This window comes from Lissotriton helveticus, chromosome 8 (genome assembly GCF_964261635.1).
Source record: "Lissotriton helveticus chromosome 8, aLisHel1.1, whole genome shotgun sequence".
Taxonomy (NCBI): Eukaryota; Metazoa; Chordata; class Amphibia; order Caudata; family Salamandridae; genus Lissotriton; species Lissotriton helveticus.
The window spans coordinates 1,266,128,093-1,266,200,181 of record NC_136069.1 but is presented as its reverse complement, the minus strand read 5'-3'; positions in this window follow the sequence as shown (position 1 = coordinate 1,266,200,181).

The window sequence follows — 72,089 nt, the reverse complement described above, 5'->3', positions numbered from 1 at the left end:
ATTTTTGGCGGACGTCCCCTGATCCTGGGACTAATTGCAGGAATCCTATTCCTAGTCCTTATTTTTCGTTATGGCAACCCATGTCACAGATCAAACTCTCGCGACAATGGAAGATACGATCCTAGCCATTGGATACCGGGACCGGATATCAAAAATCCTGGGACTCTCCCGGCTTAGAGACCTGAACATGACTTGGTTTCTATCATTTCGACCAATGTGGCAAAGGTGTGTTTTACCTGTACTAAGGTGTCTGCTATGCGGAGAAGAATGCGTGTTAGACACCTGTCTGACGCTACAATCTGATGCGCCAGTGGATGCAGATACACTGTTGGTTCCTACCAAGGTTCACGCTTTGTGCTGCCCTCAAAGGCTGCCAATCCTGATGACGGCATTCCTGGAATCTTCACCACTGCGATTGAAGAGTAGTGAAGTTCAAGATGAAAGCAACATCGAACAGGTACGACCTTCTGTCAGCAATGCAAATCAGAATGTCAATGGAGACAATCATGCGCACGAATGCATGGTTACCCCTATTTCCGACTTAGTGGAACTTTCCCATGAAGCTGTTGACAGTTTTTTCGAAAGCCTGAATGATATGATGTTCTCTCCAGGACAGAAATAGAGACTTTTGAGTAAACTCGCACACGGCGTTCCCTGAATTCGGCCTTCAACTTTAAAAATAAAGTCACATGAACAATTACAATCCAGTTCACGGACAGCAATTTTTTCAGCATGCCCCTTAAAATATTTTTCCACATATTTTTTCCCGGGACACTGATCTTCTGCTTAAAGTAAGAAACTATTCCTAGAGAACTAAGATTTCTATTTTTAGATACTTTATATAGACTTTAGCTGCCCGCTGGTATGTTCACAAATATATTATTATGTGATGAAATGGTCTCGGACATCCTTTCTGTATAGCCATATTAAGAGCCATTTCATGTGTATTTCTCATATACCGAAAAGCAATAATGCATAAAAATGCGTGTTTACTTTTGCATTTAATTCATAGCTTAAGTGCATACAATATATATGACTGCAATTTTTCAGTATATTTGAAAATTTCTAAATGCATTTATGTATTTTGGGGTGGTAAGGTATACACTATACTCTATAGTATGTTGTACTATGTTATACTATGCATAGATTAGTAGATATGACCATAGTTAGCGTGGAGTGGGTGTCGTGTATTTCTATAGGTTCTGAATCAGTCCCCCTATTCCTGACCCTATTCTGGTTAAACTAACTATCAAGTTAACTAACAGTCAGCCCATGAGGCAAGAAAACCCCCATGATGCAGATACCGTTATCTGACGCAGTCACACTACGGCACAGGAACGTGTTATCTGATTAGGTCATAACGCTTGAGATCTAATTAGACAAGCGACATTCCTCCAGCCCCTGATAAGGCATACGACGTTCTCATAACAAATCAAACCTATGACAACCTGGAAAATCCGTGCGGCCATTGTTTTGATTTCACAGAGAACTTTAGTAAAGAATGTGCTAACGAGCAAGTCGTATGACATCTTTATTGACGTATCTATGTCCATCCTTACGTCAATCTCGGCACCTTTAAGGTATAAATATTGCCGACCTTGCCCTATGCAAACACACGCGTGGTGACAAGACGGAGCAGCCATACTTGCCAAAGCCGAGAGCAGAAGCAGACCCCGCTGGCAGCAGCCCCGCCTTCCTGACGCGCTGAGAGACGCGCTGCTATCTCAAGCCGAGAGACCCAGCACCGGCGCTTTCGGGCAGCCCTCGCAGGCAGCCTGGAATATCGAGAGCAGAGAAAGAGATACCATTCCTCATTCATCCTAAATTCCAGGTACAGAACTGAATAACCCCTCACAGAGAATTCTTTAGTTATTCACTTGGCAAAAACAAACTTAACTTAAACTGTAACTTTCTATTCCCGCCCACGCATTAGACTTAGGTCAGGTACACGGGGTAGGCGTATTTAGAAACACCAGTTGAGTACGTTTAGTCAAATGTATATGTGTATGTAAATATATTTTAATCATTTTAAACATCATATGGCTCAGAAACCATATCAATGTTTTTACAGTATTATTTTATACTATTGCTTTTAATGTATGCACTTTACTTAACTATAAGTATTGCAATAATATCGATCCATTTCTCATGTATGAGAAAAGAGACTGATCAATAAATAACACCTTTTTATTGAACACGCCCGTCTCTTCCTTTTCTCTACATTCTGATGAGACTAAGAATGCACGTACTGACTGAGTAAAATAATTGCCTTGTGCTCACACGACTCTCGAGATTGACTCTTGATTAGGGGAGAGCAAAGTTGTCATGTTCTATGGTTGTCAGAAACTAAATCCCTTCTTGTCTAATCAGGGAAGTTAATCCTTCCTTGAACATTCGAGAAAGTTTCTAGCGAACTCTGAGCTTAGCTGGCAAACCCAAAAATTAAGTCTAGTATCGACAGTAGTAGACCTAGTTAACGTCTGGCCTAGGCCTTTACTGCTGTAGGTATTATTCCAATGCGCAGAGCCTATTGGGAAAATAGGAACTACACTACACTAGTTTCTGGCTAATCAGCCATCATCAGCCAGGTTAGCTTGAATGCAGTGGCAAAGTGAACAAGGGACCCACGTCTAGCCATACCCTGCCAACCTAGGGAGAGCAAAGCAAAACCAAAGGGGATGGTTGATGGAGTGTTGAACATTGCAAGCACTCACCCCCAGTCAACTGATCTGGGTTTAATTCATCATCATTCTTTAGCTCACTCCGCCACCCCAGTTCAGACATGGCCATATGCAAATCAGTCTGACCCTTTGCCTCATGGGAACAGTCCAGCCCGCACTGCCAAGCCATGTCTTGCCTGGACCGGAAACAAGCATCCTGGGACCGGTTTCTGACTAATCAGCCGTCATCAGACAGGCTAGCTTGAATCCAGTGACAAAGTGAGCTAGGGACCCACGTCTGGGCATACCCTGCCAACCTAGAGAGAACAAAGCAAAACCAAAGGGGATGAATGACGGAGTGTTGAACATTGCAAGCACTCACCCCCAGTCAACTGATCTGGGTTTAATTCATCATCATTCTTTAGCTCACTCCGCCACCCCAGTTCAGACATGGCCATATGCAAATCAGTTTGATCCTGTGCCTCATGGGAACAGTCCAGCCCGAACTGCCAAGCCATATCTTGCCTGGACCAGAAACAAGCATCCTGGGACCGGTTTCTGGCTAATCAGCCGTCATCAGCCAGGCTAGCTTGAATCCAGTTGCAAAGTGAGCAATGGACCCACGTCTGGTCATATTCTGCCAACTTAAGGCAAACAAAGCAAAACCAAAGCGGATGATTGATGGAGTGTTTAACATTGCAAGTACTCACCCCCAGTCAACTGATCTGGGTTTAATCGATCATAATTATTTAGCTCACTCCGATACCCCAGTTCAGACATGGCCATGTGCAAATCAGTCTGATCCTGTGCCTCATGGGAACAGTCCAGCCCGAACTGCAAAGTCATGTCTTCCCAGGACCGGAAACAAGCTTCCTTGGACCGGTTTCTGGCTAATCAGCCGTCATCAGCCAGGCAAGGTTGAATCCAGTTGCAAAGTGAGCAAAGTACCCACGTATGGTCACAACCTGCCAACTTAGGGCAAACAAAGCAAAACCAAAGGGGATGATGGACTTAGTGTTGAACATTGCAAGCACTCACCTCCAGTCAACTGATCTGGGTTTAATCCATCATAATTAATTAGCTCACTCCGCCACCCCAGTTCAGACATGGCCATGTGCAAATCAGTTAGACCCTGTGCCTCATGGGAACAGTCCAGCCCGAACTGCCAAGCCATGTCTTCCCAGGACCGGAAACAAGCTTCCTGGGACCGGTTTCTGGCTAATCAGCCATCATCAGCCAGGTTAGCTTGAATCCAGTGGCAAATTGAACAAGGGACCCACGTCTGGGCATACCCTGCCAACCTAGGGAGAACAAAGCAAAACCAAAGGGGATGGTTGACGGAGTGTTGAACATTGCAAGCACTCACCCCCAGTCAACTGATCTGAATTTAATCCATCATAATTATTTAGCTCTCTCCGCCACCCCAGTTCAGACATGGCCATATGCAAATCAGTCTGATCCTGTGCCTCATGGGAACAGTCCAGCCCGCACTGCCAAGCCATGTCTTGCCTGGACCGGAAACAAGCATCCTGGGACCGGTTTCTGGCTAATCAGCCGTCATCAGACAGGCTAGCTTGAATCCAGTGACAAAGTGAGCTAGGGACCCACGTCTGGGCATACCCTGCCAACCTAGGGAGAACAAAGCAAAACCAAAGGGGATGAATGACGGAGTGTTGAACATTGCAAGCACTCACCCCCAGTGAACTGATCTGGGTTTAATTCATCATCATTCTTTAGCTCACTCCGCCACCCCAGTTCAGACATGGCCATATGCAAATCAGTTTGATCCTGTGCCTCTTGGGAACAGTCCAGCCCGAACTGCCAAGCTATATCTTGCCTGGACCAGAAACAAGCATCCTGGGACCGGTTTCTGGCTAATCAGCCGTCATCAGCCAGGCTAGCTTGAATCCAGTTGCAAAGTGAGCAATGGACCCACGTCTGGTCATATTCTGCCAACTTAAGGCAAACAAAGCAAAACCAAAGCGGATGATTGATGGAGTGTTTAACATTGCAAGCACTCACCCCCAGTCAACTGATCTGGGTTTAATCCATCATAATTATTTAGCTCACTCCGATACCCTAGTTCAGACATGGCCATGTGCAAATCAGTCTGACCCTGCGCCTCAGGGGAACAGTCCAGCCCGAACTGCCAAGCCATGTCTTCCCTGGACCGGAAACAAGCATCCTGGGACTGGTTTCTGGCTAATCAGCCGTCATCAGCCAGGCAAGGTTGAATCCAGTTGCAAAGTGAGCAAAGTACCCACGTATGGTCACAACCTGCCAACTTAGGGCAAACAAAGCAAAACCAAAGGGGATGATGGACTTAGTGTTGAACATTGCAAGCACTCACCCCCAGTGAACTGATCTGGGTTTTATTCATCATCATTCTTTAGCTCACTCCGCCACCCCAATTCAGACATGGCCATATGCAAATCAGTTTGATCCTGTGCCTCTTGGGAACAGTCCAGCCCGAACTGCCAAGCCATATCTTGCCTGGACCAGAAACAAGCATCCTGGGACCGGTTTCTGGCTAATCAGCCGTCATCAGCCAGGCTAGCTTGAATCCAGTTGCAAAGTGAGCAATGGACCCACGTCTGGTCATATTCTGCCAACTTAAGGCAAACAAAGCAAAACCAAAGCGGATGATTGATGGAGTGTTTAACATTGCAAGCACTCACCCCCAGTCAACTGATCTGGGTTTAATCCATCATAATTATTTAGCTCACTCCGATACCCCAGTTCAGACATGGCCATGTGCAAATCAGTCTGACCCTGCGCCTCAGGGGAACAGTCCAGCCCGAACTGCCAAGCCATGTCTTCCCTGGACCGGAAACAAGCATCCTGGGACTGGTTTCTGGCTAATCAGCCGTCATCAGCCAGGCAAGGTTGAATCCAGTTGCAAAGTGAGCAAAGTACCCACGTATGGTCACAACCTGCCAACTTAGGGCAAACAAAGCAAAACCAAAGGGGATGATGGACTTAGTGTTGAACATTGCAAGCACTCACCCCCAGTCAACTGATCTGGGTTTAATCATTCATAATTATTTAGCTCACTCCGCCACCCCAGTTCAGACATGGCCATGTGCAAATCATTTAGACCCTGTGCCTCATGGGAACAGTCCAGCCTGAACTGCCAAGCCATGTCTTCCCAGGACCGGAAACAAGCTTCCTGGGACCGGTTTCTGGCTAATCAGCCATCATCAGCCAGGTTAGCTTGAATCCAGTGGCAAAGTGAACAAGGGACCCACGTCTGGGCATACCCTGCCAACCTAGGGAGAACAAAGCAAAACCAAAGGGGATGGTTGACGGAGTGTTGAACATTGCAAGAACTCACCCCTAGTCAACTGATCTGGGTTTAATTCATCATCATTCTTTAGCTCACTCCGCCACCCCAGTTCAGACATGGCCATATGCAAATCAGTCTGACCCTGTGCCTCATGGGAACAATCCAGCCCGCACTGCCAAGCCATGTCTTGCCTGGACCGGAAACAAGTATCCTGGGACCGGTTTCTGGCTAATCAGCCGTCATCAGACAGTCTAGCTTGAATCCAGTGAAAAAGTGAGCTAGGGACCCACGTCTGGGCATACCCTGCCAACCTAGGGAGAACAAAGCAAAACCAAAGGGGATGAATGACGGAGTGTTGAACATTGCAAGCACTCACCCCCAGTCAACTGATCTGGTTTTAATTAATCATCATTCTTTAGCTCACTCCGCCACCCCAGTTCAGACATGGCCATATGCAAATTAGTTTGATCCTGTGCCTCATGGGAACAGTCCAGCCCGAACTGCCAAGCCATATCTTGCCTGGACCAGAAACAAGCATCCTGGGACTGGTTTCTGGCTAATCAGCCGTCATCAGCCAGGCTAGCTTGAATCCAGTTGCAAAGTGAGCAATGGACCCACGTCTGGTCATATTCTGCCAACTTAAGGCAAACAAAGCAAAACCAAAGGGGATGATTGATGGAGTGTTTAACATTGAAAGCACTCACCCCCAGTCAACTGATCTGGGTTTAATTCATCATAATTATTTAGCTCACTCCGATACCCCATTTCAGACATGGCCATGTGCAAATCAGTTTGACCCTGAGCCTCATGGGAACAGTCCAGCCCGAACTGCCAAGCCATGTCTTCCCTGGACCGGAAACAAGCATCCTGGGACTGGTTTCTGGCTAATCAGCCGTCATCAGCCAGGCAAGCTTGAATCCAGTTGCAAAGTGAGCAAAGGACCCACGTATGGTCACACCCTGCCAACTTTGGGCAAACAAAGCAAAACCAAAGGGGATGATGGACTGAGTCTTGAACATTGCAAGCACTCACCCCCAGTCAACTGATCTGGGTTTAATCCATCATAATTATTTAGCTCACTCCACCACCCCAGTTCAGACATGGCCATGTGCAAATCAGTTAGACCCTGTGCCTCATGGGTACAGTCCAGCCCGAACTGCCAAGCCATGTCTTCCCAGGACCGGAAACAAGCTTCCTGGGACCGGTTTCTGGCTAATCAGCCATCATCAGCCAGGTTAGCTTGAATCCAGTGGCAAAGTGAACAAGGGACTCACGTCTGGGCATACCCTGCCAACCTAGGGAGAACAAAGCAAAACTAAAGGGGATGGTTGACGGAGTGTTGAACATTGCAAGCACTCACCCCCAGTCAACTGATCTGGGTTTAATTCATCATCATTCTTTAGCTCACTCCGCCACCCCAGTTCCGACATGGCCATATGCAAATCAGTCTGACCCTGTGCCTCATGGGAACAGTCCAGCCCGAACTGCCAAGCCATGTCTTGCCTGGACCGGAAACAAGCATCCTGGGACCAGTTTCTGGCTAATCAGCCGTCATCAGACAGGCTAGCTTAAATCCAGTGACAAAGTGAGCTAGGGACCCACGTCTGGGCATACCCTGCCAACCTAGGGAGAACAAAGCAAAACCAAAGGGGATGAATGACGGAGTGTTGAACATTGCAAGCACTCACCCCCAGTCAACTGATCTGGGTTTAGTTCATCATCATTCTTTAGCTCACTCCGCCACCCCAGTTCAGACATGGCCATATGCAAATCAGTTTGATCCTGTGCCTCATGGGAACAGTCCAGCCCGAACTGCCAAGCCATATCTTGCCTGGACCAGAAACAAGCATCCTGGGACCGGTTTCTGGCTAATCAGCCGTCATCAGCCAGGCTAGCTTGAATCCAGTTGCAAAGTGAGCAATGGACCCACGTCTTGACTAGACAGGGCGCGTTACATAGCATCGCAGCGCCTAACAGCGACCACGCTCGAGAAGCAATATCGTGCTGGCTAGAGCTGTACTTTTAAAAATACCCGTTTTGTATCTTATTTGCATTTTTGTTATTTCCCCCTGGTTTTAACTTTGGCCATATCGAATTCCACTTACCCGCACGATAAAATTGAAACTAAGCACCGCGCTTTGCGGGTCCTTTTCCATCCCTTTCACCGGCGGCCATCTTAGGGGAAGCACTGGACGCTCGGCGGCGCAATCGTTGTTGACGCGCTAGTGCCTCACTCACAGGTATTTAGGGCGGCCATGCTGACGCGCAGCGTTCACGCGCTGCATGAGCACGCCGGAGTCACGCCAGAGTCCAGCCCGTCTGCGCCCGTCCGCACACGGTCGGGCGCGGGGGCACGGATTTCTGGTTTGCGGCGCATCTTTTCCTCGGAAGAATTGTATCATTTAGATACGGGGGGACACTCTCTGGACCCAGCCACTATAGCCTTACTGGACGCTATGTCCATTTTAAAATCACCCACAGTATTACCAGAAACTCTGTCACGCTCTTTAAAGCTGACCTGCCTAAATACACGGTCTCTACATAGACATAACCTGGAGATTTTTACCCTACTCCAAGACGAGGATATTGATGTCCTTACCCTCTCGGAGTCCTGGCTCGGGGATAGCTCACTACCAGACATCATAGCAGCTGTCCCGAGTGAGTATGATATAGTATGGCACAATCGTGCTGATAATGCCCGAGGGGGGGGAGTAGCGATCATATTTAAGAAATCTTTAATTGTAACTAAAATACTGGCAGAAACTGTGGACTTAGCAGACACACTTGCAGTAAAGATTGTGTTTGATAACCTATGTTTGGTGATCCTTACAGTATATCGTCCACCTAATTCAAACCCAGGTTTTAATGATCTGTTCATGGCTACTATATCGGACATTTGTTCCCGATATAAAAATATAGTAGTAACCGGAGATTTTAACTTTCACTGGGATAGGGAAGTTAAGGAACCAGCAGCCCGCTTTTTGGAGACCACTATGTCCTCACTAGGTTTTCGACAGTTGGTAGAAACCCCCACACACATAAAAGGACATATCCTTGATCTTATTTGGACGCTAGATCCTAAAGTAGCGCTTCTGAGGGTTTCACCCTGCATTTGGTCGGATCATCACTTAATCTACTGTGATGTACCCATTAATGCAAAGCCGATGCAACTTCCACCTAAAATGAAGAAGGTCCGTCAATGGAAGAAAGTTGATCTACAAACTTTGTCTTCTACCCTTTCGGAATTGGTTTACCCAATTGCCCCTAATACTGACCTCGATCAGGAGTATAGGGACATTACTGGTAATCTGATCAGAGCAATTGATCAGATTGCACCAGAAAAACAGCAAAGGGTAAAAGGAGCTGGAAAGGGAGCTCCATGGTTTACATCTGACCTAAGGGAGCATAAAAAGAAGCTTCGAAATACAGAACGAAACTGGCGGAGGAAAAAAGATGAGGAAAGTCGAGAACAATATAAAACTCTGCTCAATATCTATAAGAAGCTCATCCTGGACACTAAAGCTAAATATTATGAAAATCGTATAAAGCAAGCTGGAAATGCCCAGAAGGAAACCTTCAAAATATTAACTGAATTGAGCAAAAAACCTGAAAATATGGAAATAGCAATTAGCTGCGACACCTTCCAAAGCTACTTTCTAGAGAAGGTAGAGACCATTTTACAGGACATTGGAATGGTAATGTGACTGAATCCATCAAGTCGCAGGCCGCCCAGACTCCTGTGGAAACCCATATCTCAAATTTTCCTCTGATGGATGCGATGACTCTTGAGCAACTCATGAACAAAGTTAAATCTGGCTCCCCGGCGGACCCCTGCCCCCCTAGTGTATTTCGTTTAGCACGCCATACCTTGGAAGACCACATCCTCTCTCTCCTGAATAACTCATTAGACACAGGACGGCTACCAGCTAGCTTCAAAGAAGCTCGAGTGAAGCCGCTAATGAAGAAATCCGGAGCAAACCCTAAGATTCTGAAAAATTATAGGCCAATTTCTCAACTCCCGTTCCTGTCAAAAATCCTTGAGCAACATGTACTGAAGTCCCTGGCCTCGTTCCCGGAGTTACACCACTCTCTCCATGATCTGCAGGCGGGGTTTCGTGCACACCACAGCACCGAGTTGGTGATGCTCTCGGTGCTGGACGAGCTTAGAGGGATGGCTGACAGCAAGAAACCGAGCGCCCTGATACTTTTAGATCTATCGGCGGCGTTCGATACTGTCAGCCATACCCTGCTCCTGGATAGACTGGCTAATTTCGGGATTCGAGACACGGCCTATAGGTGGTTGGAATCTTTCTTAGTAGGGAGAACACAGAGGATTCAGCTGGGGGATAAGGTATCGGAGGTGGGGAATCTGACATGCGGGGTCCCTCAAGGCTCCGCACTGTCCCCACTCCTTTTCAACTTATACCTGCAGCCACTGATAAGCTCCCTGGCAAAGATGGGATGTCGCGTATTTAACTACGCTGACGACACCCAATTATTATTGAGCATAGAGAACACAGTGTTGGCGCAGACTTACGCGCAAGATGTTCTAAGATTTACAGTGAGTTGGATGACTAGGAACCTTTTGAAGATCAACCCTGAAAAAACAGAGGTTCTAGTTGTATCATCTACATGTTCCCCATGGAGTGACTTGTATTGGCCCCAGGAATTAGGTCCAACTCCTACACCAGTGGATAAGGTGAAAAGCCTGGGCATTAAGATTGACAGCGAACTGTCAATGTGTAGTCAGATCTCCTCCATAGTAGGCACCTGCAATGGTCTAATTAGACAATTGCGCAAGTTAGTCCCTCTTTTATCCCAGTCCATGCTTCGCACTGTAGTCTCTGCTACGATAATCTCAAGGCTGGACTACGGAAATGCCCTTTACCTGGGCCTTCCAAAAATCCTGATCAGCAGATTGCAGGTGGTCCTAAACGACGCCGCACGTCTCATTTGTAAGCTCCCAAGAAGATCCCATGTCTCTCCACTGTTGCAGAGCCTCCATTGGTTGCCTATTGGGCAAAGGTCTGTCTTTAAAAGCTTATGTATAGCCCATAAGGCAATTTACAGGCAAGCACCCGTTTACATAAAGGAACGGTTGGAGATATATAAACCGGAACGAAGACTAAGGTCCTCAGACGCACAGTTGTTGGTGTGCCCCCGGTTTAGGTTGGCCACAAAAGGGGGGAGATCCTTTTCTGCTCTGATCCCAAAAATTTGGAACAAACTACCTGAGACCCTCCGTAAAGAAGGTAATCTCCTTCGTTTCAGAAAAATCCTAAAAACCTTTCTGTTCAGGGATGCGTTGAGCTCAATCTAAACATGATATTGCTTTCCTCCTTCTGATAATTATGTAGTTGTTGCCTTTCGGTCATAAGCGCCTTGCGACCTGCCGGTGAGTTGGCGCTATAAAAGCCAGAATTAACAATTAACAATTAACAATTAACAATTAACGTCTGGTCATATTCTGCCAAATTAAGGCAAACAAAGCAAAACCAAAGGGGATGATTGATGGAGTGTTTAACATTGCAAGCACTCACCCCAGTCAACTGATCTGGGTTTAATCCATCATAATTATTTAGCTCACTCCGATACCCCAGTTCAGACATGGCCATGTGCAAATCAGTCTGACCCTGAGCCTCATGGGAACAGTCCACCCCGAACTGCCAAGCCATGTCTTCCCTGGACCGGAAACAAGCATCCTGGGACTGGTTTCTGGCTAATCAGCCATCATCAGCCAGGCTAGCTTGAATCCAGTGGCAAAGTGATCAAGGGACCCACGTCTGGGCATTCCCTGCCAACTTAGGGTGAACAAAGCAAAACCAAAGGGGATGTTGGACGGAGTGTTGAACATTGCAAGCACTCACCCCCAGTCAACTGATCTGGGTTTAATCCATCATCATCCTTTAGCTCACTCTACCACCCTAGTTCAGACATGGCCATGTGCAAATCAGTCTGACCATGTGCCTTATGCGAACAGTCCAGCCTGAACTGTCAACCCATGTCTTTCCTGGACCGAAAACAAGCATCCTGGGACCGGTTTCTGGCTAATCAGCCGTCATCAGCCATGCTAGCTTGAATCCAGTGGCAAAGTGAGCAAGGGACCCACGTCTGGGCATTCCCTGCCAACTTAGGGCAAACAAAGCAAAACCAAAGGGGATGATGGACGGAGTGTTGGACATTGCAACCACTGACCCCCAGTCAAATGATGTGGGTTTAACCCATCATCATTCTTTAGCTCACTCCGCCACCCCAGTTCAGACATGGCCATGTGCAAATCAGTCTGACCCTGAGCCTCATGGGAACAGTCCAGCCCGAACTGCCAAGCCATGTTTTCCCTGGACCGGAAACAAGCATCCTGGGACTGGTTTCTGGCTAATCAGCCATCATCAGCCAGGTTAGCTTGAATGCAGTGGCAAAGTGAACAAGGGACCCACGTCTGGGCATACCCTGCCAACCTAGGGAGAGCAAAGCAAAACCAAAGGGGATGGTTGATGGAGTGTTGAACATTGCAACCACTCACCCCCAGTCAACTGATCTGGGTTTAATTCATCATCATTCTTTAGCTCACTCCGCCACCCCAGTTCAGACATGGCCATATGCAAATCAGTCTGACCCTGTGCCTCATGGGAACAGTCCAGCCCGCACTGCCAAGCCATGTCTTGCCTGGACCGGAAACAAGCATCCTGGGACCGGTTTCTGACTAATCAGCCGTCATCAGGCAGGCTAGCTTGAATCCAGTGACAAAGTGAGCTAGGGACCCACGTCTGGGCATACCCTGTCAACCTAGAGAGAACAAAGCAAAACCAAAGGGGATGAATGACGGAGTGTTGAACATTGCAAGCACTCACCCCCAGTCAACTGATCTGGGTTTAATTCATCATCATTCTTTAGCTCACTCCGCCACCCCAGTTCAGACATGGCCATATGCAAATCAGTTTGATCCTGTGCCTCATGGGAACAGTCCAGCCCGAACTGCCAAGCCATGTCTTCCCAGGGACGGAAACAAGCTTCCTAGGACCGGTTTCTGGCTAATCAGCCATCATCAGCCAGGTTAGCTTGAATTCAGTGGCAAAGTGAACAAGGGACCCACGTCTGGGCATACCCTGCCAACCTAGGGAGAACAAAGCAAAACCAACGGGGATGGTTGACGTAGTGTTGAACATTGCAAGCACTCACCCCCAGTCAACTGAGATGGGTTTAATCCATCATCATTCTTTAGCTCACTCCGCCACCCCAGTTCAGACATGGCCATATGCAAATCAGTCTGACCCTGTGCCTCATGGGAACAGTCCAGCCCGAACTGCCAAGCCATGTCTTGCCTGGACCGGAAACAAGCATCCTGGGACCGGTTTCTGGCTAATCAGCCGTCATCAGACAGGCTAGCTTGAATCCAGTGACAAAATGAGCTAGGGACCCACGTCTGGGCATTCCCTGCCAACCTAGGGAGAACAAAGCAAAACCAAAGGGGATGATTGATGGAGTGTTTAACATTGCAAGCACTCACCCCCAGTCAACTGATCTGGATTTAATTCATCATAATTATTTAGCTCTCTCCGCAACCCCAGTTCAGACATGGCCATATGCAAATCAGTCTGATCCTGTGCCTCATGGAAACAGTCCAGCCCGAACTGCCAAGCCATGTCTTACCTGGACCGAAAACAAGCATCCTGGGACCGATTTCTGGCTAATCAGCCGTCATCAGCTAGGCTAGCTTGAATCCAGTGGCAAAGTGAGCAAGGGACCCAAGTCTGGGCATACCCTGCCAATTTAGGGTGAACAAAGCAAAACCAAAGGGGATGATGGACGGAGTGTTAAACATTGCAAGCACTCACCCCCAGTCAACTGATCTGGGTTTAATCCATCATCATTCTTTAGCTCACTCCACCACCCCAGTTCAGACATGGCCATGTGCAAATCAGTCTGACCCTGTGCCTTATGCGAACAGTCCAGCCTGCACTGCCAAGCCATGTCTTGCCTGGACCGGAAACAAGCATCCTGGGACCGGTTTCTGGCTAATCAGCCGTCATCAGCCAGGCTAGCTTGAATCCAGTTGCAAAGTGAGCAATGGACCCACGTCTGGTCATATTCTGCCAACTTAAGGAAAACAAAGGAAAACCAAAGGGGATGATTGATGGAGTGTTTAACATTGCAAGCACTCACCCCCAGTCAACTGATCTGGGTTTAATCCATCATAATTATTTAGCTCTCTCCGCCACCCCAGTTCAGACATGGCCATTTGCAAATCAGTCTGATCCTGTGCCTCATGGGAACAGTCCAGCCCGAACTGCCAAGCCATGTCTTACCTGGACCGGAAACAACCATCCTGGGACCGATTTCTGGCTAATCAGCCGTCATCAGCCAGGCTAGCTTGAATCCAGTGGCAAAGTGAGCAAGGGACCCAAGTCTGGGCATACCCTGCCAACTTAGGGTGAACAAAACAAAACCAAAGGGGATGATGGACGGAGTGTTGAACATTGCAAGCACTCACCCCCAGTCAACTGATCTGGGTTTAATCCATCATCATTCTTTAGCTCACTCCACCACCCCAGTTCAGACATGGCCATGTGCAAATCAGTCTGACCCTGTGCCTTATGCGAACAGTCCAGCCTGAACTGTCAACCCATGTCTTTCCTGGACCGAAAACAAGCATCCTGGGACCGGTTTCTGGCTAATCTGCCATCATCAGCCAGGCTAGCTTGAATCCAGTGACAAAGTGAGCAAGGGACCCACGTCTGGGCATACCCTGCCAACTTAGGGCGAACAAAGCAAAGCCAAAGGGGATGATGGACGGAGTGTTGAACATTGCAAGCACTCACCCCCAGTCAACTGATCTGGGTTTAATTCATCATCATTCTTTAGCTCACTCCGCCACCACAGTTTCTGGCTAATCACCCATCATCAGATGTCAGCTGAGGTGGCCGTCATCTTTAAATCCAGAATACGATTTTTTTATCACGGTGATGGAATATTTTAGTTTGTCACCCTGACAGAGTAAATTCTATACTACCCAATCTAAATCAGCCATTATGTCACGTTTTTGGAGTTTAAATACCTCCAGCAGAGCAAGAGCAAAGCTGAAGCCAAACAGGGCTCCTCAAGACCAGATCCACTTTCTGCAACAGCCCGTTGAAATGTAATTCCTGCAGTAGAAAAGCTCTGACAGGGAGAAACCTGAATCTTTGGCCCAGTGACAAGACACCATAGTCAGATTGACTTAGCAGGTTTGTCCCGGACCTCAGGTTGTCTTTGAAGACAACATTTTCTATGTCTCAGGTTTTTTAGGATGTTAGGAGGAGTACACTTTGATACAGCCAAGGGTCCCAGGATCTCAGGAACAGGGTTTGGGGACCAGGATTCACTCCAGCAGAAGCCACCTTCTTGTGTTCTTGTGGCTTAATAGGAACACAACTGGCTCTTGGAGTCTACATCTTTGTCCTGTGTACACATGGGGGCAGGTTAAGCCTTTCGGGCCTTCTCACTGGTCTCAACAGCATATTCAGACCTTCGTCTGACTTCCATAGGTCCAGGAGTGTTCTGAAGAAGGCTCCCAGGGGGACATATTTATGCCTGCCACTAGCCTGTGGGTGGGGGTGACTCATGACCCTTCCCTAGCCATTAGGGAAAAATTTCTTATGGGTTACTTTATACACTTTTGCAGCAATTCCCATGTGCCCTACTGCAAACAATCCCACAGTGAATCTCTTTGCCTAAAACCAAGATGACAGAACTTTTTTTCACCTGTGCTCACTCCAGAGGAGTGACAAGGGAAATGAGCAACCTCCCCTCTGTGGCCACTTCAAACTAGTTCTGAAAGCAAGTTGTCTCAAAATAGGATTGATACCTGTATCACTAGGTGGACAAAGGAAGACCCTGCCCAGGTGCCAGCTAACATTTTCCTGTGACCGGTTGGCCTCTTTGAAGATATTTAAGTTCTTGGGCACATCTCGGATAGTCAACGAAAGCCTTCATCTCAACATGGGGTGCAGGTTTACACTTCATCAAGGGGGCTTTTCAGTGCATACAAATGGGCTTCTAGAGGCTTTATAGACCATCTCCATGAACTTTTCCTTTCCAGGGATAGGGCCCAAACATTGTATTTCAGTTCAAACTCCTTTGACATTTTGCGCAAGAACAGCGTGACAGATTTAGACTAAGTGGCTGATATAGAGTTTGGTGGAGAAGGTACTCTCTCACAATGGCAGTGAAGTACCTTCTCCATACAACTCTCCATTCACCCACCAGTTTTAGAGGTGGGCAGACTGCCAGGTTTGCACTGATAAAAAAATAAATAATTGACACCACTGATTTAAACCTTCCTCTGATGACATGTGGGCGCTCTCGGACGTAAGCTATCCAACAGTCCATGCTATTTTGAGTGGGTGGTCGGGGGACTTTTTTTCCTTCTTGGTGGTGAAGGACATTAAAAGAGAAGATTTATTTCCACACCATGGGAGAAAACTCCCTTTGTGTGGGGTTCATTTGCTACTTTTTTACTTTTCAAAAACAAATTCCTACCATGGGAGTTTGAGTTTGTTTAGAAGAAAAAAACTGTGACAAAGCTGTCTGTCTTACTTTTTTAACATTCACACGAACCTCTGTAGCAGCTGTTAATTCTATTGTATGGAGGTGCCCTAAGGGTTGCAGGGCATCTCTAAATTTGTCAGGCAGAGTAAAGTCAGGGTGGTAGATGTTAAGTTCTCTGTCACCCTGTCTGCCTTTACTCAAAGTCAAAAAGCTTTATTTCGATAAAATGTCATTATCATAAAAGCAAGTAAAAAAAAATTGATAGTTAATAATAAAATTAGTAGCACATATCCAGTTAATAACAAGGAATATAACATTTACTAGAATAAATATTGTTTAAGAAGAAATTAAACAGAGTATTTAAGCTTTCTGGCTCGAATAGCCCAAGCCCAAAATAGAAATTTTGATAGGGCACAGGCATAGGGTACATAACTGTCCGAAACAAGTATCCTGATTGCCACATCATGGCTCCTAGTTCCCAGTTGTCGGCACAAGTTCTTCAGCCACACCCTTCTTGGATTGGCATATTCTTTGCAGACAAATAGGAAGTGGGCTAATGTCTCTGGATGGGCTGAACATGATGGACACAAGTCAGTTTTGTCTGTACAGGATTTCCATGTTTTGGTGAAAGTGTTCAATGGGAGAGTACCCGTTCTGAATTTAAAATACAAGGACCGGGCGAACGGTTTCCCGATTATGTCTAAATAGGGTTCTCGCCTGGGACAGTCTTTAAACATCAAAAAGTCCTCTGTAAGCCTGCCAATGGATGAGCTAGAATGCCTTTGGGAGCAGATCCAATCCCGATAAAGATTTTTAAGTACTTGTTTCGGAGGAGAGGTTCTGCTTGACCAGGAATCCAGTAGGCCCAAGTTCAACAATAAGGTTTTCATATCAGTTAACCACTTGACTCTGGCCCAGTGTGGTGACTCCATTATTTCTTCCAGACTTCTGGCGTAGGCACTGAGTTCCTCTACCCGCCAAATACGGGCCCATAATAGGAGAGGACGAAATTTCGCAATTTCGCCAATCTGGGTACAGCCAAGGTCCATAAATAAGGGCAGAAGTGGGGTACTTTGAGGAAGGGACATTATTTGTCTACAGAATTTATTCTCAGATTTTTGTAGAGCTTGAGAAGATGCGAAGCCCCAAAGTTCAGCTCCATAAAGTGCAGAGCTTACACCCTTGGCAGCGTAGATCTCTAGGACTGTTCCAATTGGTTTGAGCGAACTGGAACGTTGCTCCCTTAGAAGGGCACCTGTGATCCTTTTGTGGTTCAGCAGCATCTTATCTAGATGGGGAGACCAATCCATTTTGTCTGAAATGCGTATCCCTAAATAATCAAATTCTTTTACCCTTTCCAGAGGCTCGGTGTTTAAAATAGGGGGACGCACTTTCTGTTTAGGGGGATTAAGGACGAGGTATTTTGTTTTATTGGTGTTTATGACCAAGCCTCGGTCAGTACAAAAGGATTGGAAATTGTCCAAGAGTTTCTGTAGTCCCATTGGGGTTTTGGAGATTAGGAGCGTGTCGTCCGCGAAGAGGAGGGTCGGTATACGTACCCCCCCCAGGGATGGTTCGTCAGATGGGGATTTGAGTAGGTGCTCCACCACCCCATTAATGTACAAAGAGAAAAGGGTGGGAGCCAGAACACATCCCTGGCGGACCCCTCTCTCGACCAGAATACAGCCCGTTTTCTCCCCTCCAGAGCCCCACCTGATTTGGGCAAAGCTGTCCTGATGGAGCCTGACTAGTAGGGATAGTAGGTACTGTGGGAGCCCCATATTGGCCAAAACCTTCCATAGCAAGTCCCTGGGGACAAGGTCAAAGGCAGTCTTTAAATCGATGAATGCGAGATAAAGACTGCCCTTGCCTATCACTACCACCTTCCAGTAGATCATCATAAGCCTAAAGGCCTGCTCTATCGTTCCAGTGCCTACTCTGAAACCGGCCTGAAAATCGGTAAGTATTTTGTTTTCATCCACCCAGTTAAGTATCCTGAGTAGAATGACTTTGCCGACAACTTTTTGGCTTACATCTAATAAGCTAATCGGCCTATAATTGGACGGATCATCCCTAGGGCCTTTCTTGTGGATGGGAACCACCTCTGCCCCCTTCCAAGACACGGGAATGGGGGCACCCCTACAGATGGCAAGAAGGAGGGAGTGGATTATTTTACCCCAATTGACACCATCGGATTTTAGCAGGTCCCCGGGGATGCCATCTGGACCTGCAGCTTTTTGTGGAATGATGGAGTTAATAGCATATTCTACTTCCTTCAATGTGAAGTCAGGATCGCTAGGGAGAAGAATATAATCAGTGTAAGGAGAGGAATGGACTAACCCTCTTCCATTCATGATGCTATGGCAGGAATACAGTTTGGAAAAATGAGCCTCCCATACCTTGCCCGGAATGTTGCAGGTTACGAGGTCGCTATCCAGTCTGTTTCGTGCCCTTATGGTGTCCCAGAAGGATTTAGAGTCTTTTTTCATGCTGGCTTCCTTAAGGAATCAGCCTTTCCCCTGGAATCACTAGGCACATGAGGGGTCGACTTGACAGCTAACCCATCCATGCCCGACTCCGCCTCTCTAGGAGACTGACAAGCTTCTAGGTCTGGAGTCGCCTCCAGATCCACAAAGGACGGGTCCGACTCCGAACAGGAAACTGACAAGTCGACGGCACTCGGTACTGTAACAGTGCCTGTGGTGGTCAAGGGCAAGGAGCAATTGTTCGAAGTTTGCTGAAAGGGTGAATTTGCATTTGCAAGGGAGCCCAGGGAAGAACGCTTGGCATTCATTAGGTCAAGGGAGACTCTTTTCTCTAGGAGTACAATGCTCTTATCAATTGTCTCATTTACCCGTGAGATGAAAAGGTCAATGGGACCAGTCACTTGCACTACCTCCGTAGCTTTTTTGGTACAGCTTCTTGTTTTGTGCCGCATGATTGGTGTTGAAGATGGGAATGCTATACCAGGTATTGGATGGCAGTGGCCTCAAGGAAGGTTAAATGACAACCGGCCTACCTGGATGGTGGTTTCAGGGCGATAAGACAGGGATTCAGGGCCTGGGCCGTCCTCTGCCGTCCTTGAACGGCCTTAAACGGCCCGCTCTTTGCCCGGTCTTCGCCCCGGCCGTTGCCCCGCGCGCGTCCCGCGTGCGCGTTGCTCTAAACGATGTTATAGGAAGAGCTGGTGGAGGGGGCGGGAAGAGGACCAGCTGTGGCCGATCAGCGCCACGCTGCACGCTGGTCCTCGCAGTCCCGCCTCACGCCTTGGGGTCCAGCTGCAGCCTCACACAGGTCGCGTTGGTGCTCCTTGCACTTAGGGAAGTCCAGAGATAAAGGCAAGCAAAAGTCCTCAGCCTGCGAGCGGTACCCGCGGAGCGGGGACCGCGAGTCGTCAATTAACTTGCAGGAACGAGAGTACGCTAGGAGACAGCACTCTCCGCAGGACGCTTTACTGGAAGAACCCGGGCGGTTCACACACCGCGATGTTTTTGACAGGTGGAGGGGCGGGAAGAGGACCAGCTGCGGCCGATCAGCGCCGCGCTGCACGCTGGTCCTCGCAGTCCCGCCTCACGCCTTGGGGTCCAGCTGCAGCCTCACACAGGTCGCATTGGTGCTCCTTGCACTTAGGGAAGTCCAGAGATAAAGGCAAGCAAAAGTCCTCAGCCTGCGAGCGGTACCCGCGGAGCGGGGACCGCGAGGCGTCAATTAACTTGCAGGAACGAGAGTACGCTAGGAGACAGCACTCTCCGCAGGACGCTTTACTGGAAGAACCCGGGCGGTTCACACACCGCGATGTTTTTGACGGGTGGAGGGGCGGGAAGAGGACCAGCTGCGGCCGATCAGCGCCGCGCTGCACGCTGGTCCTCGCAGTCCCGCCTCACGCCTTGGGGTCCAGCTGCAGCCTCACACAGGTCGCGTTGGTGCTCCTTGCACTTAGGGAAGTCCAGAGATAAAGGCAAGCAAAAGTCCTCAGCCTGCTCGCGGTCCCCGCGGAGCGGGGACCGCGAGGCGTCAATTAACTTGCAGGAACGAGAGTACGCTAGGAGACAGCACTCTCCGCAGGACGCTTTACTGGAAGAACCCGGGCGGTTCGCACACCGCGATGTTTTTGACGGGTGGAGGGGCGGGAAGAGGACCAGCTGCGGCCGATCAGCGCCGCGCTGCACGCTGGTCCTCGCAGTCCCGCCTCACGCCTCGGGGTCCAGCTGCAGCCTCACACAGGTCGCGTTGGTGCTCCTTGCACTTAGGGAAGTCCAGAGATAAAGGCAAGCAAAAGTCCTCAGCCTGCGAGCGGTACCCGCGGAGCGGGGACCGCGAGGCGTCAATTAACTTGCAGGAACGAGAGTACGCTAGGAGACAGCACTCTCCGCAGGACGCTTTACTGGAAGAACCCCTTTACTCTGTCCGTCAAACTTTACATCAGGCCCTAAAATTGAAACTGGCACATGAACATAATGGATGCTCTACATTACTTTTGTCTCCCTGCATCCCCATTTTGCCTAATGACTTGTCCTTGGAGGTCTGCTGCATGAAAAGATTTACCTCCACATCTTCATGCCCTTGGTATACAAGCAAACTCACCTCTCACATGACCCAGTGTCATGTTATTTATTTGTGCGATTTTTGTCTTAACTTTGTTAAGGCATAAAGCAAAAAAGACAGACATTGTGGAGGTACCGAGAGGGATGACGGAATGTGACAAAAAGGCTACCTTTTAGCTCATCATGAGGCACACCTCTCGTACGCTCATGACGAGCTGAGCTCGTCATGAACCGCGGGTTTTTAAAAACTTCAGCGCACAGCGGGAAAATGCGCCGCACGCATGGTGTTAAACCCTAAAATGTTGGGGCGAGTCAGAATGTCAATACACTGTAAAACAATAATTTCCATAAGAAAGCATTCAGAGGAGAACAATTCTGAATCCATATCCAAGGGAGTGGAAACTAAAGGTACTGTCAGCGCATAGCAATGAACAAATATATGGTTTGCTGACACCATGTCATGGGAAGATATCACAGTTGGTTCAGAGCCAAGGCTCCACCTGTTGGTGCAGGAGAGCTATTTCAAAATTTCTGGATCCAGTCTGGCTCCTGCAGGATATTCGAAAGGCGGGGAATCTACAGGTACAAGTGTCCATCAGAATGCAATGTTATACATATTTATAAAAATATTGTCCTTAATGGGCCTTTCCTATATGCTTACACTTGCTCTGCTCAAGTAATTCTTTAATATGTCAAGGTGTCTCAGTTTTCTAATACTTTCAGCCTGCTAGGGCTGTGTATGTCTTTCACAGTTAGAGGAACACTTTACAATTACTTTGATTGATGCTCCCATGTGCTCCTGAGAAGGAAGGAACTGCTCTCCCCTCCCTTCCTGTTCCTTTAGAATGATTCTTCTATTCCTGCAGCACGCCTGCCAGGATGATCAAACAATCATCGGTTCTCACTCTCCTAATGCACATTGGTGACATTTCTTCTGATAAAATCCTTTGAAACTAATAGAAGGAAAAGAAATTACAAATGTTCTAACAGTTGTCAGAAGACATTTGATCATCACATGATTTGATGTAGTCATTTTTGTGAAGGTGCAGCTATATTGGTACAAAATGTGTGATAGGTCTTTATCTCTGAAAACTAATTTTTATAGGCATTTGACAGGTGTATTCACAGCCGTTGTCTGTTTCTTCATATTGAAAATAGATAAGGAGAGCTAAAGAATGCCTACAGATCATGAAAGTAAATAAGACAGGCACTACCAATGAAATGAAGTGATTTTGTATCCTTAGCTATTGAACCATTTGGATGAATGTCTCCAGTGGATGAAGAGCTCAGGGGCACCATCGATCTCTCAGCCTATGAGACCTAGCCTGCCATTTCCTGCTTTTACATATCATTTAATGAGATCTCAACTATTGGAAACCCTTCAGTGTCATGCTATGAATATAGTACCTAACTTTATCATGGGGTCAGACTGTATCAACATATTGAATATTAAGTATATATGATAGTGTAATGTGCTATTCATAGTATAAAATATTGTCATATGTCCCGTACATGCCCATCATAGTTTTCCCTATGTTAGCATGAGCATGTTGCAGACTGCCCTTTGCTTTGCGCATGTTAGTATATAAACATATTTTGCTTTGTGTCACACTGTTCTTTCACACAGACACTGCTGTTGTTTTTGAGTTAAGTTCTTTCCTGGGATTTAGTCTGCACATACAGACAAGGTCAAACAACAATGCCACTTGTTATTTTGTTCCGGTCAGGCCTAACAACACACTTGGAGAGTGATTTTCCATGGGAAGAGGTTGTGACAGCACCTGAGATATAGAACTTTCATCTGTGCATGCTAAGGTATAGGGTCTGCTGTCAACACCCAGAGATCTTCTGATATATAATCACTTTGCTTCTGCAGAAAGGGAGGGGGCTCGGCTAGCCTGTCTTGTATAATGACAGCTCATTTTATGATTTATGGACTACTTATCATGCCTACCGAATTTGTGTCAGACATTGTCTTACTCATTGTGGCACATATACTGCATACTAGAGCACAATAATTAAAATAAACATTTTAAACTTTTCTCGTGTTTCTGTCAGATCTTATTGTGGACTAGTACAAGTATGAGAGTGAAATGGTGTGTCCTGTAAGTGCGATTCCTGAGAGGGTCAGGAATGCTATGTTCTAGGGTGTCTAATCACTTGTTCCTCTGTGAGTGAGTAGGAGGGCGAGCATGACACTATAGCTAGTCAGTCCCAGGCTCATGCGTACTCAGGTGGTAGGATGACTCAGCCCATGCCTACTAAGGTTCTATTATCCCAAGCATAGTTCTGTGACTCCACAGAATCCGTGCAACAATTTCACCTTTTGAGGAAAATGTTAAGGAACTGATCAGACTTAAAGAATGAAATGTGGGTGAGTGCAAAAGTGACAACTAATGTGAAAATGGATTCCAGAGCTTCCAACTCTGGAACTGGAGATATATTTGAGTCTTGGTGTCATTTTAACATCCTGTGATTCGGGACAAGTCACTTAATCTTCTTGTACCAAAAATAAATAAGCAAGTGTGTAAAACATACTAAGTTTTGTAAGTAGCCTTGAGTTATTAGGCAGAATTGTCTCAGCATGACAATTTCTACTTAACAGAGATGACTGTGTGCAACAGGTACTAACCTATTTATATGTGATTGTTTTGCTTCACAAGATGGGCTATCTGTAAAGTTTTCACCACATTATGAAGGCCGTTGATAGAATGATCTTAAGCACCTTTAGACCTTGATTATTTTAATTGAATAGTCACTCTTTTGATAGAGTGTACACCGTGCTTAAGTGGTACAGAGTCTCTTTGTTGAGTAGAAACTGTTAACAGTATTCACTTCTCTACTCATATCCACTTTGTTTCTTAATGTAGGTTCAGTTACTTTCAGAGGTTTGATACAGGTAAAGAGTGCCCATAGTAGGGCATTAGTTATATAACAGGGTTTGAGTATCTTTAAGAACTTGGTTTTCCCTGAAAAGTTTTACACAGATTAAACGCCTTGAGCAGGATAGGTTACCCTTTCATCAGTGGTTCATGTTCAACATGAACTTGGTTACCTATGAAACAAATGATATAGGGTGAATGTTGCAAATAACACAAGCTTGCTTTACCTATGGGGGTTGTATGTATGGCGGCAGTAAATGTGCTTCATACTATGGTCTATGGTGAGCTTTTGTGTACTTACTTTCATAACTCTAACAGTATACCCATTCAAAGAGCAGTGTGTAATAAAGAAGCTTGGATGATGTCATCAGTGATGTCATTTGAGATGGCATTACAGATGTCATATATGATGTCATAGAACATGTATTGAGTGATGTCATATGTGAGGTCATAAGCAGTGCATGGCGGGATGCAAGTTATCTGTGTGTGAACTACAACTGGTGAATTTTTGGGTGTTTTTTTGTTAAAAACATTAATGTTGTCACTGACAAATTCACCTAACTATAGTGTTACTTTAGTCTTTTCAGTGAATTTCTAGTTTTGTAATGTAAGTAATATTTAGTGACCATATGTAAATGCTACTCCCTGCCACACATGGCCTTAGGCCAAGTGCTGTGTAACGTTGGCAGCAGGCAACCAACCCTCCACATGAAGCCAACCCCTGTAAAGGCAGCCAATCCTGCACTGTACATGGCCTTCAATCATGCACTCAGACCCTATGTCTTTGAGTCTCAGAAACGTTTAATTAAGATACTCATTTGATGATGTCATTTGAGATGTCATCTGTGATGTCCCTGAGCATGTCATCAGTGATTTAATATGCGAGGTCATAAGTAGCGCATTGCTCAAGGCATAAGTTATAGTTCAAGTAACTATAACTGCCGAATTTCACTAGTTTTGCGTGAGTGGAATCTGGGCCTAACTATACCTATCCCTGTAACCTTTGGTTTTTCAGGGAATTTGCAAGGGTTTTTTTTAATTCTGTTCCTAACTATAAGATCCCTTTAACCTTTGTTTTTTTTTAAAGAATTTCTGTGTTCTTTTAATGTTTTTTTCCCAACTATAAAGTCCCTGTAACATTTCTCTTTTTTAGTGAATTTCTACGTCATTTTGAATTGTATTTTCTCACTATAATTCCCTGTAACCTTTGTTTTTTTAGTGAATTTCTAAAGTTTTTCAAATGTTATTTCCTATCTGTGACTTCAAATCAAATCAATTATCTTTATTTAGATATAGCACATATATCTTTAAAAGAAAGTTACAAAATTCACATTGTGTATCCATAAATAATTTAAAAATCAGTGAAGAATAAAAGCATGGTCATTTAACAATCATTATAAAAATAGGAAGTGTCTTCTCTTAAGCCTCTTTAGATAAAGTAGAATGGTTTGAAGCATGATGTACAAGTAAAAAAGTCATCTCTTCCACCCTTTTGTATTATACTCGGCATTGATGATATCCTACTTTTAGGAGGTGACCGACATTCGTGAAGCTACAGCTCACTTTATTTTAACCTCCGTAAGAGTTGGCAGGTGGAACAGAGTCTTTAGCAGGGCCTCTTTTGATTAAAGTTACGATATGCATGCAGAATAAAATTTGTGAATCTTATGTTTAACAAAGTATTCTCCGGGTTCAAGGCTGCCGTGATGGCTTGCCTGGAGGTCCTAACACCCAGCCTGTTCCATTCTGGTTTAAGTCTCCGCCTGCGTTCTGAATTAAAAACTGGACACAGGCAGATCACATGCGACATAGTTTCAGCTGTTTTACCACACCCTCTACATGTCAGATCTTCCGTGGTGCGTCGCCAGGGGGGTAGATATTTCAGGAATCGCCAGTCGCCCATTCTAATGGCGATAAGGCTGCGTTTTAGATGGAGTGAATATGTGCAGGCCAAATAGGAGGCAGGGGCTAGCCGTCTGTAAGAGTTTACAAGGGCCCAGGCATGACTACGTTTCAAGAAGAATGATTTATCGGTGATACTTGATGTCATTCTCACACCCTTTTTGATCCCTATTTTAAATGATGTCTGACTGGGATTCAGGGCCCACAAGTTACTCGCAGACATTTGCAGGATGGCCTCTTTAAAGAGACGGCCGTATATTCCACCTGGGTTATTTCCAGCCAGACCAGGGATTCTAATGTGTTGGGATTCGCTTGTCTTAATTTGTGACAGAAATTAAGATATGCCCCGATGTTGGAGGCATCGTAATTTATCAGCCCCATCTCCAGTCTTATCTGTGCAGCAGATGCAGATTTTGGCAGCTGGAGCACCTTTTTATAAATTTTGGTTGTGTGCTGGTTCAGGGCTGTATTCATTTCCCCCCCCAAATAGCTCTATACCATACGATAGAGTAGGGCCAATTTTTGCTCTCATCACCTCCAAAAGGGGCGATAGAGTTGGGCTGGAGAGATTTTTTGCAAGCTTGCCTAATGATACCGCAAGAGTTGTTGCTTTGACTGCAATCTCATTACGCTGCTTTCTAAAGTTATATTTAGAATCCAAATGGACGCCTAGATATTTATACGACTGGCCTGTTATGAGGCTTATGTTGTTGAAAGACCAGCCACCACCTGTGTGTCGTTTCTTACCAAAAGGAACGACGTGCGTTTTTTTTAGGTTGACCTCTAATTGGTTAATAGTTGTGTAATCATACAGTTTATCAAGGAGCCTTTGTAGGCCCACCCTAGTGAGGCTAAAAAGGACAAGGTCGTCGGCGTACAAAAGGTTGCTCAGACCCACGCCGCCGATTTTTGGAGAGTGCCATCCAGGGTCGCCGACAGATCTGCTATAAACAGGTTGAAAAGAAGGGGGGCCAACACACATCCCTGCTTCATGCCTCTAGTTGTCATTATTTTCCGCGACAGATGTGTGCCGGACCCTAGCTTCACCCGAACCCATGTTTGCGTATGGAGTTGGATGATTGCCTGTAATAGATTTTCTGGAATCCCCCACTTCCTTAATTTTACCGATAGGGCCTCCCTGGGTACTCTATCAAATGCTGCTTTGAAGTCAACAAAGCAACAAAACACCAACCTAGATGTTAATATGGCCTTGTCGACTATAGTTGAGATTGCTAGCAAGTTAGTGCTGGTCCCTGAGTTTGCAACAAATCCTGTTTGATTCATTGGCAACAGTTTATGGTCCTTTGCCCATAACCTTAGATCCTCCAGTAGGAGGCTCGCATAATGCTTGGCTTCAATGTCCAGGAGGGCAATAAGTCTGTAGTTATTCGGTTGGGCGTGTGATCCTGATTTAAAAATTGGATGGATTATAGCGCCCCGCCATGAGTCCGGGATTGTTGCTGTTCTCAGTGCGTAGTTGAAGAGATTAGATAGTGTTCCAGACCAGAAGGCAATGTCAAATTTAAACAGGCTCTGTGGCAGGCCATTTGGGCCCGGAGCCCCATCAGATCTTGCTTTTGACATTGCAGTAGCTACTCTCTCTTGTGTCACTTCGAGGTCCATGTCGGTGGGATATAAGCAATCAGCGGGTAGACTCCATGGGCTGGCAGGCCCATGGACAATCTCATTTAAAAAGTTACTTCCTTTGGGATCAGGGTGTTCTGGAGACTTGAAATGGTCAGACAGGTATCTTACCCAAAAACAACAAGTGATGGACTGAATGTGGATCAATGTCACACACTCCCCCAGTCAAAAGATCTGGGCCCAAATCCATCGTTTTTTTGCACTCCACACCACCCTGGGTTAGACAATGGCGATATGCAAATCAGCTCTGACCCTGTTGCCCCATGGGAACAGTCCAGTCCGAACTACAAAAGCCATGTCCTTCCCAGAACGGAATCAAGCATCCGAGGACCGGACCGGTTTCGAGGTAACACCTCTCTTCAGCCCGGCTAGCTTGACTCCAAGTGGTGTGGAGTGCCTGGGACCCACGTCTGGGCATCCCCAGCGCACTTAGGGCGGCAATTGCAAAAACAACAAGTGATGGACTGAATGTGGATCAATGTCACACACTCCCCCAGTCAAAAGATCTGGGCCCAAATCCATCGTTTTTTTGCACTCCACACCACCCTGGGTTAGACAATGGCGATATGCAAATCAGCTCTGACCCTGTTGCCCCATGGGAACAGTCCAGTCCGAACTACAAAAGCCATGTCCTTCCCAGAACGGAATCAAGCATCCGAGGACCGGACCGGTTTCGAGGTAACACCTCTCTTCAGCCCGGCTAGCTTGACTCCAAGTGGTGTGGAGTGCCTGGGACCCACGTCTGGGCATCCCCAGCGCACTTAGGGCGGCAATTGCAAAAACAACAAGTGATGGACTGAATGTGGATCAATGTCACACACTCCCCCAGTCAAAAGATCTGGGCCCAAATCCATCGTTTTTTTGCACTCCACACCACCCTGGGTTAGACAATGGCGATATGCAAATCAGCTCTGACCCTGTTGCCCCATGGGAACAGTCCAGTCCGAACTACAAAAGCCATGTCCTTCCCAGAACGGAATCAAGCATCCGAGGACCGGACCGGTTTCGAGGTAACACCTCTCTTCAGCCCGGCTAGCTTGACTCCAAGTGCCGGGCTGAAGAGAGGTGTTACCTCGAAACCGGTCCGGTCCTCGGATGCTTGATTCCGTTCTGGGAAGGACATGGCTTTTGTAGTTCGGACTGGACTGTTCCCATGGGGCAACAGGGTCAGAGCTAATTTGCATATCGCCATTGTCTAACCCAGGGTGGTGTGGAGTGCAAAAAAACTATGGATTTGGGCCCAGATCTTTTGACTGGGGGAGTGTGTGACATTGATCCACATTCAGTCCATCACTTGTTGTTTTTGCAGGTATCTTACCCAGTCTGATTCCTGGATGTTTGCAGATCCAAAGCTCGATGTATTAGAGTTGAGATGATTGATAAGAGCCCAAAATTTTCTAGAGTTTTTTTGCTTACTCTCCCACACCAGTTTACACCAAAGTTGGTTTTCATGAGACCTTTTGTCTTTTTTGATCGCCAGCTTGAAGGATCTTTGTGTGGTTTGATAGTGAGTTGTACATTCACTATTCCCCGGGGATTTACCCAGTGCCCGCAGAGCTGCATTTCTGGCTTTCTTAAGTGACTTGGTCTGCTGTGAAATTGTAAACTGACGCACTTGTGTTACCCTTTCGACATGGTGCTTTGCTGGAAAAAGGTCAGTCAGGTGGGAACTGAGCATTGTCCAGGTTACAGACGGAATTGCCTCTTGCTCGATTCCTCTTCTTATGATGTCCTCACTTGCTTGGAGGATGTTCGAGCTAATTTCTTCAGACCACTTAAGGCGCTTTAGGTTTTCCGTGTGTATTCCCCGGCATACTGATGGGGCAGTTTTGTGTTTCATCGGGTTTATGTTAAAGGAGATAACCTGCGGTCTGTGTTCACTTTCAGTTCTTGGGTTAATTCGGAAGTCGATTAGACAGTGGAGCAGGGCGGCATTGCAGATGGTATAATCCAACTAAGAACACTTTGTACCGTTTGTCCAGGACCAGTTTGGCGGGGTGTCACCTGCTGTTCTGCCGTTAATGACAAGGTAACCTGCACTATAAAATTTCATCACACAAAGATCACCCAATCCACTTTGAATTTGGGTGGGTGGTTTGGTTTGTGTTATTGGCTCGATGATTGGAAGTAGGAAGGGCCCATCAGTGTCTGTTGCATTCCCTTGGAATAGGTAGGTGTTAAAGTCCCCCGTAACTATACAGTCTGAGTTCCCATGTTCAGCGGCTATGTCATTCATGATTTCCGTTAGGCGTGTCAAATGTTCTTTTTTTGTGCGAGTATTAGGGTTGATATATACATTTAAAAGGATCAGTGGGCTCTTCTTCCGCCAAGCATTGATTTTAACCCCCAGTAGTCAATCTTCATCAAGGGGCAGTCGTGATATTGGGCCTTTTAGGGTGTTTGATATATATATCGACAAGCCACCTTTGGGGTCACCGAAGCGGCTGTCCCTAAGTGCTGGATTCCATAACTTGATGAACCCGATGACTGGGCACTCTTGTGTGGCCCAAGTTTCCTGCAGGGCTATTAATGAGTGTTCACACAGGAAGGAAAAGGTGTCGGAGTTCTTAATTTTTTGCTGAAGGCCGCTTATATTCCAGGAACATATTGTGACGGTGGAGTCCGCTTGTGTATTTAATACTCCTTCTGGAAGAGGTAACATTACCAAGCGTTTGAGGCCAGGGACCACTGCTTCCGGTTCGGGTGGTCATTCTAAGCTTTTGGTCGATAAAGTGGATGGAAGCCAATCCAATCCTTGGCTGGTGTCAATGTTGGGGGCCACTGTGGGAGGAGTATTACGGTCTTCCTCAGGCCCGACGCGTTTTTTAAGATTGAATATGTTTTCTGGTGGTCTTTCAATCTTGTAATTCCAGTTTTTCGCGGTGGCGTTGGCTGGTTTAGTAAGGCGGTAGGGTACCCTGGAAAGAAATATGGGTACGCTCGGATGCCCCATTCCCTTAAAGTGGCTTTGTGGTTCAGGAGTATGCCTGCCCAGGTGGCCGATTTAAATGTCACTAGCGTTCCCTCTGATGGTTGGGTTCCTCTTGGTGGAAGAAATTCAATGGATTCGATATCATCTGATATTAGACCAGGAAATCTGGGGATACCATTTACCAATTTTATAATGTTTGATCCGTAAAGAATGTCTTGGTGACCCTTTGATTTGTATTCGGGTGCTAATAATATGTAAGAATGGGACGAGTCTTTTGAGGATTCCATGTGTTTTTGACTTGAAGAAGTCTTATTGGGTTTAATAGTTGACAGACCTTCGTCCAATTCTTGGTCCTGTTGCGTTAAACTATGGCTGCCCTTCCATTTGGGCCGACGCTTTGTGGGCGAAACTGTTTTATGATTGTAAATTGTTTTAGTCCATTTCAGCTCTATCATTGTGCTGTCAGTCTTTGTTGAAGATGGGCCATGCTCAGGTTTCAATTCCGCCTGGGTCTCTGTGGGTCCTGGTGTTTTCATGGTTGTCTTTTCTTCCACCGGGCCTAGCTAATTTTTTTTCAGTTCGCACTACTGGTTCTCTTGCCTCATGTAATCTCCCCGCGATTGATTGAGTCACGGTTACAGGTTTGTCTATTTCTGATTTGGACACTTCAGAGTTTCCTGGAGGTGAAAGTGCTTTTGTTTCGTTGGGAGCCTGTTTGTTGGATGCCATTGCAAAGAGGGGGTAGTATTCCGGGTGGCAGCAGTTGTTTTTGCCTTTGCTTTATTTCTCTGTTTGCGCTGGCGCTTACGTTCTCTTTTACTGAGTTGGGGTTCAAACGCTGGCAGATCTTCCGCAGTAGGAGGAGCCTGGGGCACGGGGCTGGTCGTTAGACCTGTCAGTAGGTGGTCAGTACTCACAATACACCTATTCGAAATCTCTGCGTTTCCCGGTGCAGCTTCGGCCAGGTCTAATGATTGATGGCCGGGTTTTGACTGTTCATTCGGCCATTTTGAGCCGAGGGCTGTACCCTCGTTTGGCTTGATGCCTTTGTTTATTGCGGACTGCAAAATGCCTGGATCTTGAGACGTGTCTGATGGGTTTTTTAATAACAGACAGGGAGTTATACTTGGGTTACCGCCTTTCAGCATCCTAACTTCATTTATAACACTGGTTAGGAAGTCAGGAAGCGAAGAGAGTGAATCAATAATTGGAGAACAGCAGCATACCGACTGTATGAGCTTTGTCGACGCTTGTGCTCCAAGAATTACGTTGTTTAATTTATCAAGTTTTTTATCAATCCCTGAAGTAAACACTGCCAGAGTGTTTAGGAGATCGACTTGCACAGTTTGTCCGAGTGATAGTTTAGTGCCATGACGGTTTGTTGAAATGTTTGGAGAAGTTGAGGCCAGACGCTGATAGCTATGGGGTCTTCTTGGATGGTGTTAGAAGTGGTGTTTGACGTCGTTGACGTGACCTTGGTAGGATCTTCGGTGTTTTTAAAGAAGAATGACAGGTCCGCCAAAAGCTGGTCAACTTTGTTGAGCGACTTTTGTGACGATGATGTTATTGTTGCTACTGGTGGCGAAAAAGTTATATGCATTGGACTTGACGCAGTCAATTGGTCCTTAGGTGTGTTTATTGTTTGAGGTGAGTGGAATGTTTGGAGAGGTTTATTACTTGAATGGGTACTTTGGACATGGATTTGAGCGAGAGTTTGCTGTTGATGAGGAGCCATTGGGGCTTCTTTTGAGACGGCTGAGTCTTGACCAGGAGGCTTTGCCTGTGATTCCGATTTCCGGTTTTGTGTTGTGGGAGGGCTCAGCACATCCCGTGGGCTCATTGGGAATGTTTGCAACAGACGAACTCCTTTGATGTCCACAGCAGTGGGGGATAGTTGCTGGTCGGATTCCTGTGCTGATTGCGGGTCTGGTTGGTTGTTAGTGGTGGGCGATACGAGGCTTGCGCCCCCCAGATCTTCCAGCATGGATTTATTCGGTGATGATCCGAAGATGAATACCTCTGCAGGATGGGCTATCTTTTTGGATTCAATTTGCCAGTGTTGTGGGGATAGTTGAAGAAGTGTACTTGTTTTAGGCTGCCTGGGTGAGGCTTTACACCCGGTTATCTCTTGGGTCTGGAACTGCCAGAGATTATTGGACGATGATGTTTTTTTTTTAAGTAATCCAACAAATTCGAGGTTTTTCTGTCGGGTGGCTTTTCCATGGTCATGATTTTTTGGCTAAGATTGCCAAAACCTTTTGGCGGAGATCCTTCCGCTGTTAAAATTTCATTGCTGGCCCGGGTGGAGTTGTGAGTGCCCGGGTTGTTCAAATGGAGGCCCTTGGTCGATACCGGTTGCTTTGATTTCCTCCGTTTGGGTGCCAGTAGAGTCTTTCTTACTCTCCCATATCTCATGACTTTAGCTACTAACGGGAACCGGTGCTGCAGAAGTAGCTGGAGCCACTGAAGAGAAGTCCAGCACTAGTATGGCACTCCGGGGCCGATTGTGAACTGTGGGGGTTTGCGATGAATCCAAAGAAGATTTACGATGAATCTGAAGGATCTAGTATGATGGGTCCAGTATGTCTAGACGCTGTTTGGTTTTAAAATCTGTACCCGTCTGTGCTCATAGGTTGTGCTCATAGGTTGTTCACTGATTTGTTCCGGCTTCAGTGGGCTCTCAGCGGCCTCAGCGATGTCATTTGATGTCGGTTGATAAAGTGCTAAGGAGGATAGGGCTGTGTAAAATATTGCACTATTTATTACAATTGTAGGTTGGCCGGTACTTTTTTGTCGTTGCCTGTCACTGCCTGTGCACCCCCCGCACTTTAACCCCTACTCCCGACCTGGCCGCCTGTGACCGCTGACACCCCACACCACCTGAGCCCAAACCCAAGCTCGAGTCCAATCTCGGCCCCACCACTGAGAACTCCTCAACCCAACAGGGAGAAGTCCCTCTTAGGTGGGCCTCAACCACTCAGCCTGGCGGAGCTCAGGGAGGCGAGATAGTGCGACTGCAACTAGGCAGGACACGGAAGAGAGAGGCGGAGAGAGCAGCCCCAGAGCTAATAGAGCCACTGAGACGTCCGCACGCCCGCCAGGTTGGGCCAGCCGGCTTAGCAGTGCAGGGAAAACGGACGCAGGGCAACGCTGCAGGCTAGAGCTAGAACCCCCCCAAGGAGCCTACGGGAACCGAAGTGGGTCTCAGGAAGATTCAAACAGGTGGCCAGGAGTTACAGAGGATACAGCTTGGGAGGACCAAGCGGCAGCTTACAAATCTAAGAGTGAAATAGGGAGAGGGTTGAATGGCAGACCAGGAGGCACAGTCAGGTCTCGAGACAGCCGCTCTGCAGGACCCGCAGGGCCGCCGGCAACTGACCACACCTCTCTGTGACGGCGGGTAGACCTTAGTCCTTAAACCCTCCAAACCGCACCTCTCAGCCCCTCTCCCGATGTCCGCCATCTTACCGTTATCCACAACTCGCTGCAATTCCTCTCCCGTGGCCCCCAGCTCTGACCTGACTCAGAAACGCTGTGCGTCCTCGGTAGCAATCACCCCGCCGGGAGCTCACTCGCCTGCCTGCAGCGCCGCCGATCCGCCAATCCCCTCCCACTGACCTCACCGTACTACGCCCTCACCTGTTAGACGCCCGGAAGAACAGCGGCAAAACAGTTAGTGGGACGCGGCACTGCAGTCAAAAAAGCACGCTATCTGTGACTTGTAACCGTTAAGAGTAGGTGAGTGATTGGCGGTAGAGGTCAGTGAGCTGGTGTGTGAGTGGCTGTGTGGGTCTGTAACTTAATGGTAGTGAATCTGAGAGTGGCAGAATGGGTGTCTGAGTGTCTGTGTGGGTATGTGAGTAGTTCTCTGAGTGAATGTATCAGTGACTGTATGGGTGTTTAGTGGGTGTGTGAGTGGATGTGTAGGTCTGTGAGTGGATGTGAGAGTGGCTTAATGGATAGGTGAGTGGGTGTTTGAGTATCTGTGTGGGTGTATCAGTAGCTGTGTGAGTGACTGGGCCAGAACAGAAACTCACCTGCTCCTTAATCCAACAAGAGTCCACAGCTTTGCACAAAATGTCTACCCAACTGGAGTACTTTTACTACTCAATTACTATGTGGTACCTCATTGCATAATAATTAGTGCATATTTGACAATACAACTGCAGAATGGACCGCAAGGAAATATCTCCACTGACCTCATTTGTATGTCATTTCAACAATGTGATTGTTCCTAAAGCGTCTTTATCCACAAATCTATGTATACTTGTCTAGAGAACAGGACAAGACTGTGAGGTAGGGAATCTCCACCAAAAAAGATTACATTCTCCTAACTATATGAAGTAAGTGCTTGTATGTTTGGTGGAGATGCCCTTAAAACTCCTCTGTATCAAGAACGCATCACCAAAATCGATGGAAAAGGTGCTTGGAGGCCTATTGGTAAGCTGTCCATCAATGGCAGGAAGATTTACTGAGAAAAACAGGGTGTGGCCAAAACAAGCGGTCCTTGCAGATGATTTTGGGCATTTGTATACTCAGGGAATTTAAAAGGGAGAACCATTGACTCTGTCCTCAAGACAAGAAAGCCATGAGTCATCACAGTCTCTACAGATCAGGTTGCGCTCCAATAAATCAACAATCTATTCACCTCTATGAAGAATTTCAGATTGATTTCAACGTGGAATATGAGAGGAAACACTCTTGCTTTGCATTTAATAAAACCAAGACGTTAAGATAATTTGTGATTTACAGAAGAGGAGCTTCAACTTAAGCACCTGCTTTGTTTATATGTGTAAGTGCTTCCCGTTAAGGTTTAATTTCTGTGAAATAAGCATCAGGGCCAGAATCGAACCTCATTTTCTCCCAGAAGAGTTGACAGTTTTATTGAAAATGCCAATCTTACTGGAGTACTTTCAAACGGTTAATTAGTATGTGCTACCACATTGGTTAAATGTATAGTGCATAATCTATACTATAGCTGCATAAATGACCACAAGGTAATATCTCAAGTGACCTTGTGTGCATGTATTTTCAGCAATGGGATCATTCCTGCTCCATCTACATCCACAAATCCTCATCAACAGTCAACAACAAGACTACAAGGGTGTGAATCTCCACCAAACAAGGGTACTTCCTCTAACTCTATGAAATAAGTGCCTGTTTGTTTGGTGAAAATGTCCTTCTATTCTTTACATCAAGAATACATCATCACAATTTGCCAAAAATGCACTCAACCCTTTTGGTAAACTGTCTATCAATGTGGGAAATGATAGAAAGGCCTTTGTATACTGCTAAGGAAAACAGGGCGAAGCCAAATGAGCGGAGCTGGCAGATGATTTTGTGCATTTGCTTACTCAGGCTAATTTAAAGGGAAAACCATCCACTCTGTTTTCTAATTTACACAAGGGGAGAGGCGCTGCATGCAGCCCCTCCCTGGGCTGATTTTGGCCCCGAGAACCCCCTCTTGATGCTGGGTGCCCTGGAGCCTGCCCAGGGCACCCAGTGTGCAATATTGAGGACAGCGAGTAGCCTCAATGCCCCCGTGGTCCTTGCTAGGTCCCGACCTCCAGCAGGATCCAGGCATTCATTGCATCGACACATAGGGAGAAGCAAGTAATTAAGCTCCCTGCATGTGGGAGCAATCATTTCACCTATTTTCCTATCCACAGCAAGCAGGAACAGTTTCCTGATCCTTTCAGCTGGGAGCAGACTTACAGTTTGCTCTCACTTGACGGGAGCTGTCAAAGCTCCCACCAAGCGAGAGCAATTTATTATCTCCCTGTCGGGAGGTGGTCCCCAAGGCCATTAATGGCTCCAGGAGGGAGGCCACACAGCCCCCCTCCTTTTGATTGCACAGGGTCGGCCCCGGGGAGGTGTTCTTTCTTGGAGCCAGAAACAGCCTAGGAGAGGGGGCATCACCTACTCCCTCTTTAATCTAAACCATGTCCTGGGGAGTTAGTTATTCCTGGGACCATCTATGACCTGGGAGGGGGGCTGTAGCCCCCTCCCCTTAAATTATGTTTTGTGCCCCACAGAGGTGGCGTTCCCCAGGGCATTTTTAAATGTCGGAGCGGGGTCCACGTGGCCCCCTTCCATTTATATATATTTGTTGGGGACTTTGAAGGCCATTAGAGATGTGACCTAATTTCATATATTCTTAAATAAACCCCAGAAAGCTGGTGGTCCCCACGGCTTAAACTGCCCCGGGAGGGGGGGTCACTTGTGCCCCCTCTCCTTTTCTTTAATTTACACTTGCTCAAGGGACCCGGCCCACCCGGGGGGGCTAATATTTAAAAAAGCACTCCTTGTGTTTGTTTTGTTCGCCCTAAGTTGGCAGGGTATGCCCAGACATGTGTTCCTTGCTTTCTTTGCAACTGGATTAAAACTAGCCTGGCTGATGAAGGGTGTTACCAAGAAACTGGTCCCAGGATGCTTGTTTCGGTTCAGGGAAGAGCTGGCTTGGCACTTCAGGATGGACTGTTCCCATGAGGCACAGAGTCAACACTGATTTGCATATAGCTGGGTCTGAACTGAGGTGGCGAAGTGAGCTAAAGAATGATGAGGGATTCAACCCAGATCTGTGACTGGGGTGAGCGTCTATAAAGTTTCAGCGCTCCGTCAATCATTTCCTTGTATTTGCTTTGTTCCACCCTAAGTTGGCAGGGTATGCCCAGGCGTGGGTCCCTTGCTCACTTTGCAACTGGATGCAAGCTAGCCTGGCTGATGAAGGGTGTTACCCAGAAACCGGTCCCAGGATGCTTGTTTCCGGTTCAGGGAAGACCTGGCTTGGCAGTTCGGGCTGGACTGTTCCCATGAAGCACAAGGTCAAGACTGATTTGCATAAAGCTGGGTCTGAACTGAAGTAGCGAAGTGAGCTAAGGAATGATGGTGGATTCAACCCAGATCTGTGACTAGGGGAGAGTGTCTGAAAAGTTTCAGTGCTCCGTCCATCATCTCCTTGTGTTTTCTTTGTTCGCCCTAAGTTGGCAGGGTATGCACAGGCGTGGGTCCCTTTCTCACTTTGCCACTGGATTAAAGCTAGACTGGCTGATGAAGGGTGTTACCCAGAAACCGGTCCCATGATGCTTGTTTCTGGTTCAGGGATGACCTGGCTTGGCAGTTTGGGCTGGACTATTCTCATGAGGCACAGAGTCAAGACTGATTTGCATATAGCTGGGTCTGAACTGAGGTGGCGAAGTGAACTAAAGAATGAAGATAATCAACCCAGATCTGTGACTGGGGGTGAGTGTATATAAAGTTTCAGCACTCCGTCCATTAGCTCCTTGTGTTTGCTCTGTTCGCCCTAAGTTGGCAGGGTTTGCCCAGACATGGGTCCCTTTCTCACTTTGCCACTGGATTAAAGCTAGACTGTCTGATGAAGGGTGTTACCCAGAAACCGGTCCCAGGATGCTTGTTTCCGGTTCAGGCAGACCTTGCTTTTCACTTTGGGCCGGACTGTTCCCATGAGGCACATGGTCAAGACTGATTTGCATATAGCTGGGTCTGAACTGAGGCGGCGAAGTGAGCTAAAGAATGATGATGGGTTCAACCCAGATCTGTGACTGGGGGTGAGTGTCTCAAAAGTTTCAGAGCTCCATTCATCATCTCCTTGTGTTAACCCAAGAACCCTCAGCAGTCAAGGGAACTTAATCCCCCCACCAGCAATGCACTAGGAGGCTCGCTTGGAGACTGGGGGCATGGTCTCTGAACACCTCTCAGCAATCAGGCTGTGTGGGACTTACTTGAGGTAACAGGAGGGCTTGTTGGCCCCCAGGACTATGAACCTTAGGCGACTTCATCTCTCGACCAGCATTGCATAAGGGCTGCATTTTCAGAGGGGTGAGGAAAGGGGGCAGGGCCCCCAGTAATTTTTTAGGGTGGGGGCCATGTGTACCCACCTTCCGTGAGACAACTTTGGCCCATGAGACCCCTTCTTCGGAGGCCAGGTCTATTTTGAATAGGGGAGAGGAGCAATGTGGCATTCCCCATGGCTCACCCTCTTTTAAAGAAATATTTTTAAATAACTAAATAATGGGAGGGGGAATAACACGGCCTTACAATGGACTGATTTCAGCCTCAGGGACCCCATACCCTGGCCTGTAGTGTGGGGGCACTGGTCCCACCCAGTGCACCCTCTTTCTAGACTTGGGGACCATGGGGGGGGAGACTCAAAGCCCCCACTTTTCCGGCTGGCTCCCTGTCTCCTATAGGGGTGATTTAACACATAGGGAGCTGCTAACATTCAGCTTCCTCTCTGTCTAAGCAATTGTGCTCCTATTTGAGCAAGCAAGAGCAAAATTCACAGCAGAGTTTGCTATGGTTTTGCGGAGCTGTAAAGCTTCAGCCAAGCCGAAGAAAACAGCTATTTCCCTGGAATGGCACCCCTGGACATAGCAGGAGCAGGCCATGGGGAGTGACAGCCTCTGGATCCATCTTTGTCTCCAAGAGGGGGCCACTCAGTCCCCCTCCAATCTTCTCTTGATGGCAGGTGATGATCCCTGGGGATGGGGTCTGCAACAGACCCTCTCCATCTTATCATTTGAGCCCCGGGGAGGTGGCTGCGCAGGGCTCTGCGGGACCTCTGCATTTCTTTGATATTTGGCCCATATAGATGGTGGTTCCCAGGCTGAGAAGGGCATGAGGACCCCTGCATTTCTGTTAACTGCCCCAAGGAGGTGTCATTCCCTGGGACTGAGGGTGTCTATGTGGCCCCCCATTAATTAAAGTTAAAGCCCTGGAGAGATGGTGGTGCTTAGGTCAGCCGGGAGGGACACATGGACATACTTTTATTTATGTTAAAGAGCAAGGGAGGTTGTGGTCCCAAGGGCTGCAGGTGGTCTGTGCAACCCCAATCATTTTTAAGTTTAAAGTCCAGGGAGAGGAAGCCCCTAGGGCTGCATGGGGTCATCACGGCCCCCATCCTTTCTTTATACAGGGCTGCGAGCCATGTAGGTCTATACGGCCCCCTCGCTTTCTTTATATGGGGCTGCGGGGGGCTATGTGCGCCCCCATATCAGTTTACTTATGTTTTCCCTGGAGAGGTCTCCATCCCGAGGTGCAGGGGTGCTGCATGGCTACCCCCCTGCATTGTAAAAAAACACTGCCCCTGGGATTTGGCCCACCTGCGGGCTTCATGGAGAAGACACGAGGGAGCCCGCACATCATTTTTTTTTAGTTGCCACGGATCTGCTGGAACACCCACGAATTTGTGGCAAAATTAAATTAGAAAACATTATTTGAACACCAGGCGGGGTCCCTGTGAGACCCCCCACCCTATCTGAAGGGTCTGGGTATTCCTACCCTGCCCTCTTTTCTTAATTTTTAACTTTTTTGTGGCACACTGACTTCAAGCTGAGGCCCAAGATGGCTGCCAACTGTTCGTGGTGGGACTGTTGGCAGCCAATTAAATTTCAGGATCGCTATATTTTTCAAACTTAAATATCTCTGAAACTACTGAACAGATTTACACAAAATCACAAAATGCATACTTTCTTGATGAGCACCTAGTTTCTGCCAAATTTGGTGTAATGTTGTTCAGCGGGCCAGGATGTAGTCATGTTAAAAAATGAAAAATCCCCATAGACTTAAAATGTGGAAAATGCATTTTGGGACCCCCATTTTTTCAGCCCCTGCTTGATAAATCACCCCATATATATATATATGTAATCCCTAAAGTTCATAAACTTGTGACTCCGATCCCAGGACGTCCAATTATCTCAGCGAGAGACAGTGTCTTTGAAAAACATCCAGATATGTAGATCATTATCTGCAAGAACATGTAGTTGCTTTGCCCACCTATCTCAAAGACACCAAGGATTTTCTAAGGAACCTAAGCCAAATACAATGGTCCAGTGAGTATTTGCTTAAGACTTTAGATATCACCTCCCTCTACACTAGTATCCGACATGAGGATGGACTTAATGCTGTGAATTTCTTTTTGAAAAATAGATGTATTTCCATTTATCGTCATGATACTATGTTACTCAGTATGATACATTGGTGTTTGTTCAACAATCTGTTTACGTTCGATGGCAAGATCTTCAAGCAACAGCAGGGCGTAGCCATGGGTGCATGCTTCTCCCCCAGCTACGCGTGTTTACACGTGGGCTAGTGGGAGAAGCATGTTCTTATGGTGGAACACAAAGCACTGGTAGACATGCATTTAGTACACATGTGGAGGTACATCGACGACATTTTCGTCGTGTGGAAAGGCACTAAAAATCAGGCCTTACAGTTTGTTAATGCCATCAACAACAATCAGCTAAATCTACAGTTTACAGCGCATATAGACCAGTGTGCATTCAACTTTCTTGACATCACAGTATATGTTGAAAATGGAGGGTTAGAAACACGGCTGTTTCGTAAACCTATGGCAGGTAACACATTATTGCATGCCACCAGTTTTCATCCCTACCACACAATCTCTAGTCTACCTTATGGGGACTTTCTCAGGATCCACAGAGCCTGTAGCACCACTGAGTCTTTGACTGAGGCACAACAAGCAGCTAGAAATAGGTTTCTACAAAGAGGCTACAAAGCCAAATTGCTTGATTTGGCCCTTAAGAAAGCAAATGCACACGACCGACAATCTCTGTTGCAATTCAATTCAGTTTTGGCTATGCTAGCGACACCAATATTAACCAACATGAGCCAGATGGAAAGCCATACTCGCAGTGAAATTGTCACATGTAGGTTCATCTCTGCATACAGTAGGTAAGCTAACAGAATCAAGGGCATTATTAATGCCCAGTGGCCTATAATACTTACGGACACTACCCTGTCTCAGATCTTACCTGCTAAGCCTAACTTTACCTACAGAAAAGCTTGCTCTATGCAGAGTGAGCTCGTTAAAACCAGTCCCGAACTTGACAATAAAATAGGCTGGCTATCGCCTACTAAAGGTTTCTACAAATGCAGCACATGTCGTGGGTGTAAAATTGGCATTAACGTAAAAACCTATACCACTGCTTTCTCGGACATCCCTGTGAAGCTGAAGGGCCACTACACGTGCCGGACTGACCACGTGGTTTATATCCTTCAGTGTGTCTGTGGATTATGCTACGTAGGCAGCACAAAGCTGCAGGCGTACCAGCGGATCGTGCAACATCTCCGTGCCACAGTGAACTCTGATGCCTCATATCAAGTTGCCCGACATGTTAAAATGGAACATGACAATAATCTTAATGTGCTCAAATACTTTGTCATTGACAAGTGTTCCCATCAAAAAAAGAGGAGGGAACCGCGAAAAACAGCTCAGGCAACTAGAGACAAAGTATATAATTGAGCTCGACACAAAGGTGCCTAATGGGTTAAATATTTGTGAAGATCTACATCATTATCTTTAACAACCCTTGAACTCAGCACTATGATACAATTTTATCATATAGCGGGCAGTCTTCAGCTATATCCCTGATTGCCACACAAGAGAATTCTGCATACACTGTAGCTCTGTGATGTCACACTCTTGGTCTGGGCTTTTGCCCAATGTATGCTTGTGTGACTGGGAATGGTCCTGTTGTATCCCTGTATTCCTTCATTTTTTAATTTATCGGGAGGGCTAGTACCCATGACACTGTCCCCCCTCATCTAATATTAGCATGACAAGGAGGGTAATTCTGGATAATTCTTAACATCTCGGCCTCTTTTTCCCTTAGATTGTTTCTTTTATGTTATTTGCTTAGCATATTCACCCTTTTTTGCACACTTTTACTTTAGTATTTGCACTACACATCAGGATGAACAGCTTATAGTGAAGACCCTAACACTTACGTGTTGTTTTTTGATTCATAATTGCAATAGCCGGATTTCACTGTTTTAAACAGCCATCTGAGACAGACACTTTTGCAATGAAGACATAGCAATTATGGGGTATCGTAATGATGATTGTGATGTTTATCAATTTATTACCGTTTTTAACACACTTAATGGTGGTCCATGCATTGAAGCAAGCTCTCCATGTGGAAAAGCAATCTGCTTTGGATTTTGGAAGAGAGAGCAGACTTTCCTGCTTTTGATTCCAAAATCCAAAGCACATTTTGCTTTGACAGGGCGGGAGCCATGCTCCCACCCTGTCACAGCAAACAGCAGTGTCTCGGGGCTGGGCTTCCCAGGACACTGCAGTAGCAGCTCCTGGGGGGTGGTGGTCCCCAAGGCCATCAAGGGCTCCAGGAGGGGGGGCCGTGTGGCCCCCCTCCAAACGTGAGTGAAGCCACGGGGAGGTGGTGGTCCCCAGGGCTCGGGGGTCCGTAATGGACCCCTGAGTTTACATTTTAGTGCCCCGGGGAGGAGGTGCTCCCTGGGTCATGTGGGGGGAGCTTGAGCCCCCCCACACAGATATGCCCTCCTTAACATGGCCCTGGGGAGGTGGCGGTCCATGCAATTATAAAGTATAATTTGGACAATGCCCCCGAGACCTGGCCCACCTGGGGGCCTCATTTAAATGAAGGGCGGGAATCTGCGCTTCATTTTTTAACAAATGTTGGTGGGATTCGCGACCCCAATGCAAATTCCGCCACAATTATTTTAAAAAAATGCTTTTTTTAGCCCTGGAGGTCCTTGTGGGATGCACTGAGTAGGCATAGGGGGTAAGGGTGTTTATTACCCTGCCCCTTTTCTTTTTTTTCACCTTTGTTTCACTGTTTTCTTTTAACTCGGGTTTACCAAGTCACGGATGGCTGCCAACACTTTCTGGTTTGGAGTGTTGCCAGCCAATCAGAGTGAAGCTCGTGCTCGGGAGGGATCACGACTCCAACGCGTCCCTAGATATCAATATTTTTTCTTTTTCAAATTTTTCAGGAACTACTGAACGGATTTACACCATTTAACAAAAAGAACTCTTTCTGAACTAAGGATTACCTTTTTGACAAATGTAGTTTAATTCCATTCAGTAGTTCGGGCTGTAGCTTTGTCTAAAGTTTCCAATTGGAAAATTACATAGGGAAAACACGTTGTGGGACCCCACTTTTTCTCAGCCCCTGCATTTCTACAGAGGCTGAAGTCCGATTGTCTCTGAAGAAATGCTTTCGCATGAAACGCGTCAGGCTGGACATATTTGCTGTGCTGCAGGCCTGGTACCTCGCTGTGTTCGTCATTAAAGATTGTTGGCTATTGATGTTTGTGTTTGGGTACCTCCTTTACAGGCAACTTTGAGTTGGATGTGTTTGCGGCCTGCCTGAGCCGCGGAGGAAGCCCAGAGGCTGTTTGCAGCCTTCCAGTGACAGCACCAACCAACGCTGTCGCATGTGGGACATGGAGACCATTTTTGGGGAAATGAGTGAACGGCGGGGAGTTTGAGCTTCACAACACACCCCACTTGGTTTTATTTTGTACATTGGAGTCTCAGCACGATAACTCACATGAGTAAGTTATGGCACCACAAGTTCCACAAAGCCACGGGAATGGCCACGCCCATCAAGGCGTGTCTCATTATATAAAAGTGCTGTCTGAAAATACCACGCAGTTGGCCCTGAAGTCCGATTGCCTCTGAAGAAATGCTTTCGCATGAAACACGTCAGGCTGGACATATTTGCTGTGCTGCAGGCCTGGTCCCTCACTGTGTTCCTCATTAAAGATTGTTGGCTATTGATGTTCGTGTTTGGGTACCTCCTTTACAGGCAACTTTGAGTTGGATATATAAATATCGACCGAGGAAGTATTCGGCAAACTGCCTGGGATTACAACAAATAAAGAACCGGCAGCATTGAATGTAAAAGAAAAACATCAAGACAATAAAAAATTATTGAGAACACTGGAAAAGAAAAGTAAAAATGAACTTACCAAGTGGTGGGATCATAAATCTTTAACTAAGTATTTGGAGGCAGGACGAGTGCCTCGGGGGCTTTGCACTTTATTAGCGCCCAGTTTTGAAGCACCAAATCCTGCCATGCTTCGTGAAAGGGGCTAAAGCAACATGGAGGCTTCGATGAATCTGGTTAAAATCCTACTCAAATATGCAGCAATAGATCGGGCGGTGTTACTAGATGGAATCAAAAAGATTAATGAAGAGTTAGAAGTAGCAAGCCAAAATGCTGAATGCAAGGAGTTGATTGAGAAAACCAGAAAAGATATCAGTGAACGCTTAAGGAAACACAAAGACAGGATCAAAATCCGCAAGGTGCATATGTTTGCAAGAGATTTAAAGGATTATGAGCTGGGACAGATTTATATATTTTCCCAAAAATTCGATCACGCTAAAAAACTGAAGATTAATGACAAAAAATCAAATCCAAGAGCATTGCAAAGCACATCTGGATTAGAACAAATTACTGATACAGATGGTGATACTGTATCCTTATCCAGCGTTTCAAGTACGGAGAGCAGCAATCTTGCAAGCTCGGGAAGTAATCTAGTTTTAAATTTAAGCGAAGAGACCGATTTTTTAGTCGAGGACAGGCTGAAAACACTGCGTCCGAGAACGAAGAATGTCCAAGAAAAAGGAAGAATGCCAGACGCAGGGCAAGAAGAAAAAGACAAAAAACAGCAGTCAAAGAAAAGTAGTGATTCAAAAAGAAAAAAACAATAGATTTAGCAATTACGAATTTATCTACAACCACATTAACGACTGCTGAAGAACAACTACTTGCACTGGGACTCAATTTCTGTCCTGAAAGCTCTTTTAACTATGCCAACACAAAGGCCGATGTTTTCTGTTTCATTAGAAAATTAAAATTAAAAAAGTTATTCACCATTAAAGAAGGAGGAAGTAATGATAATCAAGTCACCACTATACTGCTAAATGACCCACCACTACAAGCCATACAAGCAGTGGATGCAAAAAGTCTTTTGACCCTCCATGATTTGGCAGCATCAGGATCAGATCAAGTCGAACTGTCTGAAGAAGGAACAACAAACACACAAGAGCGCCTTGGAGCAATAGAAGTGAAACAAAGGGGAGCTGGAGAAAGTCCCTTCAAACCTAAAAGTGTTTTCATTCCTAGTATGCCTAAAGACGCGATAGACATTTTTCATGAGTGCGTTGTTGAAGACCTGAAGAAGCTCAATCGAACTGTGCAAAAACATAATCACAATACAAAGAAAAAATACAATGCAGAACAATACTCCAAGTTGATGAAAAAATTATCTGAAAACCAGGAGATAATAGTAAATAAATCGGACAAAGGAGGCAACATTGTCTTATGGCCTAGAAGCGAATATATAAAAGAAGCCATGAGACAATTAGGTGATACACGGCATTATTCTAAATCAAGTGGAATGGAATACAAAAGAGCGAAGGATGCAATAAAGAAACTGCTACATGAATATAGAAGAAATGGTTTAATATCTTTAACAGAATTTAAGTTTTTACATTTAGAACATCGGTAATTCCAATCCTATATTTAATACCGACAGTGCATAAGATGGTCTCACCCACAACAGGCAGGCCTATAATTTCCGCAATCAATAGCATGGCGGAACATGTGTCCGAATATACAGATTTCTACCTCCAGGAACATGTAAAAAGTCTCCAAAGTTATGTGAGAGATACAGGAGATTTTTTAAACAAACTTGGTACCATTAAGTGGAACAGTGATTGGTGTCTAATTACATTAGACATTGAATCGCTGTACAGAAGTATTGAACATTAGGCAGGCCTACGCGCTGTAAATTATTTTTTAGGTACCAAATCATGTGAATATTATAGTCACAATAATATGATCAGTGAATTGACCGCTTGGTGTCTGAACAATAACTATTTCTTGTTCAATAAAGAATATTGGAAGCAGGAGCAAGGAGCAGCAATGGGATCCTGTTTCTCCCCCAGATATGCGTGCTTGCACGTAGGCTGGTGGGAGAAACAGATCCTAGAGGGCACTCATAACAGAAACAAAGTGAAATATTCAGGGCCGGACTGGGAACTGAAAGCAGCCCTGGCAAATTTTGCAAGACCAGCCCCCGCCCGGCGCGTAGCAGACCAGCCCCCGTCCAGCGCATAGCGAGCGAGCGAGCCCGACAGCCACTAGGGGGGTTTGGGGGGGGAGGGAGAGGGAGAGAGAGAGGAGAGAGATCACACGGTTCCCTTTTCTGTTCGCATTTGGCTTTTCTTCTACCTTTCATCTCTACACCCCCGACTGGCTCAGCTTCAGCCACCTATGGGGCAACATGCATTCCAGACAGAGCACGACTGTGCTACCTGTCCGTCTCAATATTGACAGCAGGCAACACTTAAACCAAAAAGTACATAGTAATACAGACGTTTTAAGGTTATGGACATGAGATAAATGCACATCCACAGAGTCTGAAAGTGGAATGGAACACATTACACAGTCTGTGCTCATTCCAACACCAGCCAAGGATCCAGCCTTCCTGGACCAAACTTGGACACCTCTGAGTCAGCATTTCAAAACTTGTTATAAACTGCAGCAGATCCAAAGGAAGAGACAGCTTTTTTGACATTACGTTTGTCAGCCTCACTTTCCTTTGCTCCTCAAAGTACAAACAAATGCGTGATCACATGATTACCTCCAAGATTTAAACACAACTGAATTTATAGTCATATGAAATACCACAAAAGACCTGAACATTTGCTCAAAGTTGCGTGAAAAACTTTGAAATCCACAATTGTCTCAACTTTATACAAACATATTTTGACTTGAACTTATGTAGGTTGTCTATTTACTTATATATTATTGCGGGACCTCCTCTGAAAGCCAGCTCAGTGCCCCTTTAGGGTGAGTAGTTAGCGCTTCACCAATACCGGATTTAAGAGTGTGTGCACTCCACAACCACGCTTCGGCCGGCACAAGATTTCTATCTGGGCATCGAGCAATCTTTTAATTACAAGTAATTTGTCTGAGCATTTCTTATGGAGGCAAGCAGCACAAGGGAATACATAATTAGCCTGTGTACTGCATCCTCATTGAAGTCACCGTTCAGATATGCTATCAGAAGGGCTGTGCAGTTCATAAAGTGCACGCTCTCATGCCAGGCACATTACACAGTCTTCTGCGGGCCAGAAGACGCTATTAGTTTCACATCATAAAGTGCCATTTAACAAATTGGTCTACTGGAGAAAACTTCTTAAGAGCCACTGCTAACCGAGCTTACTAGCATTTTTTTAACTTTTAAACCTTTGTAATTCATCAAATGGGTTTTAAGAGCCTTATTTTACCTTGGGCAAGAGAGCAGACTCCGAACACAGCATAAAAGAACAAAGCAAAAACTTGCATTCGGAACACAAAATTATGGGACTAATCAGATAACACTGTGGAAGAATGAACAATGAGAAAATAGAGTTTTGAAGGAAAATAAATCTATAAGAGCTGCTTCCTGCATGACGAAGAGGGCAAGAATTCATTCACTCCAACCACCACAGTCCTACTAGGCCCCAGGCATGCCTGCCTGCAAAGGAGGACTAACGCGGATAACACAGGGATGACCATTTAGGCCTTCAGGGTGCGGCATTAAGCATGAACTCAAGAGTATTGGAATTGGATTTAAATAGCACTTATTACCCCTACAAGGTGTTGAGAGGTGTTACAGAAAGGAGTCCGCCCGTCTGGAAAGCAGGGTTAGTGGTTAATGCAGTAGTTATTGAATAAGGTTCATTCTTAGGGAGCAACCAGGGACGTCAGACTTTCTCACAGCATAAGCAAAGTGAAGAACAAAGGAACATTCATTTTTTTTTTTTTAATAGGGTGCATAAGGAGAGCAAAACACTTTTCGAACACGGAGTATACACTTCAAGCAGGCAGTAGCAATTGAGGGTACTCACAGATTCCCTGGAACCCTTGCTGCCCATCACAGCCCTGGCAACATTCTTGCAAGCATTCCTCACACTGAACAGGTATAACATGAGCAGCAACAGAAGGTACACACACACACACATCCACTTACCATGACGATGTGCATACCATCAAGACACATATATGTTGAATTCAGAATAGTAATATTCACTTACCTAGGTTATGTCCTAAGTGATGGGCTCTTTAGTGGAATAACATATGGCATTGCAAAAAAGATAGTAGGTGAGGTATGTTTAATTTTCTGGTTGTTTAACCGAGATTATTTTCTTGTTTAATGTGGGTAAGTCTTGCTGTCACGTTTTTTATTGGTCCGCTGTGCTGATGTGGACGTGCCAACGCATGTAGAGTAGATACATTTCGGGGACAGTGAAAAGTATTAGAAGATATTTATATAAGCTGAAAGACTGTTTTGGGACGAATCAACTTTGATTTTAGTATAATCATACATAGACATAGAGCAGACAATTAAAACCGTTTAAAAGTGTAATTTAACCAGAGCTACTGGAATTATCCGTAAGGAGAGCAACAAATAATGTTTAATGGGTGATTAAATTAGGCGGCAAAAAAAGATAAATCATGTGGCATAACGCAGCCCATTTTTTAATAATATTACTTGATAATTTTGTGATTCAGACACATGACGATACTGTCTGGGTAATGATTTCACTTTATTAGTACTATTTTAACAACCAAATAGAGAAATAAGCAACTGAAAGTAGACCAGTAAATCTTTGTGAAGGGCCTTCCACTACCGCGACCACATGTTGCCATGTTTTTCGTAACTTTTGATCAGTTTAAGCTAGAAACAAATTATTTTTGATAAAATCTGCAGATTATGCAGCAAATGGTGGATCATGTATCAACATCTATATAAAACTCTTTAAAAAAATGTGACAAATATATAATTGTTCGGGAAAAGCCACAGCCGGATGATCGCATAATTTCAATGGCCCTGACATTGACCCAACAAACCAATGAAAAACGTGGCAGCAATGGCAGCATGATGTAAACATCAAAAAAGAAAACGGCCTCGGCATACTTATATTCATATTCGCATGTGACTAAGTAATCAGACAGATCTAGATCTAAAGTTGTTGGGACTGGAGAGACGTAGGGGGTGCAAACTGGAAGACTCAAAACCTTGTAACACGGAGAGGAAGAGACTGACCGACCCTGAAGATGGCTGCCATCTGCTGCGCTACTGCTCACCCTGTTCTTGCAAAATCTGTTTACTGTCTGCCAATGTGGGCACCATTGTAGGTACCAGAGGACCAGGGCCTGGCCTGGTCACGTAGCGCTGGCTGCGCTGGGGAAGCAAGCAGCGCTGCTTGCTTCTTTACTTTCTCGGTGGGCCGCCGGCCGGGCAGAAATTAAAACTGACTCAGTCAGTCACACTCACTCACCTCACTCAGGCCTGGCTGCCGTTTCTGCTGACTGCTGTTCAGGATCGGCAGGCAGGTCACCACGGACGGCGGGGGTGGCACAGGCAGGCACAGGGCAGGGGGTCGGGCTAGGCGGCGCCGGCGCTAGTAGCCAGTCTACTGCCAGTAGCCACTACCCTGCCAGCCACTCTAGAATAAAATTAATTTATGGGCAGGCCTGGCGGGAGTCGGGACTCACTCCGACTCCCTGCGCACTGACTGGACTGCTCTCCTCTCGTCACCACGCGCAGTAAATTGCCAATGCGCATGCGGGAACTCCAGGAACGAGGAGAATTACACCAGCCTCCACCCTAGAGAGGCGCGCCGCGTGCAGACACGGCAGAGGAGGGGGCAGGCATAATTCTGCGCGCTGCGCACAGGCACCTCCCCCCTCCTCCTCCATTTGTTTATGTCATGTGACTGTTTACTGTTGTAACGGTTACGGTCGGAGGTTTGCTTGCTTGCTACTTGAATTTAATGAATTGCTTGTTGTGGCGCTTGGGGGGATGGGGGGGTGTTCGTGCAGGCTGAGGCCTGCAGTGCACGCATAGAGTCAGTTCAGTTGTGCGAGAGTGCGTACCTGAACAAAGTGAGTGACGCACGCGGCAAAATCGGCCCCCAGACACAAAACCGGCCCCCCCGACGGAAACCGGCCCCCAAAACCCTCCAGCCGACCGGGGGATTGCCCGGTGCCCGGACTCACCAGTCCGGGCCTGGAAATATTGGCTTTGCTTCATTGATGACGTTTTTGCAAAATGGGAGGGGGATGTAAAAAGTGCAGAAGAATTTGTAGAAAGTTTAAATGTAAATTCAAGCAATCTACATTTTACATCATATATTAGTGTATCTACTGTTGAATTTTTGGATGTGCGTGTTACAGTCACTGACAATAATTTAGAAACAACTTTATTTAGAAGGAAGACTGGTGGCAACAGCATCTTGCATGCCAGCAATAGTCATCCCCGTCATCTAATTGAAAGTATTCCTGTAGGTGAGCTACTAAGACTGAAACGCATTTGCAGCAGCCAAGAAAATTATGAGAGCTGTGCAAAGGAAATGATGGACAGACTTAGTGATAGCGGGTATTCCAAAACCACCATTTCCTGGGCTAAAACTGAGGTACGCTCACGGGATTCACTATTGACCCCGAAAGATATAGTGGTTAGCAATGGCAATGATAGTCCTCGGCTTATAACCACATTTAGCAAGCAAGAAAGGAAAATTAAAGCCATCGTCAAAAAGAATTGGCCTATCGTTTTAACTGACGGTGTACTTGCTAGCAGATTACCAGAGTCACCATCAATCACTTTCAGGCAAGCAAGATCTATGAGGAATCAATTAGTTAGATCGAGCCCAGAAATTAGAAAAGAGGGAACAAGGTTCATGCAGATAAAGGAGTTCTACAAATGTTCATCATGTAGAGCATGCAGTTTTGGCGTAAATACGACTCATTATACTACCCCATTTTCAGATAGGAGTGTAGCCATCAAAGGAAGTTACGGATGCCGCACTGAGTACGCTGTATATGTTCTTGCGTGCACATGTGGGCTTCGCTACGTGGGTAGCACGAAGCTGCAGGTGCATGTCAGAATATTGCAGCATCTCAGGGCAATCGTCAATAATGACGCAGCATATCCGGTGGCGAGACATTTTAAAACAACACATAACAATGATTTGAACTGTCTATACTATTTTGTGATTAATGCAGTAGTAACTAGAATAATTTCAGTGCTGCAAAGAGAGTACATGTTGAATTTATAAGTGCTTAGGTATTGTGGAGTGATACGATACGTAGATAGTTCTGGATGGGTGATTGGAGGAGTGCATGGGACAGACAGGAGGATTCCTAGGTTGCATGGGTAGTACTTTACCAAGTAGCTGGTTAGAGGTTTATATATATAGTGCACAGCTGAATGTAGTTGTCCATTGATAGTGTTTGGATTACTTAATCTTACCTTGACAATAGTACATATCAAAAAAAGCTAAACATTTGATGGTCAGAGCCTTTAGAGCCAGAGAACTAGGTCAGCAGAGCCGCTTTAAAGCCAGAGAACCAGGTCACAAGAGCTGCTCTAGAGCCTAGGAACTAGGTCAGCAGAGCTGCTCTAGAAGGAGAGAACCAGGGCAGCAGAGCTGCTCTAGAGCCTAAGAACCAGGCCAGCAGAGTTGTTCTAGAGACAGAGAACCAGGTCAGGAGAGCTGCTTTAGAGCCAGAGAATCAGGTCAGCAGAGCTGCTGTAGAGCCAGCGAAACCAGGTTAGCAGAGCTGCTTTAGAGGGAGAGAACCAGGTCAGCTGAGCTGCTCTAGAGGGAGAGAACCAGGTCAGCAGAGCTGCTCTAGAGGGACAGAACCAGGTCAGCAGAGCTGCTCTAGAGGCAGAGAACCAGGTCAACAGAGCTGCTCTAGAGCCAGAGAAACCAGGTCAGCAGAGCTGCTTTAGAGCCAGAGAACCAGGTCAGCAGAGCTGCTTTAGAGCCAGAGAACCAGGTCAGCAGTGCTGCTCTAGAGACAGAGAACCAGGTCAGCAGAGCTGCTTTAGAGCCATATACCAGGGCAGTAGAGCTGCTTTAGACCCAGACAGACAGGTCAGAAGAGCTGCTCCAGAGCCAGAGAACCAGGTCAGCAGAGTTGCTTTAGAGCCATAGAACAAGGTCAGCAGAGCTGCTTTAGAGCCAGAGGTCCAAGTCAGCAGAGCTGCACTAGAGCCTAAGAACCAGGTCAGCAGAGCTGCTCTAGAGCCAGAGATCTAGGTCAGCAAAGCTGCTGTAGAGCCAGAGAAACCAGGTCAGTAGAGCTGCTTTAGAGTGAGAGAACGAGGTCAGCAGAGCTGCTTTAGAGGGCGAGAACTAGGTCAGCAGAGCTGCTTTAAAGCCATGGGACCAGGTCAGCAGAGCTGCTTTAGAGCTAGAGAACCATGTCAGCAGAGCTGTTGCAGAGCCAGAGAACCAGGTCAGCAGAGCTGCTCTAGAGCCTAAGAAATAGGTCAGCAGAGCTGCTTTAGAGCCAGAGATCCAAGTCAGCAGAGCTGCTCTAGAGCCTAAGAACCAGGTCAGCAGAGCTGCTCTAGAGCCAGAGATCTAGGTCAGCAAAGCTGCGGTAGAGCCAGAGAAACCAGGTCAGTAGAGCTACTTTAGAGTGAGAGAACCAGGTCAGCAGAGCTGCCAGAGCTGCTTTAGAGGGCGAGAACCAGGTCAGCAGAGCTGCTTTAAAGCCATGGGACCTGGTCAGCAGAGCTGCTCTAGAGCCAGAGAACCAGGTCAGCAGAACTGCTTTAGAGCCATAGAACCAGGTCAGCAGAGCTGATTAGAGCCAGAGAACCATGTCAGCAGAGCTGTTGCAGAGCCAGAGAACCAGGTCAGCAGAGCTGCTCTAGGGCCAGAGAACTAAGTCAGCAGAGCTGCTGTAGAGCCAGAGAAACCGGGTCAGCAGAGCTGCTTTAGAGGGAGAGAACCAGGTCAGCAGAGCTGCTTTAGAGCCAGAGAACATGGTTAGCAGAGCTGCTTTAGAGCTGAAGAACCAGGTCAGCAGAGCTACTCTAGAGCCATAGAACCAGCTCAGCAGAGCTGCTGTAGAGTCAGAGAAACCAGGTCAGTAGCACTGCTTTAGAGGGAGAAAACCAGGTCAGCAGAGCTGCTCTAGAGTCAGAGAACCAGGTCAGCAGAGCTGCTCTAGAGCCAGAGAACCAGGTCAGCAGAACTGCTTTAGAGCCATAGAACCAGGTCAGCAGAGCTGCTTTAGAGCCAGAGAACCATGTCAGCAGAGCTGTTGCAGAGCCAGAGAACCAGGTCAGCAGAGCTGCTCTAGAGCCTAAGAAATAGGTCAGCAGAGCTGCTCTAGAGCCAGAGAACCAAGTCGGCAGAGCTGCTGTAGTGCCAGAGAAACCAGGTCAGCAGAGCTGCTTTAGAGGGAGAGAACCAGGTCAGCAGAGCTGCTTTAGAGCCAGAGAACCAGGCCAGCAGAGCTGCTTTAGAGACAGGGAACCAGGTCAACAGAGCTGCTTTAGAGCCATAGAACATGGTTAGCAGAGCTGCTTTAGAGCCAAAGAACCAGGTCAGCAGAGCTGGCTCTAGAGCCATAGAACCAGGTCAGCAGAGCTGCTGTAGAGTCAGAGAAACCAGGTCAGTAGCGCTGCTTTAGAGGGAGAAAACCAGGGCAGCAGAGCTGCTCTAGAGTCAGAGAACCAGGTCAGCAGAGCGGCTCTAGAGCCAGAGAACCATGTCAGCAGAACTGCTTTAGAGCCATAGAACCAGGCCAGCAGAGCTACTTTAGAGCCAGAGAACCAGGTCAGCAGAGCTGTTGCAGAGCCAGAGAACCAGGTCAGCAGAGCTGCTCTAGAGCCTAAGAAATAGGTCAGCAGAGCTGCTCTAGAGCCAGAGAACCAAGTCAGCAGAGCTGCTGTAGAGCCAGAGAAACCAGGTCAGCATAGCTGCTTTAGAGGGAGAGAACCAGGTCAGCAGAGCTGCTTTAGAGCCAGAGAACCAGGCCAGCAGAGCTGCTTTAGAGACAGGGAACCAGGTCAGCAGAGCTGCTTTAGAGCCAGAGACCATGGTTAGCAGAGCTGCTTTAGAGCCAAAGAACCAGGTCAGCAGAGCTGCTCTAGAGCCATAGAACCAGGTCAGCAGAGCTGCTGTAGAGTCAGAGAAACCAGGTCAGTAGCGCTGCTTTAGAGGGAGAAAACCAGGTCAGCAGAGCTGCTCTAGAGTCAGAGAACCAGGTCAGCAGAGCTGCTCTAGAGCCAGAGAACCTGGTCAGCAGAACTGCTTTAGAGCCATAGAACCAGGTCAGCAGAGCTGCTTTAGAGCCAGAGAACCATGTCAGCAGAGCTGTTGCAGAGCCAGAGAACCAGGTCAGCAGAGCTGCTCTAGAGCCTAAGAAATAGGTCAGCAGAGCTGCTCTAGAGCCAGAGAACCAAGTCAGCAGAGCTGCTGTAGAGCCAGAGAAACCAGGTCAGCAGAGCTGCTTTAGAGGGAGAGAACCAGGCCAGCAGAGCTGATTTAGAGCCAGAGTACCAGGCCAGCAGAGCTGCTTTAGAGTCAGGGAACCAGGTCAACAGAGCTGCTTTAGAGCCATAGAACATGGTTAGCAGAGCTGCTTTAGAGCCAAAGAACCAGGTCAGCAGAGCTGCTCTAGAGCCATAGAAACAGGTCAGCAGAGCTGCTGTAGAGTCAGAGAAACCAGGTCAGTAGCGCTGCTTTAGAGGGAGAAAACCAGGTCAGCAGAGCTGCTCTAGAGTCAGAGAACCAGGTCAGCAGAGCTGCTCTAGAGCCAGAGAACCATGTCAGCAGAACTGCTTTAGAGCCATAGAACCAGGTCAACAGAGCTACTTTAGAGCCAGAGAACCAGGTCAGCAGAGCTGTTGCAGAGCCAGAGAACCAGGTCAGCAGAGCTGCTCTAGAGCCTAAGAACGAGGTCAGCAGAGCTGCTCTAGAGCCAGAGAACCAGGTCAGCAGAGCTGCTGTAGAGCCAGAGAGACCAGGTCAGCAGAGCTGCTTTAGAGGGAAAGAAACAGGTCAGCAGAGCTGCTTTAGAGCCAGAGAACCAGGCCAGCAGAACTGCTTTAGAGACAGAGAACCAGGTCAGCAGAGCTGCTTTAGAGCCATAGAACCAGGTCAGCAGAGCTGCTTTAGAGCCAAAGAACCAGGTCAGCAGAGCTGCTCTAGAGCCATAGAACCAGGTCAGCAGAGCATCTGTAGAGTCAGTGAAACCAGGTCAGTAGTGCTTCTTTAGAGGGAGAAAACCAGGTCAGCAGAGCTGCTCTAGAGGGAGAGAACCAGGTCAGAAGAGCTGCTCTGGAGCCAGAGAACCATGTCAGCAGAACTGATTTAGAGCCAAAAATCGGGTCAGCAGAGCTACTTTAGAGCCAGACAACCAGGTCAGCAGAGTTGTTGTAGAGCCAGAGAACCAGATCAGCAGAGCTCCTCTGTAGCCTAAGAACTAGATCAGCAGAGCTGCTCTATGGCCAGAGAACTAGGTCAGCAGACCTGCCGTACAGCCAGAGAAACTAGGTAAGCAGGGCTGCTTTAGAGGGAGAGAACCAGATCAGCAGAGCTGCTTTAGAGCAAGAGAACTAAGTCAGCAGAGCTGCTTTAGAGTAAGAGAACCAGGTCAGCAGAACTGCTCTAGCTGACACTGACTGACTGACACTGACTGACTGACACTGACTGATTGACACTGACTGACACTGATTGACTGATACTGACGGACTGACACTGATTGACTGACACTGACTGACACTGATTGACTGACACTGACTGACTGAGTGACACTGACTGACTGACACTGACTGACTGACACTGACTTACTGACACTGACTGACTGACACTGACTGACTGACACTGACTGACTACTCTACTACTCTACTACTCACTCTCTACTACTCTCTACTACTCACTCTGTACTACTCACTCTCTAATACTCCTTACTACTCACTCTCTACTACTCACTCTCTACTACTCCCTACTACTCACTCTCTACTACTCACTCTCTACTACTCTATAATACTCACTCTTTAGCACTCACTCTCTACTACTCAGTCTACTATTCTCTACTACTCACTTACTCTCTCTACTCATTCTCTACTACTCACTCTCTCCTCTCTATTACTCACTCTCTACTCTCTACCTCTCTCTACCTCTCTCTCTACTACTCTCTACCTCTCTACCTCTCAACCTCTAAATCTCTACCTCTACACATCTACCTCTACACCTTTACCTCTCTACCTCTCTACCTCTCTCTACACGCAAACATATGCACATATATACGCTAGCGCTCCCTCGGTGCACCGCGCAGACAGCACTCCCAGGAAGAGAAACAGACACAAACCCGGTAATCTGTGCAGCAAAGTTTCTTTTTTATTTGATCTCATTGCAGTGTCAAGGGTGCCGCGATCCGACGCGTTTCGGCGATCGTGTCGCCTTGCTCACCAGATACAAGCGTTTCTATGTGCAAACATTTTAAATTATCCATTACCAATCACCGCACTTTTCGTCTTTGATCACATGACCAACCTTCATAGCAATGAATATAGACAACAGACTTACTCATGGTTAATTTCACCATGGAAATCCAAAGACGTGGTAGATAATATCTGTATAAATACACTAACTTTACACATCCTATATATTATAGAATGGAGAAAACAGACATTGCAATATTTTTTGGTTTTCAAAAAAATCCAAAAATTAATGTCTAAAACAATAAATATTATGCTTAATATTAAAAACATAACATTACATTGCAATGGCTGCTTGTATTTTCTAACTGCATAATGCATTATTATTTGTATCATAACAGATTTATCTTGATATAAACAATTATTATGGTCAAGCTATTTGGTCACATGTATGATATTCATATAATATAGCGATCATATTCAAAAGTGCTTTTGTGCCAAAAAAGTGCAAAACGTGAATAAAGTGCATTGTTTTTAACTTCTAAAAATGCTCCCAGCCGGGAACACCTTTTGCTTTTTGCTTGAGAGAGAATCAGCATTTGTTGGATATAGTTTTCATACAATATTACAGGAATTACCGGCCAATTTAATGAGAACGAATCAAATAGTATATATATAGCAGCTGAGAAATGGAATTTTTATCCGTGCAAATCACGTCTGTGCAAAATGAGCGTCAATAAATAGTATAAAATCACAAAAATTCATGATAATACACACAATCACCGACTAACCATATTGGAGACATAAATACTGCTACTTTAATTCACTTAAAAATTCAACTGAATATTTTGCACCATTATACAGAACGTAATCATATCTTTTCCTTAGACAATCGCTTGCTCCGTGTTTACTCAAAGATAATGGTACATGTCCTCGCACATATTCAGACCTTGAGGGTTCTTTGTATCGAGTTCTAGAATGTAATGTGTTTCCAGTTGGCGCAGAGCTTTATCTCTGTTGCCTCCTCTTTTGTTGATGGGGACACTGTCAATCACAAAATAAGAAAGTACATTTAGATTATTTCCATGTTCGGATTTGACGTGTCTAGCAACAGGATATGTTTGGTCTGAATTCACTGTTGCTTGCAGATGTTGTAAAATGCGTGCCTGCACCGGAAGTTTTGTGCTTCCCACATAGCGGAGACCACATATACAATTCAAGACACATACTGCATATTCTGTTTTGCAGTTGAAATTGCCTTTGATCTCAATCAACTCATCAGAGAAAGCAGTTTTATATGTTTTTGTGTTAGAACCGAACTTACAAGCTCTGCAACTACTACATTTAAAGAAACCCTTCTTAGTGGAGAACCATTTATCTTTATTGAGCAGTTCCGGACTATTTTTAACCAAATCTGATCTCATGGAATATGCTTTGCGATAGGTGATACTAGGCTTTACAGGCAAGATTCCCTTCAGGACCCCATCGGTTAAAACGATGGGCCACTGAGTATTTATGATTTTTCTTATGGCATGTGATTGCTTACTGTATGTGGTGATAAACCTACATTGGGAATTATCATTCTTGCTAGCCCTATCTGTGTATGCACCTGTGGTTAACTCTGTTTCAATGTTCTGTGCAGGAATCAATGGTTGTAATAAATTACATCTATCGTGTTGATTAACTTTTCTTAGAGCCACTTTGATTTTACCTGCTCCATAACCACATGCAGACACTCTAGCTTTAGCAATCTCCTGTGAATCTTTCCATGCTTCATCAGTGCTACATGCCCTCCTGATTCTAAGAAGTTCTCCATATGGGAGACTTTCTATGGTGTGACGTGGATGAAAACTAGACGCATGCAATAGCGTATTGCCTGCAGTGGGTTTTTGGTACAGACTAGTTACAATGACATTGTTTTGAATTGAAACTTCAATGTCTAGGAAGTTTGTGCGTGTGCTGTTTATGTTGCTGGTAAAGGCTAAATTAAGATCATTGTTGTTTATACATTCTACGAATACAATCGCCTTTCCACACAATAAAAACATCGTCTATGTACCTCCACATATGAGCAATATGTGTATCAAAAATTGCCTTGTGGTGTTTTCTGAGGACATGCTCCTTCCACCAGCCAACATGTAAACATGCATAGCTGGGGGAGAAGCATGCCCCCATAGCCACTCCTCTCCTCTGTGAGAAGTGTGGTTAGGCTCCGCCCAGATATATATACTTTTTCCTCTACTATCTAAAAAAACTACTGAACAGATTTACACCATTTAACAAAAAGGCACGACTCTGAACCAAGGGCTACCTTTTTGCCAAATTTCTCGGACCCCGCTTCACGAATCACCGTGAAACTTGGAGGATAGAAGCAGACCAGAGCGCCACACCAGTTTTGAAAATTTTGCAAAGATTCGTCAACCGTGCCAAAGTTATTGCAAATAGAATGTTGCGGATATCCCATGGGAAATAGACCCTAACTACAACAATCTACTGGCGACCGCCAGTAGGTAATACATGTGTGATCAAGACCACGGCTGTGTTCGAAACCCGTCTTCTTTCTGCAAATTCAAATTATTTACCTATGATCAGTGTGGCTCTGGAATCGTTTTTATACATATATGTTCATTATAACCCCCCTCGGAGTCAAAAACAATGTGTATGGGGAGGTGGGGTGCCTTGCGGCAAAGTTAAAGGCAAGCCAAAAAATGCTTTTCCTATTATATAAATATTCATTATAACCCCTGGGGAGTCCGAAACAATGTGTATGGGAAGGTGGGGTGCGTGGCTCCTCCTCCCCGAGCAATTAGAAGCCCCGGGGAGCCCACCCCCGGGGACGATCTTATTATTTATAAGAAAGGGTACCTTGAGAGGCCCTGGGGAGCCCATGACTGGGTTCACACACAAACAGAATTGGTTGAAAAATGAAAAACTGGTGAAGACACAGAAGCCGTAAGAAAGATTGAACTGATGAGCACAGGCACACAAGCACAAACTAAAAAGAACGATCCAAACAAAGGCACAGTGGGCAAAGACATGGGACCAATCAGCCCTCTACCAACGGATACCATAGATGAAGATGCCATCGATATAAAATCTAACGCGAAACAGAGGCAAGCTAAAAAGCGTAAAGGCAGGAAACATAAGCTCTGCTCAAAACGCGAAGGATTTACGCAACTCTTTGGCCGATCTACCACTACAGAGCAAAACAAATTACAATCTGGGGAAGAAAAACATCAAGCCAAAACTCCAATGAAATGTGCCATATATCGGTTAACCTGGAGGAACCAGTTAACACCGGATCAGATGAACAAAATGCCCACTCTCAATACGGCCAATTAGCAATTGCACAACCAACTAGGAATAGCCCAATGCTTGCCAATACTGACCTGTTAAATGTGCAAAAAAATAACATAAAGATCAGGCACAATCCCCCACAAAATATAAAACAAGGTCTTACCCTGGACAGAATCGACAAAAGAGCAGAAAGCCAAAGCACAGGTATTGGATTGACGGAAAACCATCTATACGCTATCAATCAAGCAACTGCGACATTATATACACGGGGAGACCGTACAACAACAGAATTGGCACCTGCTAACCTGACAGGCAACGTGCATTGGCTGTGCGGAAGGGGGAGACACACAGATCCCGAAACTCTTGCACCTCACCAATGCGCCAATGATCAAGCCTCAGGCGGAGTGACCAAAACTGACACTTATCTGGTAAAAGCAAGCCCAATAGAATGTGTAGATCTGGAAACACCCACAAACATCTACAATGGAGGGCAGTGTATAAACGAACAAGGGAATACCCCAGATGCTACATGGTTTAACCCGGATTATATCTCCAAAGGAAGACATGACATCCTTAATAGAAGAAATATATTACGGCTATTATCTCACATCCCTTCACTGGCAAATGTATCAAGCAGAGACTTGATGCCCCTTGAATTTATAGACTTAGAGGGCACAGGAAGGGAAGCGACAAAGGCGACTTGGACCTCGGGAGCAATAACGCAGAAAATTCTATCCGAAGCCGAGGTATTTAAAAACTGGGGCATCACAATAAAACCACATACAAAGCCAAGATCCCTGGACATCCTATACCCAGAAGTAAAGCTGGAGCCCAGGGACAACGCTGCCAGCTTCAGAACCTCGGTTCTTAGAGGCGCGGCAGGGCCATGTGGAATAGGTAGCAATGAGTACACTGAAATTACCTGCTGGAAAGGAGCAGATAGGGTAGCTTCAACCGAGTTGAAAGATCAAAGACGGATTGTGAGAACCATACAAAATAACAACTGACAAATCGACCAAAACCTACGGGAGCATATGCTAAACCAACTGCGCATATGCTCCTGGAACATCAACGGTTTAGCCACCAAAATGCTGGATTCAGAATTTGTAGCTTATATAAGATCTTTCGACATAGTGGCCCTACAGGAAACATGGCTCGCCGAACCTCCACATCTCCAGGGATATCTACGTTTTTTCACAGATGCAAAAAGGTTAGCTAAGTACGGGCATCTCAAAGGTGGTCTAGCGATTTATGTAGCAGCCACTAGTTTTGTCAGGATAGAAGAAATTGGTCCTTCTTCAGAAGCTAATCTTGCAATTAAGTTGGCCCTAGCACCCCAAGGTTCAGGGAAAGCCAACAGTGAATGCATTCTTATCAATACTTACATCCACCCTAAAGGGAAAAAAAAACAGTAAAGGAATTATACAACTTCTTGGTGGAATGCATTATGGGAATATCAACAACTAATATTGTGCTCACAGGGGATTTCAATCTCAACCTCATGGGTACACCACAAGAAGAGGCAATTTTAGCTCAAAATACATCTTGGGACCTTCCACCGCAAGAGAAACTTCAAACAACCAAACAAACAAAATTGGGAGCACAGACACTCGAAGAATTGGAACATTTCAATATCAGAGCCCTAAATGGTAGATTTGTGGGAGATAGTCCGCCAGCCCCAACTTATCATTCTACAAGGACAAATAGCATATTAGATTATACCTTTATTTCACTACCTCATTTTCACTATACAACCTCGTTCCGGATAGGGAAAAAAACTGACAGTGAACATTGCCCCCAAGAAATTGCCTTGGATATTGCGAGACCTACACTTGAGCGATCAAATACCCCAAAAGAGACTATCCATACAGTTAACTTTTAAAATATTAAGTACTCAGTAGCGATGGGTGAAATTTTAATAGGAAGGGCACACCAACACTTTATGGAGCGCACTGGATCAAATGAAGTCACAAAATGGGAACAATTCACAACCACCATGTCGAACTATGCAACACAGCCCAAAGCATCTGCAAAGATCAGCAAAATCGACAATCTATCCCGTGAGCACAGAGACAAAATTAAGGAAGCAAAAAACATGATATACCATTTAATGAGAGATATACATTTGGACCCCAATGAAAAAGCAAAGCAAAATCATCTTCGGACGCTGAAATTCAAACTAAAAAAGCTGAAATGGGAGGCAACCAAATCAACGGAGGACAACTTGTGGGCAAAACTTCACTCAGAAATTAAACAGAATGATGGGGCAAGGTTTTGGAAAACCATTAACTCGCTAACCTGTCCGGCAAACCTGGGGATCTCATCTAACATTACAGAGGAAATATGGGCATTCTATCTTGGCAAGCACTTTAATCAAGACCCATTCAAATACCAGGACTTATCTATATCAGATATCAGAATAGACCACAATGTTGACAATGCACAACAAACACAATTGTGCACAAACATTAAAGACAAATATGAATTAATTAATCCCTCAAAGCTACAACACAACATCAAATGCCAAATCAAAAAAGGCAGAAGGGAAGGAGCTCCGGGACCTAACGGGATCCCGCCAATCCTCTTCAAGCAAGATGCGGGTTATTGGGCAGCGGCTCTTGAACCCCTTTTTTTGGAAATCAGGTGCTCGAACATCCTGCCAGACTCCTGGAGGGGCTCTGTTATTACCCCAATATATAAAGCAGGGGATAGGGCTCTCCCCCAAAACTACCGACTAGTGGCCCTAATTGACAATGAGGCGAAGTACTTGGCAGGTTTACTGTTGGAGAATTGCAGGTATGGGCTGCAAAGAAATCCCTGATACCGGTTTTTCAGACAGGCTTTGTCAAAACAGTGGGCACGACGACTAATATCCTAACTATGGGCCTACTAATAGACAAAGCAGAGACGAAAAAACTGCCCCTACATCTCTGCTACATCTCTGCTACATAGATTAGAAAGCGGCTTTTGACAACATTAACCGGAATCTTCTGTGGTCAAAATTAAAAAGCTGGGGATCTCAAAACCGCTGTTGGACCTGCTAATAAACCTGCACACGGAGACCTGGATATGGATAAAGGTGGGGGACGGCTCACTGCTGTCTAGGCGCATACCGACAAACAATGGCCTCAAGCAGGGCTGTGTCTTGGCCCCAACACTGTTTAATCTGATTGTGGGCGACTTGGTGCCAATTTTGATTAACTGCAATTCACATGCTCCTAAACTAGGAGGGCTTAACCTACCATGCCTCTTATATGCGGACGACATTGTTCTAATAAGCCACGCTAAAGTAGGGCTTCAAAACCTCCTGAACACCACACAGAGTTATTCCGAGGCAAATGATCTAATAGTAAATCTCGAGAAAACTCAAACTATGACCATCAGTAAAAGAAAAAGAAAAACTTTCACGTGGTTCTGGAATAAATCTCACATTAAAGAGACGCCAATATACAAATATTTAGGCGTGAAGATTGACAATGGCGGTCGATTCAGTGCACAAAGGTCTAGCATTAAAGGCAAAGGGATTGCTCTGGCAATTGCTTTAAAAACATTGAATAATAAGCTATCTGGCCCATCATTAGCACCTTTGGTACAAGTTAATCGAGCCAAATTACTGCCTACAATCACTTATGGAAGCGAGGTCCTACGAGGCAGAGATGCAACAATACTTGATAGCACAATCATAGCCGCATATAGAATTATCTTTAGCCTTCCTAAGCGGACCTCCCCACCACAGATTAGGCTGGAGTTTGGCATCCAACACAGCTCCTAGCACGTCAGGGGGCTTATATCTGTGTATGGGACAAAGTGAGGAAATCTGCACAAGGAACACTGAACGAATATCTGTGGAGGGAGATAGAGCAGTCTCCGACATCGCCTGCAGCTAAATATCTAGCAAAGAGCCTTGCAAATACCGGGCTGGAACAGCTTTGGGCTTCCTCCTCAGATCACAAAACTTTCAACAAATTGGTAAAGAAATCTATCAAACACCAGTCGTGGGTACAAGACAAAACAGATTTCTCAAAAAGAACGTACGCTTGGATGATTTTGAACTCATATTCGGCAAAAGCTCCTCAGAACTATTTTGGCCTGGGCTTTGCAAAAAAGACCAAAATGTGCTTCTTAAGATACAGACTAGGGTTGCTGCCCTGCACTCAGCATTTCCAACACTGGTTAAAAAAGAAAGCAGGTTTGCCATGCCGGCAATGTGGTTACACGCAAGAAGATATGATTCACCTGCTATGCTCTTGCGAGAAAATGCAAGCGGAGAGGAAACTTCTTTTGAAACAGCATTTTATTTGATTTGGGATAGGTACACGAAGGAGTGCAGTACTTACCTGTTTCACATCTCAGGACCCTCAACTGAGCTGCAGCCTTGCAAAATTTTTAAAGGCTGTGGAGAAAAAAATGCCAGGTCTAGAATCTTGAACCGACCTGATCCTAACATGTTTTATAATACAAACTATGCCTACTGTCCAAATACTGTGTGATAAATGAAAGGCTAATACGATTTTATAACTATGACGAACAGAACATCAATGTTTATACTATGATGGTTTTAAACATATGTGATTTTATATTGCGTTCTTTCTTAATTCATATTTTGTATCGCACTGCATTGGTTTTAATTACCTGTGCAAATAAAATTACTACTTACTACTTACTACTCATCCCTGAGCCTCAAAAGCCCCTGGGGCAGCCCACACATGAGACCAATTCCTTTAAGAGTGGGTACAACTGCATTATCAGCGATAAAAGTTGGTGAAAATCCCAATGTGAGAGCTACAAACGGCATTCCCCTGTTCATTGGAAAACAACATACTCATTGGACATTGAGGTCGAATTTAAAAATACATTCATGGTTGTTGCCACTGCAGCCATACTCACATACGTGGGTCATAGTAAAGTCAATATTAACATTGCCGCTTGCCCATTGGTCAGAACCCAACAAATAGGAACAACCGATGGAGGCTTTAAACAAACCAACTCTGTGCTTGCTTTTTAATGATGTGACTGCATGGAAGAAGGCATAACGGCGAAACGCTTCTGCAAATTCCGTCAGTTAAAATGACCATTTGAGTGCTCCAAATTCTTTTGTAGTTGTTGTGTAACAAAAATGGGTCTCACCTCTCTCTATCGATGTACCCGTCGTTTGTTCGGCAGCCTTGGTTGGATCGTGAACATGAATATAAATATATTTACTATTTATTCATCGTGTTGCACTGGCACTTTAGGCTATGTTGTTTTTATAGTGGCAAATTCCTAATGAAAACTTGTTTACCATACACAGTTTTTATGTATTTATCATAATTCCTTTTACATCAAATTCATGATATTCTTTGTATTTTTATTTATCAATTATGAATGGGCTTTATTGAGAAGTTTTTAGCCTATTTATATGAAGCTATGTTTGGTCCATTCTTTCCCTTTGCTTATGACAATGAATTATCACCTACTGAGGTTTTATTATATATTTTTTATGTTTTTAGGCAAGTGTGGTGTTTTAGGTATTTTTATAAATTTTTTATAAATGTACCTGAAGTAATCCTATCATTGCTATTTTCCAACATACTTTAATATCCATGATATATTGTTTATTATTTATAGAATTTTATCATTTTTTGTTACCAGTGTTGTCAATGGATCACACCTAGGCACTTGCCTAGTATGCAGAAGTAGTTCTTCCATGTCTATTGATCATGTGCTGTACATCAATTACGTTGTCAATGCACCTAGCACTTTAAACTTTGTAGTACTCCTCCTAAAGCGTCATGTGATCAAGGCCTCTTGGAGGCTGAAACGCGTCATGGCGGACACGAAGGGTTCACAATACACTAAAATATTTCTCACTGACTTTGGGTCTACTTTCATCTTTGGAACTGAAAGATTGCAGTAGCGAAGGCTCCCGCATCTATCTTACCAAGTTTTGCTTCCTCGGTAATCAGCAGACCCCTCCTTCGTCTTGGGCCGGGCAGCAAGAAGCAGTTTTTTCGGGCAGCTGGAAAAGGACTTGTGGTTCTGTCAGGACCAGCTTTGGTAGCCCCCGGACAACGCTATTTTCTCCAACCCACGACAGGAGTGACGGAACATGAGTCGGATGACTCGAGCGATGGCAGGCATCCCGCAGGAGGTAGGAGATTGTTCAACAAGTCCGGTGAAGGAGTGTGCGGGATACAGACACCGGCATTTATCTGGTGCGTTGTTTCCTAAATTGTTATTACCTGTTACATTTTACAAAAATGTCCGCCAACGCTTTGAGGAGCAGAGAGAAGGCTGGTAAAGAGGTTTTTTGATGACTCGCCGGCCGGCGACTTATCATATGTAGTGCAAGCGACGACTGCACAAGCCAATAGTTGAAAAGTCCGCGATATGTTCAAAAGGCTTGAGAAATTGATGCGGGCAGAACAATCCAAATGGTGAGAGCACCGCTCTTTATCCCACTACATGGAGGTCGGACACATTCCCCGTGGTCTGCGGATGATGCTAGCCCCCAGCTATGAAAACACTGACCCAAACATGCTTATGGATTTGACAGAATGTAATCTTGAGTCGTCACGCAAATTGGTAAGGATCTTGGTTAAATATGTGGACAGTGACCGAGCAGCCCTACAAGTAAAAATTGATGACTTAAACAATGCAATCTGCCAAATTGAAACCCCAAGAACTACTGATATGAAATGTTAACCAGATTACATAAGGAAGAAGAAATTATTAAAAAACGAAAGGCATATAAAATCCAAAGGGACAAGAACGACTACCGACAAGGGCAAGTCTTCGCTTTGCCAAAAAGTTTGATGCCATTAAAGCTTCCAAAAAGCCAATTCAAACAACCAGTATTGAACCTAATAACATTGCTCCTGTGCAATCGGTTTCATCCTTGTCTGATCTCAACTCTATACCAGAAAGCGAATCGGACAATGAATCATCACGACAAACAATAGGGTTGGGGTTTACCAGGTTCTCCCTAGCACAAGAGGTGGACTGCTTGCGCCAGGAGCGCAGATCCACCTTACGACCCCGGGGTACCAGCATGAAAGGTGCCAAAGAAACAACCAGCAACGCCGGGAAAGAAGGCAATGCCATAACAAGCGGCAAGCCAAACAACAACAAAAAGTCAAATGTCAAGAGAAAATGGAATCGCAAATGAGGGCGCCTGATGATGGCATGGCATCACAATCTGTCATCAATCTTTCCAACTTTCAGCTAAGCGATTCAGAACTACCAGTCCCCTGCCATGCAGGGCTGAAGACCGTAAGTGGTGGGATTTTGAATTTACATAGAGTCATTAAATATATCTTTACTTTTTCAAAAAAAACTAGAAAGTCACTGAAAAAAACAAAGGCTAAAGTAACTTTACAGTGGGAGTGATAAAATCATCTGTTTTTTTAACTTTAGAAATTCACTGAAAAAACAAATTTTAAAGTATTGTTATAGTTGGAATAATTGTCAGGGACAACATTAAAGTTTTGCACTAAAGAAAACACAGAAATTCACCAGTTATAGTTAGCAGTGCTATTAGTTGCACCCCCACCATGCACTGCTTATGACCTCACATATGACATAACTCATGACATGTTCTCTGATATCATTTATGGCATCGCTGATGACATCATGAAATGAGTGTACTAGTTTGTTTTAAAGTTTACATAATGGCAGGTAACTACTATATTACTTTTCTATGTAGTTTTGTAGAGCTTGGGTTCAGCTAGTGGGTGTAAGTGTTGACAAAACGCATGTGCTACTAATGCTCCATAGCTGTGTAGTGGTATTGAACACATTATAAATATTTGCATTCAAGAGTTACTCTGTGTGCAAGTGACAGTTCACTCATATTCACTATGCTCCACACAACTTTTAGGTTTTGCAGAAAAAGTTTCCAACAGGAGAAAGATTCTACATAGTAGCTACTAACTTTTGGAAGCAGCCTTGATTTAAGAGACCTGTGTCAGCATATTAATGTATACTTAACACAGAAGAGTGTATTCACCATGTACTAGCCTATGTGCCTGTGCTAACCTATGTATGTGAGCTTGTTTTGCTTCGGATCGGCTACCTGGAAAGTTTTCACCACTGTATGAAGAGTCCATGTAGTATGATCTTTAGCACCTTCAGACCTTGGATATTTTTAGCAAATAGTATCTTTTTTGACAGCTGTTGCATAGAATGTACGCTGTCTTAGTAGATTCTTTTGAATACCCTGTAATGTATTTCTTATGAGAGTTTCAGTGTTTGCAAACTGTGTGGTATAGAATGAACTCTCGTCATAGAGTAAACTCTGTTTACAGTACTCAGTTATGTACTGATATCAACTTAATTTCTCAGTGTAGCTCAGTGTGTGTATGGGGGTTGACACAAATAAAAGCTGTCCATAGCAGGGCATTTGTTCTGGAATTGGCATTCACTATTTTGGCTTTCTCTGAACAGTTGTATACAGACTAAACACTGTACTCAGTGAAGATTTCCCATATATCTGTGGCTAATTATAAACATGAACTATGCTACCTTTTAAAGTGTATGCTATAGGGTCAATGTTGCACATAAAGATTGTTTTCAACACCTAAAGGAGTTGGTTCTGTGTTGGTAGTAATGATGCCATGATCTTCTCCTGCACAGTTTTGGGCCTCTAATGCCATACTAAATTATAGAGCAATATGCGAGAAAACAAAGCTTGAATGATGTCGCCAGGAATGCCACCAATTAGGTTATTTGAGATGTCATCAGTGATGTCATAAATTATGTCATAGAACATTTCATGAGTGGTGTCATATATGAGATCATTAGCAGCAAATGAGGGTCGCAAGTTATAGTTAGTGATGCTAACTATAATTGATGAATTGGTTTTTTGGGTTCAAAATTACTGTCACCAGCACAGCTGCAGGTCATCTGGATGGGTCCCAGTAGCAGAGCATGTTACATGAGATTTTTCTTGTCACGAAATTGTGTCACATTTAAATGTTGTTCAGTGTGTTTTATCCCTGCAGGCACAGCATATTCGATTTCCTTCTTTAATGAAAAGCAGTTTTCTGTATCGCCTTTCACAGGCCTTACGCGCTCACACCTCATACATCATGACCTTTTCTATAACAAGATGGTAAGAGATGACAGCTTCAACGCATGTCCATTTAATCATTGCTATGGGACCGGCCCCCGAGACCGAGATTACGAAAATTCTATATTAATGTTTAATTCTTTGCCATCTGTATATGTAAAAGTACTACAGAGTATATTACGGAAAATAAATAAAAGAATCCCCCGTGGAATCTAAACTACAGCTAGAGGTTTACCTTGCCCTCCCTTTTTTTACATTATGTAAAAAATATTTATATTAGGTTTGCTAAACCAAGAAATCGCATCGATGACTTCTTAGTTTTCCCAACAGACGTATCATTTCACAGTGTCATGTTCACAATTTCCCTTTTCAACGAAACAGAATCCGCAGCTGTTTCGCTGAATATTACCAGACCCTAATGAACCGCCCAATTCCCCCTATCTTTGTACAGCCGTCCGCGAACGATCTAACAGCGCCGCCCGCCCACTGCTCCCAAAAGGCCCAATTAGAGCCAACGGTTGGATGCAGTTGACTTTGGCACCTGTGTCCTTCAAAGAAATCCCATACCCCTGGAATGCCAAACAGTGCAGCAATTACAAACTGGTCTTTGTAGAGATTTATGTCAACCGCCATCCACTGGTAAAAACACTTACTGACACTTCTCACCTCAGTTTTCGGAATTGACAACATGTGTTTGGAAACATGTCAGTGATTTCCCTCAACATCCTTTTGACGCGCATTAAATGCGCAGCCAAGTTCTGAAAAGACTTTGTGCATAATGTCGGCCGCATGGTTTCATTAATGCTCGCACCGTTCTGTTCCTCTGTGGATGTTCTGTCTGTGAAGCCAGCATTCTTGCAGGTGACATCACTCGGAATCACTCGGCAATTAATTTGGGAAAAAACAAGTACAGGAGTCCACAGTTTTTTAGGAGCCACCACACCTTGAAACCAAATGCAGATTGCTGGATGCCAAGGCTACATAGTTTTGGTTTCAATGTTGCCTCTTTCTTCTACCTCTTCACCTTTCAGTGTATTTACCTCAATCTTGCAGGTTCATTTGAATTCCAGTGTTCTAACTTTGTCACTATTTTCTTATTTGATGGTGACCACTCTTGCAACCACCAGCACAAATTAAGAACTCGAATCACTGCTCATACCGGGGCCTGGTACAGTCACACAGGTGCAGCAGCAGAAAATCACCCATCCACCTTAAATGGAAATCGGACTTTAGCCCAACCACGGTAATTGCTAATTAGTGGCTTACTTATTGTTTGTTTCCTCTGAAGTTGCCACACAGACCTCATATAAGAGGAGTATATTGACACACATGCCAGTGTAATGCAAACGGTTCACCTTCGCTAGACTTTGGCTGCAGTCAAATTGAAATCAGCCACTTTGGAGAGTAAAGTCCACAGTAATATTGTTTTGGCAATCCTATTTTGGGTGCAAACAGGAGTTTATGGTCTCCAACTGGTGCTGAAATTCAGCACTTGAACCCTGCGTAAGTTTTGCTGGGTAGAAACACAAGACATTAAGGAGGGTCTAAGGGAAAATGTCCCCTATATAAACAGTCAAATACCACAAACACCTTGGGTCTAATAAGGCAGGTAAAAAATGAGCAGAGGTAGGGACAAGCTGGGATGAAAATATGTCAACAGGTTAAGACAACAGCCAACTCATAAGTAGAGGAGAAAACTTCATTGCCAAAACCCATCATTCACAATTTGTGAGGTATCATCATTTGGGTCTGGCCTCCTCTCGCTCGGGATTCAGTCTTGGAAATTGTAGAGGATGGCTGATGACTCCGCAGAGTACAACATAGAACCCATAGGCATATATTCTTGCCAGGTGAAGAGGGTTTCTAAAAAGAAAGAAAAGGTGCAGCGCTAAATAATATGAAAAAAGTGTGTTAAAAATGACTAAGGGAGCTCCATACCAATTTTATTCTCAGAGTGCCCTTGTCATAGTTAAAAAGCAGTGTGTTAACCGGAGGTCACTACTCAAAGACCGCACCGGGGTACCGACGGACAGAGGGGGCCCCCTTCCCTGAGTAGTTACCAGGTAGAGGTGAGGGTGACACCCAACTGTTGTGGGTAACCGATAATCTGTTCCACTGCTGTCGAATTGGATATTATCGGTGAAGTATATGAATTGTTTAATTTGACATTCATCACTGTTTTGTTTTCACTCTTTGACATTTAGCAGCAGCTTTATATATTAATTGCTCATTTGGTCCTGAGGAATGCCCCCATACTGTTAGATTCCTGTGAGGGCAGAAACATGTCGACCTTATCCACCGCTTAACATTTGACTTTTTCAATTGTTAACACACTGCTTTTTAACTATGACAAGGGCACTCTGAGAATAAAATTGGTATGGAGCTCCCTTATTCCAGGTTTTTCACTTTTAGACCTCGAAACATGCAGAATCACTCTTTCCAAGGGTGAAGAACTCGGAAGGCTACACCCAGCAAATACCTTCAAGAGGAAGGAATCAGAGGCAGAGACTAAAGCATCATTTCTTTTAAAAATGCAGAGGTGCTTAGTGCTTTGATTCAATGCCATTTCCTTCCACAAGGAATACTAGCCAAGAGAACACATTAGGTTTAGTGATACAAATATTCTTAGATAAAGTGTTTAAGAGTGCTGGCCTAATATAATTTCCTAGTAACGTAAATACATTTACTAATACAAAATACTCTGGTATAAAAGTGCTATAGTGCATTGGCTTAATATCATTTCCTCCTAACATAAGTACAAAGTCGGGAATAGTAAACAGCTAACAATAATTATTGAGCACTACTTTATATTTTGATCTCAGCCAATTTAGCGTCAGCTACACATATACATTTAAGAAATATTCCCCAGAACATCGCTCCTATGCTATTCCTATTAAGAACTGTCTCAGCAGAACTTTTCTTTCCAAGTACAAACAATATGACAAATGTCCTCCTTTGTATAATTGCAAAGTCAGCAAGTTATCTCAGTAGTGAATCGTCTCCAGGCGTGAGAATTATAACAGGTTTGTAAATCTTCCAATCGCAGGTTCAGCAGTCTGAGCAGTCTGAGCTAATGTTTTAGCCCGAACAGATCCCCTAATTATGGTTGCGGCTTTAGGAGACCGAATGAGCCTATTACCATCCAAGCACGAGATCTTTTAGATAGTACTGTTTTATCTTCTAGAGATGAGAGATGAAATGAGATCTTTTTCACAGTTGAGATTATAATCTATAAAAGACTTGGGGGCATATCAACAAGGGGGCGTTAAAACATTATTACTGCTTTTGCGGCCGTTTTTCGGCCGAAAAGC